The 72,089-nt window shown below is 31.6% G+C and overlaps 1 long non-coding RNA gene across 1 annotated transcript; it reads left to right on the forward strand.

Annotated features, from left to right (window-relative positions):
* The first annotated feature begins 19,104 nt into the window (after positions 1 to 19,104).
* Positions 19,105 to 20,288, forward strand: LOC120200451. The gene is made up of 2 exons (XR_005523538.1): positions 19,105 to 19,494; positions 19,742 to 20,288. It is a non-coding gene; the product is annotated as an uncharacterized LOC120200451 (long non-coding RNA).
* Positions 20,289 to 72,089: the final 51,801 nt, after the last annotated feature.

Genomic DNA, 72,089 nt, shown 5'->3' on the forward strand with positions numbered 1-72,089 from the left:
TAGCTTACCATATTACAATTTATCGTTGCAAAAAAGTTTGGATATATCCCAGTTAGTGTAAATGAACTTCAGTTACCAACTGGGTGCAGATTCCCAAAGACTAGAAGGAGTAATTTGGCTAGGTGTACACTTTCGATGAAGGTCTAGATGTCACCATATATACCCACGGTATCTTAGGTAGGCTAGAGAGGTGTGAGCTATGAGATGTTGAACCCTCAAGCGCACTATGATGCTTACCTCAACATTTCATGTCAACATCCTTATTTATTCATACCTATGCCACTAGCATGCTCATTTAGTGAATGCATGTAGTATAGTACATTTATTAGTGTGACACTTAGTTTGTAAGCTCAGGGTTTAAAATGTATTTTCGTATGTAGGTTCTAAGGTAAGCTGTAACATCCCAAAACTAGAGGAAGTGACTAAAATGGAAGTTTTGAAAATTTGAAGTCTAATTTTGAAAGATCTAAAAATTTATATAATTAATTACGAATATTTTGAGGATTGTTTGGCAAATATGTAAGGAAGTAAGGGTAAATTGGTCTTTGTAAAGAAAGATTTTTATTATCTCTTTATAAAAGAGATAACCACGTGTAAATGGGAAAGAAAATTTTAGAGAGATGGGGTTCAGTTTCTTCTTCTTCCCGTGTCTTCATATATAAGGTGAGTTGGATTTAAATTGCTTGTTTCTTCAATCTAATGGTTTCTTTTGATCCTTGAGTGATAAGAAAGAGTAAGGGAAGATTTATGGTGACCTAAAACTCTAAAATGAACAAGTTATAAGAGATTAAGAAAAATGAGTTTTTAAGTGAATTATTGAAAAAGAAGGAGTTAACAGAATTTGAAGTTAAATTTGACTTGTCAAAGGGTTAATTAAGAAGTTAGAGGTGATAGAATTGAATTAAGAACACATGGAAAATTTGATGAAATTCTTTGATTTAAGAATTATGGTGAATTATGAGGGATAGTGAAGTGTTATAGTGTTATAAGAAGGTTTACATATGTATAGATGAGTTCTAAGGCATAAGGAGGGGTTAATAAGTAGAATTTGAGGACAAAGTAAGAATTTTTGGGCTCAAATGGAATTTTTAGTTTGTGTGCATTGATGCAACTTCAATGAGTATCGATACACTCTCAAAAAAATGAACATCGAATGCAATTAGTGCATCGATGTATAAGGAGTGCATCAATGCACCCCCTTAAGATTGAAACATCGAAGGTGATTTATGTACCGATGCATGGGTAGTGATCGATGCACATGTTAAAGGATGCATTGATACACTGTAGAATGTACCGATGCACTTCAAGGGAAAATAGAATTAGACCTTTTTTTTGGTCTAAGAAATGATAGATTAAAATATATCAATTAGATACTGATATGTATCAATGTATGATTATATAGATATTAATCACGAACAAGTTTCGGGACGACTATCAAGTTAAGATTCGATCGAAAGAAATGAATCATAAATGGGATTGGAACTTAGTGAGACCATGGTGAGTGCATCTTATTTTATAGAATGATATGGAAATTGGACTTGTGATAAGTCTATTTCCGATAGTTAAAGTGTGTGCAGTCTTGATTATAAGTAGGTGAATGACATGAAATGTATGTATGTTTGATTATATGAGTGAATATGTTTTCATATGTGCTATTTGTGATTATATGTATTACATGATTTGTATGTGTGCATGACTATATAATGGTGATACGAACCTATAGGATAAGCACTATAGAAACTATGATATATGAGTTATAAAATGAAGAACTATAGAATCCCTATGAGAAGGATTATAGAAGTTATATGGAACTGAATTAAATAAATAGAATAATCTAGTATTTAAATATGTTAGATAAGTAATATAGGAAGGTCGATATGTTGAATGAAACTATGATCTAAAACTGTTAGGTTTTTATATGATATGAAGTATAGTATGAAAGTACTTGAAATCATGTGAGGATGTTATAGGAATTAGAAATATAAATTATATGACATTAATGTATCAATTATAGGAAAAGGAGTACATGATGTTGTAATAAATTACAGAAATTGGGGTAATGAAATTATATGAATAAGTGAAACATCAAAATAAGTTAAGCGACATTGACCTAAACTATAATATGAATTAGTAGTATAAGAATATGATATAAAATATGCAATAAGAATCTATGTGTTAAATGATAAATATGAACTTATTAGAACAAAATATAAGAGATGTGACTATGAGTATTGAATATGTATCTATGTGATATGACCTATGAGATCATATGAAATATTATATGACTATGTGATTATATGAAAAAGAATACAATTATATGTGATAAGCTCTGTGATATGTGAATCATATGAAAATGTTCTACGCGTAAGTGAACCATGTGTCTATATGTATATGTGATATGTGATTTATATGACAATGAGCTATGTGAAAGAACTATGAGAGTATGTGTATATGTGAATGTAAGATAACATAAATATTAATGCCCATGTTATGTGACATGAGAGCTAGAGGTATAGTTGGCATGCCAAGAGTCGAGGGTCTACGCGGTCCTTCGGGACATATATGTATTCTTTGGAACATGTGTGAGGTCTTTTGAGACACATGCTTGATCCTTGACATATATATATGATTATGAAGGAATTTTTTACGTGGTCCTTAGGAACAATTCTATATGGCACTACGGTGTAATTCTACGCGGCACTACGGTGCATTTATACGAGCTGTGGTGACAACATTAGTGTACAACCTCAATAGACTCACATATCTATAGCTCTCACTTGTGTACATGGGCTAATAAAGGGATAACTTTGAATACAACGTATGTATATATATATATATATATATATATATATATATATATATATATATATATATATATATATATATATATATATATATATATATATATATATATATATATATGTATATATAATGTGTAATATGAATTGTATGATATGATATATGTGTGTTATGGGTGATTGCATTTTTTACATGATATACACTAATGTATGTTAATGTATATGTGAATGACTATAAATGACTTACAGGATGATATAAGAATCTGTTCTGAGATACATAATATAAATGTAAGAGACTATAGGAGTAAAGAGATAAGATATATAAAGGATAATAATATAAGAGTATGATAAATACGTAAATGATGATATGTGTATATAAGTAAATGTTTTATAAAAGAATATATGAGATGATATTAAGTGTGTGTATATATATATGTATGTGTATTATGCTTGTATATAATATGTTAGTAGAAATTCTTCATGCATGATCACACATTAGAGTTCTATTATATGTTTTATGCCTCACTAAGTCATCGACTTAGCGTGTGAGTTTTCACACGCAGATTACAGAAAGTGAATATAGAAGCTGAGAGAGCAAGACAGGTCAACATCTTCCTTACAAAGTTCATATCAGAAAAGAAATGTTTGATTTGTATTTTATTCTTTTAGATGTAGCTGGCATGTAATATAAATGATTTGAATTTTATATGCTCTGATAAGTGTGAAAACTTTTATCTTGAAATAATATGAAGTTTTTTTTAAAGGGAATTTTTCATTATTTTGAACAAGTAAAGGTTTAAAAGTTGATATGACACCTCGAACTCGGATTCGGGTCAGATACGGGTTAGGGGTGTTACATTTAATGGTATCAGAGATAAGGTTTAGCCGATTCTAGGCTTAAACAAAAGGTAAAAGAGTTTTAAAAATTTGTACATGCCAACTCAAAGTGAAAATTTCTGATCTGATAGTGTAAGGAGTATGTTGTCTTGCTAATAGAACAAGATTTGTATGATATAGTAGAAATGGATTATATAAATTGTCGAAGTGAATCGATAACTGACAAATCTAATGGTGATAGCAATTTACCTACCCTGACCAGGAAGGATGAAGAGCGGAAACCTTAGGAAGTGTCTTATAAGATTAAAGGTTGAATTCAAAAAGTTGAAATCATATCAGAATAATGATAGAAGGTATTTATTATTTTGAATTGAAAAAATGACATGGAGTAGTTTTGTTATTTCATGGATAATATAGAATATGGTGAACAAGTGTCACCATAAGAGTGTTAAAAGATCAAATGATGCAGTGAGAATTGGTTGAAGAGTTCAAGAATAAGTGTATTAGTGACAAGTGTATAAGATGTATAAAGTCATAGCTTATGAGTTTGAAACGAAGGGATATTATTGTGTATAAGAAAGAGTGTGTATATGATAAGGATTTGCAGTTAAGATGGAAATAATTAGCATTGACTAACATAGTATGTGATAAAAATGTACCGAAATTATAAGATTATAAGATATTGTCAGATTAAAATAAATAAATATGAAGTGGATTTGGATATATGCTAAGGATTTATAAGAAGAGTTTAAGAACGGGTATATTGATGATCAGTTTATAAGATAAAGGAAGTCAAAATGTTGAGTTTGAACAACGAAAATTACAGGATGTATGAGAATAAAGGTGAATTTGATAAGTTAAGTAAACTAATTTTGAGATAATTTCAATTAAAAAGGATGTATATGATTGGTTGACTAGGGCTTGTGCCCTAGATTGGACAAATGTTATTGACTAGCTGTCAGAGTAAAGGTGATAGAGTTATAAGATTAGAAGAAAGGATAAAATTGAATTAATTAATTATGAAATGGATATAGATATAGTTGTGTATCTCGATTATGTAAATGTGACATAGTGAAGTAGATAAAGATTTGTATGTTTAATGAAAATGATGTATGTAAGTGAAATATGAAGGGCTTGTGGCTAGACTAAAAGAATATTATTGGTATTGAAATTGTTATTTTCAAGAAGTGGTGAATTGTGTTAGAGATCTAGAGATATCTCAAAAGGATTAAGAGAATTCGTATCTCACATAAATCAACACTATCGAAAAGAGGATAAATAATGAAGTTTTGTATAAGTAAATGGGGTTATCAAAGTTATGAGGTTGCAATTAAGATTTGTACACAAAGATGAGTATAGGTGATAGGACAAGAGTATGTGAATATAAAAGGAAAAATATGATTTATGTATAGGAGATTTCAATTTTGAATGAATAAAAGAATAATGGAATAAAGAAATAAAAAGGATTAGGTTTAAGGGATTAGATATGATGAAGGTTATATGGAAGTATAGATGACAAGTTTGATATAGAAATAAGAAAAGTGTGCAAGGTGATGTTAAAAGATTGTTTGATTCTGTAAAGTATATGTTTAATCACATTTGAAGAAGATTTAAGATGGTGTTCTTGGCCAAATGGTGATGGAATAAGAGTTTGGTCATTGTGGTAAGGTAGTTAGATATAGAATTGTGATGTGAAGTGATGAGAATAGATGTTATTGTTTACATGATGAGTGACATTATATGGAATTTTAGAAAGGTTAAAGAAAGATGTAGAATCAAAGGAGATAAGAGACAAAAAATAATTGGGTTCTTTAGAAGTTGAATGCAAATCAATGATTATAAATTTCGAAAGGATAAAGTAAAGGAAGCAATATGAGAATATTATAAGATATGTTCTTATCAATATGTGTAATGAAAATTCGAGGATGAATTTTCTTTAAAGGAGGGGAGATTTGTAACTTCCCAAAACTAGAGCAAGTGACTAAAATGGAAGTTTTGAAAATTTGAAGTCTAATTTCAAAAGATCTGAAAATTCAGAGACTTAATTTGGAATATTTTGAGAATTGTTTGGTAAATATGTAAGGAAGTAAGGGTAAATTGGTCTTTGTAAAGAAAGTTTTTTATTATCTCTTTATAAAAGAGATAACCACTTGTAAATTTGAAAGAAAATTCTGGAGAGATGGGGTTCAATTTCTTCTTCTTCCCGTGTCTTCATGTATAAGGTGAGTTGGATTTAAATTGCTTGTTTCTTCAATCTTATGGTTTCTTTTGATTCTTGAGTGATAAGAAAGAGTAAGGGAAGATTTATGGTGACCTAAAACTCCAAAATGAACAAGTTATAAGAGATTAAGAAAAAAGAGTTTTTAAGTGAATTATTGAAATAGAAGGAGTTAACAGAATTTGAAGTTAAATTTGACTTATCAAAGGGTTAATTAAGAAGTTAGAGGTGATAGAATTGAATTAAGAACACATGGAAAATTTGATGAAATTCTTTGATTTAATAATTATGATGAATTATGAGGGATAGTGAAGTGTTATAGTGTTATAAGAAGGTTTACATATGTATAGATGAGTTTTAAGGCATAAGGATGGGTTAATAAGTAGAATTTGAGGACAAAGTACAAATTTTTAGGCTCAAATGAAATTTCTGGGTTGTGTGCATCAATGCATCTTCAATGAAACAAATGAACATCGAATGCAATTAGTGCATCGATGTATAAGGAGTGCATCGATGCACCCCCTTAAGATTGAAACATCGAAGGTGATTTGTGTACCGATGCATGGGTAGTGCATCGATGCACATGTTAAGGGATGCATCGATGCACATGTTATGGGATGCATCGATACACTGTAGAATGTACCAATGCACTTCAAGGGAAAATAGAATTAGACATTTCTTTTGGTCTAAGAAATGATAGATTAGAATATATCAATTGGATACTGATATGTATCACTGTATGATTATATAGATATCGAGCACGGACAAGTTCTGGGACGACTATAAAGTTAAGATTCGATCGAAAGAAAGGAATCATAAATGGGATTGGAACTTAGTGAGGCCAAGGTGAGTGCATCTTATTTTATAGAATGATATGGAAATTGGACTTGTGATAAGTCTATTTCCAATAGTTAAAGTGCATGAAGTCTTGATTATAAGTAGGTGAATGACATGAAATGTATGTATGTTTGATTATATGAGTGGATATGTTTTTGTATGTGCTATTTGTGATTATATGTATTACATGATTTGTATGTGTGCATGACTATATAATGGTGATGCGAACCTATAGGATAAGTACTATAGAAACTATGATATATGAGTTATAAAATGAAGAACTATAGAATCCCTATGAGAAGGATTATAGAAGTTATATGGAACTGAATTAAATAAATAGAATAATCTAGTATTTAAATATGTTAGATAAGTAATATAGGAAGGTCGATATGTTGAATGAAACTATGATCTAAAACTGTTAGGTTTTTATATGATATGAAGTATATTATTAAAGTACTTGAAATCATGTGATAATGTTATAGGAATTAAAAATATAAATTATATGACATTAATGTATCAATTATAGGAAAAGAAGTACATAATGTTGTAATAAATTATAGAAATTGGGGTAATGAAATTATATGAATAAGTGAAAGAGCAAAATAAGTTAAGTGACATTGACCTAAACTATATTATAAATTAGTAGTATAAGAATATGATATAAAATATGCAATAAGAATCTATGTGTTAAATGATAAATATGAACTTATTAGAACAAAAGATAAGACATGTGACTATGAGTATTGAATACGTATCTATGTGATATGACCTATGAGATCATATGAAATATTATATGACTATGTAATTATATGAAAAAGAATACAATTATATGTGATAAGATCTGTGATATGTGAATCATATGAAAATGTTCTATGCGTAAGTGAACCGTGTGTCTATATGTATATGTGATAAATGAGCTATGTGAAAGAACTATGAGAGTATGTGTATATGTGAATGTATGATAACATAAATATTAATGCCCATGTTATGTGACATGAGAGCTAGAGGTATAGTTGGAATGCCAAGAGTCGAGGGTCTACGCGGTTCTTCGGGACATATATGTATTCTTTGGAACATGTGTGAGGTCTTTTGAGACACATACTTGATCCTTGGCATATGTATATAATTCATAAGGAATTTTATACGTAGTCCTTAGGGACAATCTTATATGGCACTACGGTGTAATTCTACGCGGCACTACGGTGCATATCTACGCGGCACTACGGTGCAATTCTACATGTCACTTCGGTGCATTTATACGAGCTGTGGTGACAACATTAGTGCACAACCTCTATAGACTCACATATCTATAGTTATCACATGTGTACATGGGCTAATAAAGGGATAACTTGGAATACAACGTATGTAATATATATATATATATGATGTGTAATATGAATTGCATGATATGATATATGTGTGTTATGGGTGATTGCATTTGTTACATGATATACATGAATGTATGTTAATGTATATGTAAATGAATATAAATTACTTATAGGATGATATAAGAATCTGTTATGAGGTATAAAATATGAATGTAAGAGACTATAGGAGTAAAGAGATAAGAGATATAAAGGATAATAATATAAGAGTATGATAAATACATAAATGATGACATGTGTATATAAGTAAATGTTTTATAAAAGAATATATGAGATGATATGAAGTTTTTATATATATATATGTGTGTGTGTGTGTGTGTGTATTATGCTTGTATATAATATGTTAGTAGAAATTCTTCATGCATGATCACACATTAGAGTTCTATTATATGTTTTATGCCTCACTAAGTCATCGACTTAGCGTGTGAGTTTTCACATGCATATTACAGAAAGTGAATATAGAAGCTGAGAGAGCAAGACAGGTCAGCATCTTTATTACAAAGTTCATATCAGAAAAGAAATGTTTGTTTTGTATTTTATTCTTTTAGATGTAGTTGGCATGTAATATAAATGATTTGAATTTTATATGCTCTGATAAGTATGAAAACTTTTATTTTGAAATAATATGAAGTTTTTTTAACGGGATTTTTCATTATTTTGAACAAGTAAAGGTTTAAAAGTTGATATGACACCTCGAACTCGGATCCCGGTCAGATACGGGTTAGAGGTGTTACATTTAATGGTATCATAGCTAAGATTTAGCCGATTCTAGGCTTAAACCAAAGGTAAAAGAGTTTTAAAAATTTGTACATGCCAACTCAAAGTGAAAATTTCTGATCTGATAGTGTAAGGAGTATGTTGTCTTGCTAATAGAATAAGATTTGTATGATATAGTAGAAATGGATTATATAAATTGTCGAAGTGAATTGATAGCTGACAAATCTGATGGTGATAGCAATTCACCTCCCCTGGCCAGGCAGGATGAAGAGCAGAAACCTTAGGAAGTGTCTTATAAGATTAAAGGTTGATTTCAGAAAGTTGAAATCATATCAGAATAGTGATAGAAGGTATTTATTGTTTTGAATTGGAAAAATGACATGGATTAGTTTTGTTATTTCGTGGATAAGATAGAATATGATGAACAAGTGTCACCATAAGAGTGTTAAAAGATCAAATGATGCAGTGAGAATTGGTTGAAGAGTTCAAGAATAAGTGTATTAGTGACAAGTGTATAAGATGTATAAAGTCAGAGCTTATGAGTTTGAAACGAAGGGATAGTATTGTGTATAAGAAAGAGTGTATATATGATAAGGATTTGCAGTTAAGATGGAAATAATTAGCATTGACTAACAGAGTATGTGATAAAAATGTACCGAAATTATAAGATTATAAGATATTGTCAGATTAAAATAAATAAATATGAAGTGGATCTGGATATATGCTAAGGATTTATAAGAAGAGTTTAAGAACGGGTATATTGATGATCAGTTTATAAGACAAAGGAAGTCAAAATGTTGAGTTTGAACAACGAAAATTACAGGATGTATGAGAATAAAGGTGAATTTGATAAGTTAAGTAAACTAATTTTGAGATAATTTTGATTAAAAAGGATGTATATGATTGGTTGACTAGGCCTTGTGCCCTAGATTGGACAAATTTTATTGACTAGCTGTCAGAGTAAAGGTGATAGAGTTATAAGATTGGAAGAAAGGATATTAATTAATTATGAAATGGATATAGATATATTTGTGTATCTTGATTATGTAAATGTGACATAGTGAAGGAGATAAGGATTTGTATGTTTAAGGAAAATGGTGTATGTAAGTGATATATGAAGGGCTTGTGACTAGACTAAAAGAATATTATTGCTATTGAAATTGTTATTTTCAAGAAGTGGTGAATTGTGTTAGAGATCTAGAGATATCTCAAAAGGATTAAGAGAATTCGTATATCACATAAATCAACACTATAGAAGAGAGGATAAAGAATGAAGTTTTGTATAAGTAAATGGGGTTATCAAAGTTATGAGGATGCAATGAAGATTGGTACACAGAGGGAGTATAGGTGATAGGACAAGAGTATGTGAATATGAAAGGAAAGATATGATTTATGTATAGGAGATTTCAATTTTGAATGAATAAAAGAATAATGGAATAAAGAAATAAAAAGGATTGAGTTTAAGGGATCAGATATGATAAAGGTTATATGGAAGTATAGATGACAAGTTTGATATAGAAATAAGAAAAGTGTGCAAGGTGATGTGAAAATATTGTTTGATTCCGTAAAGTATATTTTTAATCACATTTGAAGAAGATTTAAAGTGGTGTTCTTGGCCAAATGGTGATGGAATAAGAGTTTGGTCATTGTGGTAAGGTAATTAGAGATAGAATTGTGATGTGAAGTGATGAGAATAGATGTTATTGTTTACATGATGAGTGACATTATATGGAATTTTAGAAAGGTTAAAGAAAGATGTAGAATCAAAGGAGATAAGGGACAAAAATTAATTGGGTTCTTTAGAAGTTAAATGCAAATCAATGATTATAAATTTCGAAAGGATAAAGTAAAGGAAGAAATATGAGAATATTATAAGATATGTTCTTATCAATATGTGTAATGAAAATTCGAGGATGAATTTTCTTTAAAGGAGGGGAGATTTGTAACCTCCCAAAATTAGAGCAAGTGACTAAAATGGAAGTTTTGAAAATTTGAAGTCTAATTTCAAAAGATCTGAAAATTCAGAGACTTAATTTGGAATATTTTGTGGATTGTTTGGTAAATATGTAAGGAAGTAAGGGTAAATTGGTCTTTGTAAAGAAAGATTTTTATTATCTCTTTATAAAAGATATAACCATGTGTAAATGGGAAAGAAAATTCTGAAGAGATGGGGTTCAATTTCTTCTTCTTCCCGTGTCTTCATGTATAAGGTGAGTTGGATTTAAATTGCTTGTTTCTTCAATCTTATGGTTTCTTTTGATTCTTGAGTGATAAGAAAGAGAAAGGGAAGATTTATGGTAACCTAAAACTCCAAAATGAACAAGTTATAAGAGATTAAGAAAAATGAGTTTTTAAATGAATTATTGAAATAGAAGGAGTTAACAGAATTTGAAGTTAAATTTGACTTGTCAAAGGGTTAATTAAGAAGTTAGAGGTGATAGAATTGAATTAAGAACACATGGAAAATTTGATGAAATTCTTTGATTTAATAATTATGGTGAATTATGAGGGATAGTGAAGTGTTATAGTGTTATAAGAAGGTTTATATATGTATAGATGAGTTTTAAGGCATAAGGAGGGGTTAATAAGTAGAATTTGAGGAAAAAGTACAAATATTTGGGCTCAAATGGAATTTCTGGGTTATGTGCATCGATGCATCTTCAATGAGTAACAATGCACTCTCAAACAAATGAACATCGAATGCAATTAGTGCATCGATGTATAAGGAGTGCATCAATGCACCCCCTTAAGATTGAAACATCGAAGGTGATTTGTGTACCGATGCATGGGTAGTGCATCGATGCACATGTTAAGGGATGCATCGATACACTGTAGAATTTACCGATGCACTTCAAGGGAAAATAAAATTAAACATTTCTTTGGTCTAAGAAATGATAGATTAGAATATATCAATTGGATACTGATATGTATCAATGTATGATTATATAGATATCGAGCACGAACAAGTTCCGGGACGACTATCAAGTTAAGATTTGATCAAAAGAAAGGAATCATAAATGGGATTAGAAATTAGTGAGGTCAAGGTGAGTGCATCTTATTTTATAGAATGATATGGAAATTGGACTTGTGATAAGTCTATTTTCGATAGTTAAAGTGCATGAAGTCTTGATTATAAGTAGGTGAATGACATGAAATGTATGTATGTTTGATTATATGAGTGGATATGTTTTTGTATGTGCTATTTGTGATTATATCTATTACATGATTTGTATGTGTGCATGACTATATAATGGTTATACGAACCTATAGGATAAGTACTATAGAAACTATGATATATGAGTTATAAAATGAAGAACTATAGAATCCCTATGAGAAGGATTATAGAAGTTATATGGAACTGAATTAAATAAGTAAAATAATCTAGTATTTAAATATGTTAGATAAGTAATATAGGAAGGTCGATATGTTGAATGAAACTATGATCTAAAACTGTTAGGTTTTTATATGATATGAAGTATAGTATTAAAGTACTTGAAATCATGTGAGAATGTTATAGGAATTAAAAATATAAATTATATGACATTAATGTATCAATTATAGGAAAAGAAGTACACGATGTTGTAATAAATTATAGAAATTGGGGTAATGAAATTATATGAATAAGTGAAAGAGAAAAATAAGTTAAGCGACATTGACTTAAACTATATTATGAATTAGTAGTATAAGAATATGATATAAAATATGCAATAAGAATCTATGTGTCAAATGATAAATATGAACTTATTAGAACAAAAGATAAGACATGTGACTATGAGTATTGAATATGTATCTATGTGATATGACCTATGAGATCATATGAAATAATATATGACTATGTGATTATATGAAAAAGAATACAATTATATGTGATAAGCTCTGTGATATGTGAATCATGTGAAAATGTTCTATGCGTAAGTGAACCATGTGTCTATATGTATATGTGATATAAGATTTATATGACAATGAGCTATGTTAAAGAACTATGAGAGTATGTGTATATGTGAATGTATGATAACATAAATATTAATGCCCATGTTATGTGACATGAGAGCTAGAGGTATAGTTTGCATACCAAGAGTCGAGGGTCTACGCGGTCCTTCGGGACATATATGTATTCTTTAGAACATGTGTGAGGTCTTTTGAGACACATACTTGATCCTTGGCATATGTATATAATTCTTAAGGAATTTTATGCGTAGTCCTTAGGGACAATCTTATATGGCACTACGGTGCAATTCTACGCGACACTACGGTGCAATTCTACGCGGCGCTACGGTGCAATTCTACGTGGCACTTCGGTGCATTTATACGAGCTGTGGTGACAACATTAGTGCACAACCTCTATAGACTCACATATCTATAGTTCTCACATGTGTACATGGGCTAATAAAGGGATAACTTTGAATACAATGTATGCAATATATATATTTATATATATATATATATATATATATATGATGTGTAATATGAATTGCATTATATGATATATGTTTGTTATGGGTGATTGCATCTGTTACATGATATACATGAATGTATGTTAATGTATATGTGAATGAATATAAATTACTTACAGGATGATATAAGAATCTGTTATGAGGTATAGAATATGAATGTAAGAGACTATAGGAGTAAAGAGATAAGAGATATAAAGGATAATAATATAAGAGTATGATAAATACGTAAATGATGACATGTGTATATAATTAAATGTTTTATAAAAGAATATATGAGATGATATGAATTGTATATATATATATATGTGTGTGTGTGTGTGTGTATTATGCTTGTATATAATATGTTAGTAGAAATTGTTCATGCATGATCACGCATTAGAGTTCTATTATATGTTTTATGCCTCACTAAGTCATCGACTTAGCGTGTGAGTTTTCACACGCAGATTACAGAAAGTGAATATAGAAGCTGAGAGGAGCAGGATAGTTTAACATTGTAATACCCCAAAAATTTAGATAACGACCAAAATGTAAATTTTGAAAGTTTGATGGTCAAAGTAGAAATTTAGGAAAAATTTAAGGAATTAAGTTGTAATTTTCTCAAAAAGAATGTTATTCCATAAATAGATCTATTTAGTGATCAAATTATACATTTGGTAAAGTTTGGTGACCAAAGTATAAACTTTGAAAAGTTCAAGGACCAAAATATAATTTTGGAAAAATTACAAATGGGTCACGAAAATAAGAAATAAAAATATTATTTTCACATTTTTAAAATGTTGGAAAATAATATTTTATGTTTAATTACATGTTTAAGTTGAATTGTTTGATTAAAGTGACTAAATTGTAAATTTTGGAAATTTCAAGGGTAAAGTGGAAAACTAATTTGTTCATCTTTGACTATTAAAAGATGGCAAGGCTGATATTTAATTGATTTTGAAGATGATAAGGATGGGTATCTTGGTTTAATGGTGATTATAAAGTTTTATTAAGGGTAATTTGGTATTTTCCAAGTTAATGATTTAAATAATTCTTTTTAAAGGATGATAAGCATGATATCAATCAAACATATCATGCCAAAGTGTTATTCTCTTCTCCATGGACGTGAGAAAGCTTTCAAGGTAAGAAAAATATTTTATTTTCAATTTTTAAGCTAATTCCTTTGGAATTGGAGTTATGTCGTTAGATAGGAAAGTGATCTAAGCGAAAAACGCTATCATTTGGTACTAATATTGCTTTCTAATCTTGTTGAATTTCAAAGATCCCAAATCTAAGGGTTTATTTTCATGATAGGATTCATGAAATTGATGATAAATATGGATGATTTATATGTTGTAGACTCATATTCAAGTATTCTACAAGCTTTACAAAAATTTGGTGACTAATTCGTAATTTTTGAAGAGTTGGAGATTAATTCGTAAATTCTGGAAAATTGAGGGGTTGTTGTATAAGTGTTGTATAATTGATGTACTATGATGGAAATTGTTGATTGGGAATTTAAATGAATGTATGTGATAAAATGGTGAATGACCATTTTAGGAAATTAGAAAAGTTGATGCAAATGTTAAAAGAAATTATTAAGTGTTTAAATACTTGGTAGAAAATGAGTTTCAAGTATATTATGGAATTGTTATGGGATGTGCTTATGTTAGTACAATACTAACATCAGAATTGATATGAATTTGTGATTTAATACAGATTGTGATTGATTTGTGATCAAAGCAAGTCAAATAGAAAAGGGATTATTGTGGACAATTAGTAAGGATCATATTGTGGATTATATAAAGTATCAAGGTGAGTGCAATACATGCATGAAATTATACATGGATGTTTTATACATCATCAGGAAGACTTACGATAAGTCGACCTTGTTTTCTCAGCATGATATTTTATCATATTTTTATAAGTTGACATGACATTGATATGTCAGAGTATGAAATTATAATGCATTGATTATGGAAAATGTGATATTTTACCATGAATGTTATTCGGGTATGAACTGCCAAATTTTAAATATTGATAATATACTTTGCCATGGATAGATCAAATAAAATAGACTGTATGCCCAAGTAAGTCATTGAGGGACAGGGTATAGTTGGCATGCCATAGAGTCCAACAGTAGGCTGCATACGGGATACACTAAAGGATACCTAGTGTATATGGTGGGTACGACCTTATGTGCCATACGGGACTGTACTTAAGGATACCTAGTACAGATGGTGGACACGACCTTATGTGTAATACGGTATAGCACTACGGTGCTTATAGTTGACTCGTGTACCCAGGGTCCTCGGGGTTTTATATTGGGCTATTGTCTACGGTTTATGGTTTATTAGTTAATAAATGGTAAGTTATGAAAATAAACTTACGAGTTTATGGAAAGAATGACAAGTATATTGGAAAGAATATTTTTTTTATATTCAGTTATGATATATTAATCATGGTAAAATATTTGATATGCTATTAGCATGGTTCTATGGCATTTGATTTGAAATTGAAATTCATGCATGAATGATATTGCACTGTTTATTGTTATAATTGCCTCAGTAAGTATATACTTAGCATGTGATGATTTTCACGCATAGGTAAAAGCCAGTAGTGGAATAAGGAGTTTAAAGAGACGTCAAGCATCAAGAAGTATATTTCTATATCAGTAAGACATCTTAATATGTAATGTAGATTTAATTAGTGGCATGTAATTATTAATGTTTTATTTGCTTTGTTGAACAAATTTGGAAATAAAATGGTAATTTTATGAGTTTTGTATAATGCAGAAATTACTGCAGCAGTTACTGTAGCAGTTACTGTAGCGTATCAATACATAATATTAATTCGATGTTTTGATGCATCGATGCACTGTTCACGTACTGTAGTAGTGCATCGGTACAATTATAAAAAAGGTATTGTTCATCACTATTCATAAAAAAGTTTTTGTTTTAAATTTGTTAAAATGAAACATAATTTATATGATATGGTATTTTTATAATATCAATTACCATTTTAAGAAAATAAATTTTAAATCACTGTATAAATTGGATATTGGATATAAAAAATAAGGTTGACATCCGTAATTTGTATAGGTATAAATATACGGGTTACGGGTGTTACAAGCATCTTCCTTACAAAGTTCAGATCAGAAAAGAAATGTTTGATATGTATTTTATTCTTTTAGATGTAGTTAGCATGTAATATAAATTATTTGAATTGTATATGCTCTGATAAGTGTGAAAACTTTTATTTTGAAATAATATGAATTTTTTAAACGGGAATTTTTCATTATTTTGAACAAGTAAAGGTTTAAAAGTTGATGTGACACCTCGAACTCGGATCCGGGTCAGATACGGGTTAGGGGTGTTACATGAGCAATCGAGAAGAATTATCGTCGTCAGCATATTCCTGACCAGTCGGGGCATCAGAGTACCCCTTGAGTTATACTTAGAGGGCATGTACGATTTGTAGACCCTTTTGTATTCATTCATAACTATATTTTTGCTAAAACTAAGTATTATTATTATGGATGTTTTGTTAGCTTCCCTGTATTTTATAAACTCTAATTGTTATGTTTTTATTTCATATTACTATTGATGGTTTTTATATGATTATTTACCGTTGTTTTAAAAGAAAATATTTAGGTTAACCACTTTGTTGGTCCTGTGTGGCATTCTAATCCTTTGATATTCAGGTTAGATTAGATTAGGGTCTTAAATGGAGTTTTATTATAGTTTGACTCAAATTCAAAATGATACTAATTAATTAATATAAATATTTGAAAAAGAAAGAAACCTAGTTTGATTAAAAGTAGAAACTTTATTTTTTCTTTATGTAAAAAACCTACTTTGAGTATATTTATATTTTATAAGTTTCTTTTGTAATAAAGTATCCACCCTTATAAATAGATATTAAGGATTAGAGTTAGAGATTAGGTTGTCCATAAGGAATCCTTTTGTTTCATTCTTCTCTTGACATTAGATATTTTTTCTCTTATATCTATGGTTTTTTCGAAAGAAATTTTCACCTAAAATATTGGCTTCTATTTTATTGAGCGATCATTATGCATGTAATTATCTTCTAATCGAGAGTATAGATACATAAGTAAAAAATCATGAATCCTCAATTAAAAAGAATGAATAATAAAATAAAGAGTATGAATACTAAAAAAAGAAAGTACATGTACTTAAATATCGATATTCACTCATTGATATTAAAGTATTACCAAATGATGATATTAATATAAAAATAATGTTGTTTTTCAGGATTTAAAAAAACCCATTTTTTTAATTATCTATTGGTTAATTTTTAATTAAAAGTAATGTGATTTATAAAAGATCCCTCACTTCAAAAAATTTGGGATTCCCTTTAAATAAAATAAAATACGGTTTGAGGAGTCACGTCCAATATTTGATTAGGGTGTGATTGGACACCCAAAAACATATTTGTCATTTTAATAAAAATATTAATTTTAATTAAAACAACAAATTTACAGTATGCGTACCAGAAAATTGAGTTTGGGAGTCGATTACTCATGGGAAAAAATTAGCTCCCCCACATCGGCCTAAATCGGTACCTAGTCAAGTCTTTGCGATGAAACTTATAAGTTCAAATTTAATTTAATTTATGATCCATTAAAAAGTTTTTTGAATGTTAGAATGAAAATGAGTAATATTTAATTATTTCCTATTGAGAAAAAACGATCTCTCATACCTTGAGACAATTGATTCTTATTCCAATCGAAATAAAGAAATATTTATGTTTCATTGCAATATTCAAATGCACGAAATTAAACAAACTAAATTAAAAAATTACCAAGCCTTTTAGAAAGAAGAGGAATATTCGATTCTTTAAAGACATCGAGATCAGACCTTAGATAAGTTCTAACGATATTTTCTCGAAGAATTTAAACGAACAACATTTCTTATTCTCTCTTTCCCAATTTTAGGTGAAGTTAAATTTTAGGGTTTTATTTAACGGGATACACTTTCAGTTTAAAATCATCGAAAGCGCTTTTCTTATAAGTTAAGACAATCACCTCACAATAATTTTAAAATAGAAGAGTATTACCCTTAATCCAATTATTTGATATGGGTCGAGTAATACTCACGAGAGTATATTACACGCCAGTTTTGAAAGGATAAATTACACCTAAACCTATGCGTACGAACAACATGCTTAAAATAAATATTTGTACATGCATACATATCATAATGGTTCGAACATGTGATTAGTCTACATTCTTGTTTTCTCATTCATGCATACTTAGAATAACCTTATTCCTAAGAAAGTTTAATATTCATCGCAGATATATACATTAACTAACTAAAGATGCATTTTACATATTATTCTCGCAAGATGTGATTATATAATATATGGGACAATGGGTGGCCAGACATACATTAAAAGCAAATTTAAACTAACCCTATATACATACGTGTGAAAACGACCTCATATATCGACTAAAATATAAAGGGAACATATTTAAGGCCAAAATCGTAAATAAGGCAAACAACAGGCTATCAAGTATAAGAAATTTTAAATCACGGACACTATAAACGTAATATAACTGAAGACATATATGGGATTAAAATAAAATTAACAAAAAAAATTACATATCAAATGTAAAAGAAACTTGAATGTAAAAATAACCTAACAAAGGACTAAGATGAAAAGTGCATGAAATATGAAGACAAAATTAAAAGGCTCAGAAATATAAGTTTCGGGGATCGAAATATAACAAGTTAAGAAACCGGGGGAGCTCACACACAGTTACCCTTTTTTCCCAAAATAATAATTTCCCTAGATCTTTAAACGTCGCCATTTTGGCCACAAGATATAATGATATTTTAGGTTAATCAGAAAACCTAAACCTCATTTTACTTCTCATCTCCCTCACTCAGCCGTTTCTTTCCCCTCTCTTATTTATTCTCCATTATTTTTTTCACTTCTCTTCTCACTCCCAGCAACCAAACTGATGGCCACCACGACCTCCACTCCCCCCGGGGTTTCAACGAGGAGCCAATAGGCTCCGATAAAGGGCCTAGACACTACAAACTTTCCCTTTTTGTAAGCCAAACCCTAGAGCTAACCTAACCATCCAAAACCTCTTCGAACCCGAAACCCTAAGGCTAAGATCTCTACAAAAATAACCCCCATGACCCTGAAAACAACTGGAAACAACCAAGGGATAAACGATTTACCTTTGACTAAATGGGGTTTTGGTTCCTAGCGACAGCGACGAAGCTTTCTGAACTGTAAAGGTAAGTTTATTTTGATTTTGATTTTGATTTGTTTTTTGGTTGGTTGGTTGGTGATTTGGTCATAAAACAGAAAAAAATTTCGTTGTGGTTTTTCCTTTTTTACTATATATGTGGTTGATAAGAAAAAAGATGGATTTTTTTCGTTTTTGTGCTCTCTGCCCTCGTTGCTGATTTCCTCCTCCATTTTATGTTGATGAAAAATGATGCCTTTTCTCTTGCTGTTTTTGCTTTATATTTTTGCATGCAGTGCTGCCATATCTGCGTGGCCAAGGGAATCTTTTCTCCCTCCGTCCTGGTTGTTATTTTTGTTCCTGGTATAATCCGAGGCCTTTGAGGCGCTGGCATGTACGTCGAAGATTTAGAGGGGCGCATGTACATCTTACACGTGAAAACTGAACGGTCAACGTCCTGAGGTGAAGCTGGGCCGTTGGATCGCTGATCGGATCCAATAGTTGGGACCTTCTGCTAGCAGCGGCTGGTATCTTTTAGGGTAAAACCCTAAGGTTCACTGCATCTGGGCTGTCGAATCTTAGGGGCCATATCTAAAGGCTAAAATTCGCCTGTGCGAGATGTAGGGTTTGAAACCCTAATTGTCTACTGATTGAGTTTGATCTGAGCCATCATATTGGTAAAAGATCTAATGGTTCAGATCTCTTGGCGGCGTTGAACATAGGAGCTAGGGTTTCTTTCACTGATTTGGGCTCATTTTGATTGGTCCCTCAACCGAGCACCATGTAATTAATTTTTGTAACTTGGGCCTATAAAAATAAACATTTAGTTAGTATCTTATTTAATATTTGTTGTTTAGACAATGATATATATTTTCCATTACTTATTTATTTATATACTAGATATAACATAATATATATAATATACGGACATACACCCCGATAATAGTATAACCTAATAATTCTTACTTGATTGAAAATATTTAGCTAATAACATATAGTTAATGCTAATAGTAATAATAATTAATAACTAACCCTATATAAGCAAAACTAATAATATATATATATATATATATATATACATACATACATAAATAAAAACTTGAATGAAATCCCCAAACAAAAATGAGCATCTACAGCTGCTCCTTTTTGCTTATTATCGTGCAACGAGGATAAAGCAAAGATCAAAGGATGGTCACATTTGTTCGGTTATGAGGAATTCCAAGGGTTAATCTACTCCACTGTAACTTCAGGGTAGGTCGGACTTGATCTGTTCCACTCTTTCAGGTAATCAGATCTCGAAAAAATTTGATTCACTGGGTCGCACTTGATTTGCTTCACTTCTCTTCAGGAAGACCAAATCTAAAAGAAGAAAAATATGCTCCACTACATTTTAGGAGAGATCAATCTCGAGAACATTTTAATTAACTTCACTGCTCTTTAGGGAAGATTGAATCGAATAATCACTCTTCAGGAAGACCAAATCTGAAATAAAGAGAATATGCTCCACTACTCTTTACGGGAGGTCATACTCAAGAAATTTTTATTAACCTCGCTTCTCTTCAGGGAAGTTTAAATCGAATATGATTTGCTTCATTGCTCTTCGGGAAGATCAAGTCTGAAAGAAGGAGAATATGTTATACTACTCTTTAGGGGAGGTCAGACTCGAGAAACTTTTGATTCACCTCACTACTCTTTAGGGAAGATTGAATCGACTGTGATTTTCTTTACTCCTCTTCAGGAAGATCAAATCTAAAAGAAAAAGAATCTTCTCCACTATTCTTTAGGGGAGGTTAGACTCGAGAAAACTTTGATTCACTTTGCAGCTCTTCAGGGAAGGTTGAATCGGACTTGATTTGCTTCACTGCTCTTCAGGAAGACTAAATCTGAATGAAGAAAGAATCTACTCCGCTACTCTTTAGGGAAGGACAGACTCGAGAAAAAAATTTCATTCACTTCGTTGATCTTCAAGGAAGATTGAATCGGATTTGATTTGCTTCACTGCTCTTCAGGAAGACCAAATTTGAAAGAAAAAGAATCTGCTTTGCTACTTTTTAGGGGAGGTCATACTGGAGAAAATTTTGATTCACTTTACTTCTCTCTAGGGAAGATTGAATCGTACATGATTGGCTTTGAAGATCGAACCTGAAAATCAAACATTAACAATCATTAGTGTAGGCTTGATAATAAGAAAATATTATACCTGAAGGTTTAGGAGTTGAGAGAATATTTGAAAATCAATCTCTCTTATGGGAACTTGTCTCGTAGCCACTAGATATAGGAATCTGCCTTGGTTCGAGTGTCATTTGAACATCCTTCTTTTCAGAATTTTGAATTGGTTACTCCTATCTTGAGGTTTCAATATCTTCAATCTTTGGCTTTCTTTTGGGAAACCTTTAGATACTTAATTCATCATGCATTTATGAATGTCATGACCCTATTTATGCCTAAATGTGTGTAATGATGCAATTTTAGTGTAGTTTCTTTTTCAAAGGAGCATCCTTTCTCGTTGGTAGTCTCGTGACTTGGTTTCATCTTGGGTACAAAAAATACGACCGATTCACCCCAACTGACAATCTTAATCCATATTCTTCAGTCTGACATGACCTTGATTTTCTTCCTTCTTGAAACCCGCCAATACCCATGACCAACTACTCGATTAGTGACAAATATTTTGGGTTATCCTCTAATGGCTAAGACTTCCTATGTATTCCAAAGTTTTAGTTTCCTTTCTTCATGCAAACTTACATGTTAAACCATTGTCAGCTTCAGAACACCTGTACTTTTCCAATACCTTTTGCACAATAATACACAATGATCTCATGTATTTCAGGTTAAACTACATGTTTTTAATTTTCAAAGTAAGACGCTTACAAAAGGGGAATTAAGAAGAAAGATCCTCTTTTTATTTACATAAATGTAGAGTTTTTGAGTAACTACATGACAAACCTTTAATTGGAAAAAGTTAAAGAAAAGGAAATAGGTGTCCTCAGATATTACTAACATAAATGCTTTTGAATTGGCATGCCACAAACTGACTCAAGTGTAGCTTTTGTTAAAAGGATCTCAAGAGTTGTTATAATGCGTAAAGGTGTAAATATCTTTCTAAACTACCAAATCTCCAGATGTTGGATGTTATAAACCAATATTGAATCTCATATGCATTCAATTTATTTTCTGGTTGTATTAATGGAGACTCATTAATCTTTAATCCCAACCCTGGTCACCACCTGACACTGTTATTACCCATATCAGGAGCTCTTTAGACTTCAAAATCAATTCAGAACCTCCACCATGCACAAATTCTGAATTTAAACAAAACTCAAGTCACCCGTTGCGGGTTTTCAACTTGAGACATTTTTTGGTTTCAAGTCGCCCTTTTCGAATTTTCAACTTGACCCCCATTTTATTTATTTTCCTTTTCTTTTTTCTTTTTTTTTCTTTTTGTTTATTTTTCATTTTTATTTTCATTTTTTATTTTTCATTTTTATTTTCTCTTCAGGCAAAATATCTCTTAACCATATCGAAATTCACTGGGTAGGGTAATTTCGACCCATCCATTTCAATAAGGACCATAGCTCCTCCAGAAAAGTCTTTCTTCAACACATAAGGTCATTCCCAGTTTGGCATCCATTTTCCTCGAAAATATTTTTGAATAGGTAGGATCCTTCTAAGCACCAAATCTCCTTCATGGAACTCTCGAGGTGAACTTTCTTATCGTGTGTTCATATCATGCGCTTCTGGTACATCTGACCATGACAAATAGCTTTCAATCTCTTTTCTTCAATCAAATTCAATTAGTCATATCTGGCTTGTACTCATTCTGCCTCATGTAGCTTCACCTCTGACAAAATTCAAAGTGAGGGTACTTCAATGGGTAGGACAACTTCCATCCCATAGGCTAAAGAAAATGAATTTACCCAGTCGATGTCCGCATTGAAGTTCGATAAGAAAACAGAGAAAATGGAAATTTCTCATGCCAGTCCTTATAAGTCTCATTTATTTATTCTATAAGCCTCTTAATGTTCTTATTAGCAGCCTCTACTGCCCTATTCATATTCGGGCTATAAGTGGTGGAATTATTATGTTTTATTTTGAACTGCTTACAGACTGAGTCCATCATCTTATTGTTTAGATTCAATGCATTATCAGAGATAATCCTCTCTGGTAAGCCATATCGACATATGATTTTCTTTTTTAATAATTTACATACTGTTGACTGAGTGACATTTGCATAGGACGCCACTTCTACCCATTTGGTAAAGTAGTCTATTACTACCAAAAAAAAGTTATGGCCATTTGAAGCCTTGGGTGAAATTTGTCCAATAACATCCATGCCCCACATAGAGAATGGTCATGAAGTTGTCATCACGTACAACAGATGAGGAGGGATATGTATCATGTCTTTCAAAATCTGACACTTGTGATATTTTCGTGCATAATTGATGCAGTAAGTTTCCATAGTTGACCAGTAATACCCAAATCTCATAATTTGTGTAACACCCATTCTCCATATACCATTCCGTACATGAGATATGGATTTCACATTAAAGTTTTCTTTAAACATAACATTTTAATATAAGACAAAACATTGTTTTCAACATGTTATAAGTTCTACTTGTTTAAAAGTAAAAGCATTTAAATATTGTGACTACATGCCAATAAAATTTCTAAAATATATTAGATTGTCTTTTTGTCACAGATAAGTCCACCTTAGTTGATGATCACCACAGCTACCGAGGCACTCCTTACTCAGCTAATATTTTCTTTTACCTACGCGTGAGAAATAATACGCGTTAAGCATTTACTTAGTGAGATATAATATAGTAAATAACATTAAAGAATACATAAATATCTCATAGTTATTTAACTTCAAAAGAAGTTATATCATCCATAAGAATTTGTTAAGTCATTCGTTTTATATTCAAACCTTGGTTATATTATCCATAATATCATCTTTAGTATGTCCAACATACTTCTCTTTAGATCATTAACCTCATTTATGTCTATTTTAATGTATTAACACATCCATTTATGCATTTTAATATATAGTAAATAACATTAAAGAATACATAAATATCTCATAGTTATTTAACTTCAAAAGAAGTTATATCATCCATAAGAATTTGTTAAGTCATTCGTTTTATATTCAAACCTTGGTTATATTATCCATAATATCATCTTTAGTATGTCCAACATACTTCTCTTTAGATCATTAACCTCATTTATGTCTATTTTAATGTATTAACACATCCATTTATACATTTTAATATATATATGGTATCCTTTCATGCCTTAATACATCATTTCATGCATTTTTAATTATGGCATCTTTTCATGCCTTTATGCATCCTTTAATGCATTTTCAATTATGGCATCCTTTCATGCCTTAATGCATCCTTTCATGCATTTTAAATTATGGCATCCTTTCATGCATTTTTAATTATGGATTCGATTTAGAGCAGTTCATACTCTAAAACTTATTCATAATATTCTTTCCATACTTATAAAATATCATAATCAATATTATAAAACACATATAAAACTTAAGCAATCTGAATTGAATATTCCTCATCTCTCATATTTATAATAAAGTACTCACCTGGCTTGCATTGCTTTGATATTCCAAGTTTACAAATTGCTACTCCAGAACTTGGCCTTTGCCTTTGGCTTTACTTGATTCAGGAGCTTGGTTCTGATCTATACAATTACCCATTAAGTACACATAACATACAAATGTTAGTATACTCCTTAACCTTATACTTTAACATATTCAAAATATCATTATCTCAATTTCTATAAAAATTTCAACCTAATTAGCCGTTCCAGGCTCCATAGTATCAATACTATTACCCTAGTACCGTTACTTCTATACTATGGTACCGATACCCCCTTCCGGTATCGATACTAAAATTAACTTCGATGTTTCCTGGCATCAATACCCTTACCATGGTATCAATACTACTATACTACGGTACCAATACCCCTTTCTGGTATCGATACCAAAATTATATTCGATGTTTACTGGTATCGATACCCTTACCTTGGTATCGATACTACCTCATTGGTATCGATACTAATTGAATCAATATCGATACTACATAGCCAATTCATCCCATCTTAACCTATAATATCGGTATTGTTCTATCAGTACCGATACCCTTGCCCATATTTTCTAGTTTTCAACCTGAGGATTACATAAATGAGGGAAAATTCAGTTATATTTACCCCATACACTACTATCAAACCCTTCTTTAAGTATCCATACTAACATTCCTTCATTTTAATACTCAAAACATATAGTACCCCTCAAGATCATTGGATTCTAAGAATCACACCAAAATTTCTAACTTGAATTTAAATTCAACCAATGCTTCTAAACTCTTATTTACTACATTGACAAGTCAAAACTATTAATAATCTTCAATAAACACCAATATACTCACATTTTATTTCCAAACCCATTTTTTAAAATCCCCATTATTTCCTCCATTTCATAGTTTTAACCACATTTAATCCTTCATTAAGCTTCTATCCTACTCCAATCTTCAATAACCAACATAAAAATGAAAGAATAAACCATAAAATTTAAACCTCACCTCTAGCTAGGGTGGAGAGCTTCTTACATGAAAGAGGAAGAAGAAGAGAATGTTGACCTTGCTTTTTCCCCTTTTTTCCTTATTTCTCTATTTAATATAACATAAAGAATGAATTTTAAATTCATTTTATTCTAAATACCCACAAATGTCCTTTTAAATATTTCATCACTACAGTTTAATCTAAACTAGTATTCCCAACTCAGTCTCATCTTTATAAATTAATCAATTTAGTCCTCCAATTTTTAATTTATTTTATTTTAATCACTGACCTTATTCGGGGTATTACAATTCTTCCCTTTTGAAAATTCATCCTCAAATTTAAAAGAAATACTTGACACGAAGAGGTATGGAAATTGTTTTCTTATATCCTCCTCTCGTTCCTATGTAGCTTCCACATCTTTATGATTCTGCCAAAGCACTTTAACCAACATAACCCTTTTGTTACATAATTCTTTGGTTTCCTTAGCCAAGATCCGCACGGGTTCCACCTTATAAGTTAAATCTAGTCGGATCTCTATTTCTTCTGGCCTGATAACATGAGATGGATCCGATCTATATCTTCTAAGCATAAATACATGGAAAACATTGTGGATCTTGTCCATATCTGGAGGCAAAGCTAACTAATAAGCCACAAGTCCAACCATTTTCAATATCTCATATGGTTCAATGAATCTCAGACTCAATTGTCCTTTTCGCCCAAAACGTAATACCTTCTTCCATGGTGATAATTTCAAAAATAATTTGTCTCCCTCTTGATATTATATTTATTTTCTTTTCAAATTTGCATAGGATTTCTGGCGATATGAGGCTACCTTTAAATTACTATGGATAAGTTTCACTTTATCTTCCATATCTTTCATCAAATTTGGGCTGACCATGTCTCGATCTTTCAATTCAAACCAGTTCAATGGTGTTCTGCATTTTCTCCCATACAAAGCTTCATACGGGGCCATTTTAATACTTTATTGATAACTATTGTTATACGCAAATTATGTTAAAGGCAAATACCTTTCCCATGATCCCTTAAATTCAATCACACATGCCCTAAGCATATCCACCAGTATCTGAATAGCTCATTCTAACTGCCCATCTGTCTGCGAATTAAAAGATGTACTAAAGTTCAACCGAGTACCCAATGCCTCATACAAGGACTTCCAAAATCTTTAAGTAAACCTTAGGTATCGATCGGACACTATCAATATCGATACTCCGTGCAGTCTAACTATCTCTTTTATATAGAGCTCCGCATATTTATCCATTGAGTAGTCTACTCGAACTGGAATAAAATGAGACGTCTTGGTTAATCTGTCTACTATCACCCAAATTAAGTCATTTTTACCAGGTGACAATGGTAGCCCTAAAACAAAATCCATTGTGACTCGCTCCCACTTCCACTTAGAAATGGATATTGGCTGTAGTAACCTAGATGGCACTTGATGTTCAGCTTTCACTTGCTGACAAGTCAGACTTTTAACAACAAATTTTGTTACAACTCTTTTCATGCCAGGCCACTAGTAACGACTCTTCAAGTCTTGATACATTTTATTACCACCTGGGTGCATAGTCAGAGGGCTATAATGTGCCTCACTAAGAATATCCTTCCTCAATTCATCATTGTTGGAAATATATATTCTTCTCTTATAGTATAAACATCCATCCCCTCTTATTTTGAAGTCTCTACTCTCTTTCTTTTGCAACTCTTTAATCCAATCCAAAAAAATCAGCTTTAAATTAACCTTAACAATTAAGGCACCATCTTCCTTTAATGACACATGCGCATCCAAGGCCCGTAAAGAAGCAAAAATCTTTCGGCTTAATGCATATGCTACCATATTTTCCTTACCCATATGATAATCAATAATTAGATCGTATTCATTTAGAAGCTCAATCCATCTTCTCTGCCTCAAGTTTAATCCTTTATGCGTCAATAAATACTTTAAACTTTTGTGATCTGTATAAATATGGAACCACTCACTATACATATAATGACGCCAGATTTTCAGTGCAAACACAATTTCTGCCAATTCTAAATCGCGCGTCTGATAATTTTTCTCATGACTCTTGAATTGTCTTGAAGCATAAGCTACAACCTTTTCATCTTGCATCATAACACCTCCCAATCCATTATGGGATGAATCACTAAACACAACATATTTTTACCTGACTCTGGTCGTACAAGTACAAGGGCCTCTATTACTATTCTCTTGAGCATGTCAAAGCTTTCTTCACACTTCTCCGTCTAGACAAAAGGCATATCCTTTCCTAACAATTTAGTTAATGACAAAACTATCATAGAGAAGTTCTTCACAAACCGTATATAATAATCGACAAGTTCTAAGAAGCTTCGAATCTCAGAAACATTATTTGGAGGCTGCCAATCCACTATATCTTGAATATTTCTTGGAACTACTCTTATGCCTTCTGTAGAGATTCTGTGACCTAGGAAAGCAACTTCGGCTAACCAAAATTCGCACTTTGACAATTTAGCATACAATTTTTTCTTGCGAAGAGTCTGAAGAACTACTTGAAGATGACCATCACGCTATTCTCTTGACTTGGAATATACTAAGATATAATCTATAAAGATCACCACAAATTTGTCCAGATATGGTTAGAATACTCGATTCATCAAATCCATGAATGTCGCTAGTGCATTAGTTAAACCAAATGGCATTACTACTGTAACATCCATAACCCGTATAATTATACCTATACAGATTATAGATGTCACCCGGATTTCTAAAACCATTTGATTTCAAAATACATTTAAAATTTATTTTCTTTAAAATGATAATTGATATTATAAAAATATCATATCATAAAAATTAATGTTTTGTTGTAACGAATTTAATTCCAAAGATTTTTTATGAATAGTGAACAATACCCGTGAACAGTAACATTGAATAGTATCCGTGAACAGTGGGGAATCGGTTCCCTATATGGGGGAATCGGTTCCCTATATGGGGGAATCGGTACCCTAAATGCATTCTGGAAAATCTTATTAACGTGGTTACTGTTCATGCTATAGTAAATTTCGCAAATACATATAAATTCAATAAAATTCCATTTAGTTTCCAAATTTGTTTAACAAAAAAAAAATAAAACATTTATAATTACATGCCACTAATAAAACTAACATTTCAACTTAGGATGTCTTACTGATATTGAAATATACTTCTCGATCTTTGATGACGCTTTAAACTCTTTATTCCATTATTGGCTTTTTACCTAAGCATGAAAATCATCACACGCTAAGTATAAACTTAGTGAGGCAATTTAAAACAATAAACATTGCAATACAATTCATGCATGATTTTCAATGTCAAAATCAAAATGCCATAAAATCATTTTATTTGCATATCCAATATTTTACCATTTATTAACCATAAGCTCGTAAGCTTATTTTACCAAAATACTTACCATTTATCCCATAAGCCCGTAACCTTCTTTTACCATATTCTTGCCATTTATACCATAAGCTCGTAAGCTTATTTTACCAATATACTTGCCATTATTCCATAAGCTCGTAAGCTTATTTGCATACTTACCATTTATTAACCAATAAACCATAAATCATAGCCCATAATATAACTGTATGAAGAACCTGGTATAGGAGTCAAATATTGCACCGAAGTGTTGAGGTCGAGCTTTGCTCACCTAATAATGCACCGTAGTGCTGAGGTCGGGATTTACCCACATAGTACACCGTGGTGTTTATACTGTGTCTTCACTAGACACTAAGGCCTGCACTATGTGCCTTCTCTAGACACTCTAGTGCTACCTAATATTGCAGTTGCTAGACTGTATGGCATGCCATTAATACCACTGATCCTCAATAACATACTTGGGCATATAATCAATTTTATTCGATCCATCCATGGTAAAGTATATCATTTAACATTGGGCAGTTCATACTCACAATACTATTCATGATAAAAATCATATATGTTCATAATAACATCATATGCAAAAATCAGTGATCAATGCATTTTATATTCAACCTTTGACAGATTTAGAATATGTCAAATATATTATAAATGACATAAATATCATGTCAACATAAGCAAGGTCGACTTATCACAAGTCTTCCTGATGATGTATAAAACATCCATGTATAATATCATGCATGTATTGCACTCACCTTGACACTTTATAATTTTCCAAATTTGTGCCTCACTATTGTCCACAATAAACCCACTTGACTTGCTTCAATCGCAAATCAATCATAATCTGTATAACTCACAATTTCATAACGATACATATGTTAGTATTTTACTAACATAAACATATCCAAAATAACTCCATAATATATTTGATACTCATTATCTATCAAAATACTTAACTCTTAATAATTCCTTTTAACATTGGAACCAACTTTTCCAATTTACACAAAATGATCTTTCACCATTTTATCACTTAGATTTTTAATACCAATAATTCCATCATTGAAATTATTACCATTCAAATGCTTTTACAAAAGCATAATTACATTTAAGTACCCCAACTATACAAATGTTGTACTTAAATCACAAACCTTTTCAAACTTCCCAAATAGTCATTTTTCACATCTTACACTCATTTCAATTCCCAAACAACAATTTCCAGCATAATACATCAATTATACAACACTTACACAACAACCCATCAATTTTCCATATTGAGACAACTCGTACTACCTTTAAAGAATCAATATTCTGTTATGATATACACACTGTAATTTATTTCCGAATCTATCCATATCAAGAACTCTTCTAATTCATTATGTACAATTTATGGTGAATTTTTAAAGTTGACCAACATAATCTATTTTGTGCAGAATCTGCTGTCCGATTTTTCTAACCTCTCCTTGGTTAAAAATTCATATCTTTTTTATACACCTTGAAATTGATCCCATTTTTTTTAAAAACAACTAGATCGATATATGAAGACAATATATAAAAATAACCTTGAAATTATTTTTATATAATTTCTGGTGAATTTTCGAACATACTGCCAGATTCAAAATCCAAACTGTTTTCTTTAACTTCATTCTTAAGTTCTTCATCAATTCTTTCAACCAATTCTTTAGAATCACTTAACTCTTTATAACCCATAAAACACAAGAACCCCTTTCATCAACTTAAGATGAACTTGAACAACCAACAAGATTATCATGCAATATTTGTACCAAATGATAGCATTTTTCCCATATAACAATTTTCTATTTTCAGCATACTCAAAATCCTAAGGAAATTGCTTGAAAATGAAATTAAAGCTTGCTCTTACCTTTGAAGAAGCTCACATCTGGTTAGAGAAGAAGATGAGCAAATTTTGTTGAAATGTAGAGAACATCTCATCTTAATTTACCTTAAATTCCACTTAAATGAATAAAATATTCATTTAATTGGGATAAGACCAAATCACCCTTAATGAATCTTCTTAATTACCATAAAACCTTGACAACTCATCCTTATCATATTTCAAAGTCAAAGCTGAATTATATTGTCTTTGAATTCCGAAATTCCATTTATTTAAAAAAAATTAATTTTAGTCACTAAATTCCACTGTTTCGGTTAAATCTGAAAAATTGAAAAATTCCAAACCAAATTTCTCTGATCCAAAATATTAAAATAATATTTCCAACCAATTTATAACATCCTTTCAATTTTTGTAAAATTCCAATTCGATCTAAAATACTGATTTTCTTACCGGCTTTGACTCTTTCTAGTTTATTCTTTACTAAAATTCCAAATCCATAAATATGATTTCTATAAAACCCCACTCTTAAGAGTAAACAATCTATTTATGGAATAAAATTCTTTTTAGGAAATTATCACTTAATTCCCTAAACTTTTTTCCAATTATCTACTTTGACCATCAAACTTTCAAAATTTTTATTTTGGTCATTGTCTAAATTTTTGGGAATTACAATTCTCCCATCCTTAAAAAAAATTCGTCATCGAATTTTAAAACTTTCTATGAAAACCCTAGCTCCCCTTTTTTTAATGATTTCACTTTCGATTATAAATTTGTAACCCTAATTTAGAGTTATACGAACTGGTAAGACATGCTCATACCTTATACGAAAACCTCTTATGCCAACTTCTTGAGTTCTAACTTTTCTTCTTTACTTTGGGAAATTTGTAAAGATCATGCAAATCATTAGATTTTGAACCTGTATAATCCAAAACTTCAACATGATATGAAGATGTGTAGATATTATTTCTTTATATTATATTCTCTTTCCCAAGTAACGACCTCAACATTATGATTTTGCTAAATCACTTTGACTAGAGAAATCATCCTGTTATGCAGTTCTTTGATTTCTTGAGCTAATATCCGAACTGGTTCTTCTTTATAAGTTAAATCTGGCTGGATATTAATTTCCTCTGATTACAATGACTTGTGAAAGATCCATTCGATACTTTCTAAGCATCGACACATGAAAAACATTGTGTACTTTGTCCAACTCTGGATCTCAATTACCTCATAATTAATCTTAACTGATAAGCCATCAATCTAACTCTTTTTAATATCCCATAAAGTCCAATGAATCTTTGACTTAGTTTTCATTTGAGTTCTGGACGCAAAATATTTTTCCAAGATGAGACCTTAAGAAAAACTTTATCACCTTCATAGAATTCAATCTCCTATCACTTCCAGCCTGCATAAGACTTTTTCCTATTAAATAACATCTTGAGATTTTCTTGAATTATCTGTAAATTATCATAAACCTCTTTCAATAAATCTGGGCCAACAAGATTTCTATCTTTTAACTCGAACCCATTCAATGGTGTTCAGTATTTTCTCCCATATAAACTTCATATGGAGCCATATTGTTGCTCAATTGATAACTGTTATTGTAGGAAAATTCTACTAAAAGTAAATACTTTTCTTTTCTCATGATTCCTTGGAATCAATCACACATTCACTATGCATATCTTCTAATATCTAAATAGTACTTTCTGACTTACCATCCGTCTATGGATGAAAGGTCGTACTAAAATTCAATCAAGTACTCAAAACTTTATGCAAATATTTCCATAATCTTAAAGAGCACATTGGATAACTGTCTGATATAATTGATATTAGTATTCCATGTAACTGAACTATCTCTTTGATAAACAACTCTGTATATTTATCCAATGCATAGTCCATTTGCATCAAAATGAAATGTGCCAATTTAATTAATCAGTCACTATCACCCAAATGGAATCCTTTTTATTTGATATCAAAGGTAATCCATTAACAAAATCCATAGTGACTCTTTACTATTTCCACTCTGGAATAGAAATTAGTTGTAACAATTTCGAAAGCACTTGATATTCAGCTTTTACTTGTTGACATGTCAAACATGAAGCAACAAACTTAGTAATATTTATTTTCATATTTGGCCACCAAAATGACTCTTTACATCCTAATACCTTTTGTTCCCACTTGTATGCATAGTCAGTGAACAATAATATACTCGAGAAAGAATATCTTTCTTTGATTCGTCATTATGAGGAATACAAATTCTTCTTCGATAAAATAAACACCCATCAAAGTTGACTTCAAAGTCTTTAGTCTCATTTGTTTTTCCACCAGTGAAATATTTTTTTAAGCATCTCTCATCATACAAATAATGACGCAAAATCTTTAGAGCAAAAGCAATCCAAATCATTATGAGATGTATCACTATACACCACATACTCTTTGTTAACACTGGTGCTTCCATTAAAATATTCTTTAAAACTTTGAAACTCTCTTGACATTTCTCAGTCCAAGCAAATGAAACATCCTTTCTCAAGAGCTTGGTCAAAGGAGAAGCAACCATCAAAAAGTTTTTCACAAACCTTTGATAATAACCAAGAAGTTCCAAAAACTTCGGACCTCTGAACATTCTTTGGAGGTTTATACTCCAATATTTCTTTTTATACCTTCTGTCGAGACAACATAACCAAGAAAAATAACTTCTGATAGCCAAAACTCACACTTTGACATTTTGGCATATAACTTTTTATCCTTAAGTATTTCAAGTACAATACGAAGATAAGCATCATGCTCTTTGTATTCTAGTATACCCGAATGTCATTAATACATACCACCTCAAATTAATCCAAGTAAAATTGAAATACTCAATTCTTCAAATCCATGAATGATGCCAAGGCATTTTTCAAACCAAACATCATTACTACGAACTCATAGTGTCTATACTATTTCCTGAAAACTATCTTTGGAACATCTTCCTCTTTAATCTTTAACTGGTGATATCCCATTTGAATATCAATTTAATTTTTTTATTGAAAATTACTTCTCCCTTTTTAAACTGATTTAACAAGTCATAAATCCTCAAAATAGGATATTTGTTCTTGATAGTTACTTTGTTTAACTATCGATAATCTATGCATATTCGTATAGATCCATTTTTAGTATAATACTCATGGGAGTATCGATAATTAACCCTAGAGTATCGATATTGCAAGTAGATTATCAATATAACCACTTTGGATGGTTAGATTTGACCTTGTTAAGGTCTGTAAGAGTTAAGGATGATCCATAATAGTGAAACTTAGTCCGTAAGGGACATAAATGACCAAGGGGGCCTAAAAACACTCGTAGAGGTGAGTTACAACTGGAGTAACCACACTAAGCATAATATGACCAGGTATCTTCAGTCGAGCATGTATCAAATAATTAAGAACGATGATCGTTGTAGTGGATGTACTGACAAGCGATATTATAAGTAAGTCAGATTATGTAATAGCGAAATCAAGTACTCTGGGAACGTTAGTGAACCAATAACGTATAAGTTGTCCCTCCAATTCAAGGGGTATTGAAGAGAAATACGATGATAATGACTAGAGTATCGTAACCCAGTAATGAATCCGAGTTAGGTATCAACCTAGCTAGTAATACAACCAATGAATAATAAACATATTAATCATCATAAAACCATGAAACACATAGAGATTTCCTTAGAGATAAAAATGACTAAAATACCCTTTACTGTTAAAGGTCTTGAATAGAGCGACTAAACAAACTAACAAATATAAATTAATAATAAATCCAGATATAACTTTCTAAATGAGAGGACTAACGAGATAGTAACTATTAAAAGGGATAACCTTCCCTCAGTCTATGCTAGTGTGTGGTGAGCTTACCTCAGTTGCCCTATTGGGGCATTATCAGTGGTGTGTAGCTAGGCTACCTCAGTTTCCCTTGCTAAGCATTGTCGGTGTTTTGTGGCCTTGATCCCTTAGTCATGCATGTATATTCGTATCGGTTCAGTACAACAAATATCCTTAGAGCTTGGCTTTATGGCTAAGTGAGGTCAAGCCAATGCTTTCGTTGAGTGGAAATTGTGACGATTACTATGTAATGTCTGGTTCACCGTCTATGATCTAACTAATGGCTATGTTAGACCAAGAGATAATTTAATAGCTTAGTGGGAATTTCACCAATGCTATGTGACACTGGTTTCCCTTAATTAACTAGTATCTAAAGACTATGTGAAACTAGATACTAGTAGTGTGTTGCATTTAGATAATACAAAATAGTATTAATGTCACATTTAGAGAATGCACAACAGTTATAGTCAGTGTAGGTAGATACCCAATAGTGGTGTACTCATGGCGAGGCCCTTAGCAGAGGATTAAGGGTAACATGAGTCTCCTACTTCAACGATAGAAAATTTAAACTTTAGATAGATAGCACTTGATTAAGATCTTGCATGTATATACTACTTAGTACCATGTATTTAGCATGCTTGTGTTTATGAGACTCATAATGTTGTTCTAGATTAGTGATTATACTTTGGACTTTGTAAGCTCCGTGTCAGATGTTTTCTGTTCGTAGGTCATTAGCTTGAGCCGTTTGAGGATCACCATTGCAGTAGGACTTCCAACACCTCTTCTAGAGTACTAGACTACAACTTTAATGGGCATGTCTATTCATAAGAGCATTATTATTGTATTAAAATTTATAACTCAGAGTTTTATTATTTTGGCTTTAATCTATGTGTCATGGAGCTTCAATTTATAAAGGTGTTTTTATAACTACCATGTATGTCTAATTTGGCACCATTCAATATGTTTTGAAATGAAAATGAACAATTTTTGAAAATTAGGGGTTGCCATGATAACCCAATGTGGAAATTTAGGCCCAATCAAGTTTAGGGTGTTACATTCTTTAATAATTGGAAAATGCTTGTGGCCTAAAGTGAAGAGTGGTTACAAAGAAATGTTTGGGTACTTTTAATTTATGTTTTGATATGTTCTTTCTAGTTTAATCTTCAAAGGCTTGCCAACTATTTTCATTGAGATTTCAATTGCTAATGCAGCTGATACAATTGGTATTCCATGAAGATTGATTGATGTGCACAATGGAGGTTCAAGCACGATGTTTGTAGGGGTACATGAACGTTAATTATAAAAAAAAGTTGAGTCTTTCAAATAGATACCATTTTATAATTATTCTAGATTATTAAAAAAATAATTAATATGATGGTTGTGATTCGGATGTTTTCTTCATTAATCCACACAACTACAACAAGAGAAAATGGTTGATTTCTCTGTTTGTTTATATTGGCTAAAGGTCTTCACCATGACCTCCTATCACTCAAACTGCTCATAATTCCTCTATTGTGGTCGGTGCTTCGTTGGTTCTTATCATGTTTATCTTATAGGCCTTGTTATTATTCTTTTACTTTGTATTTTTAAAATTTTGGTGTTATATGATTCTTCCTAATTTCGTACACTTAAGTGGCTGAAACAGTGTTACCTAATTCGTTCCCCACCCTTAGGAATCTTATTTTAGTTTGTTTGTTCCAATCATGACTCATTTGCGTACCGAAACGGTGAAATTAATGTACCAAAAATCTAAAGAAAAATAATAGAAGTATGAACCTATGAAAAGAAACCAGAAACCCATTACAGCAAAAGCAAAGAAAATAAAAACTCATCACAACAAAAACTTAGAAACAAATATAGGAGAATGAATTTAGTAGGAGAAGGGATGAAAGAAGCGGTAATGAAGACGACGGAAGGGTCGATCCTGATGGAAGGGTCGATCTTGCTAGACTTCGATGGTGGAGTCCATAGAATTTTTTATAAGTAATTTGGCGAAGGAAAAGAAAGGAAGATTGATCAACATTTTAGTAAATGAAAAGAAATGATGATTGGGGAAACGTGGAAGTGTGAGAAGATAAACAGAAAAGTAAAATGAATATTTCATGAAACCGAGATAAAAAATAAATCTTTTTATTATTTTGTTTTTACTAATTAAGATAATTGGTTTAATTATAAATTTAATCCTTCAACTTTATAAAAAGTAAAGAATTATTAAAAAATTATTATATTTTCACTATTTAACCCATAGATAAATTATTAAAAAAATTATCAGTGAAAAAATATCATCACGAATAATGGTCCGTTCTAAATAAATATACACCCAATGAACTACAAATGGGTAAAATTATCGAATTGTGATCTCGTATTCGTTTCAGGAACTAAAGAGAATCACAAATTAGGTAACACTGGGCTAAAATCATATTATTGGGTACCTCAGAAGAAGAAATTCTATTTCATAGAGAATCCAAACTCCTTGTGTAATACCCCTAAAATTTTGGCCAGTGACCAAAATGCTTAAATTGAAAAGTTAGTGGCCAAAGTATAAACTTAAGAAACGTTTAGGAACTAAATTATATTGTTTGATATTTATGTATTTTAGTCCCGTAAATGAATAGTTTACCACCAAGAATGGCACTTTCATGTCGCTTATAGTTTTCGTACGGAGTTTGTATTAAAAGTTATACATTGATAAAGTCTGAAGAAAAAAAAAATCAAATAATCGGATTGAATAACAATTTTGAGATATTTTGAAGGATGATAAGGCAAGGTTAATTATTTCATTTACATGAATTAAATTGGTAGGATTTAATATGGATCATTGGCTTTAAGTTGATTATCCATGTTAAATCGGGATATTGGATAAAAATGGCAAGATCGTAATTTTGGAAAAGTACAAGGGCAAGGTTGGAAGTTATCAACGAGTTAGTTTGTTTTTAACTTTTGGATGACTAAATTGACATGTGGTAAGCTATAGAGTATTAGAATTCAAGGGAAAATGGTCATTTAACATTAAAATGAATTTTTAATTCATTTTAATTATTAAAAGGAAAAATGGCTTATGATATTTCATAGAAAATCAAGAAAATTTCTTCATTTCCTTTCTTGTGTTGTGAATTTCATCAAAGTTAAGGAAACCTTTTCTTTTCAATTTTCAAGCCAATTTATATGGAATTTGGATGAAGGCATGAAATACAAAATTTCTCTACATGAAATTCTCTATCGTTTGGTACCATTTGTTAATCTTTCCATGCTTGAAACCCTTATTTCTTTAAATGGATGGATGAAGGGGAGATTAGGTTTTGATGTTCTAAGGCTTGATTATGATGTAGTTAATGTTGTTGAATCATTTCCATGCATGAAAGATGATTGAAAAACCTTTATGGGTTAAAGAAAGATTCAACTAAGCTTGGATTTATATTAAAGTTGGAAGTTTGAAATGAGATTAATTATAATTGATTAGAAATGATGTTTGGAAGTTTGAATTTAGGCTTGAATCAAGTTGAAAATCATGTCTAAATTGCCTCTTGGTATTCTACCTAAGGGAAATAAATAGGGAGAATTTTTTGAAATATTATTTTATGGTTGGATATGATGAATGGACAATTCTACAAGGTTTAGAATATTGTTTGGACAAACTTGGAAGTTTGTCAAGGTTAGGAGACCAAACTTCATATTATAGAAAATATGGGTTAGAAATGGAAATATATTAGAAGTTGATGTGTAATTTTTAAATGAAATGTTGGAATTCTTCAAGATACCATTTTGCATATTTTGGAAATATTATGATGAATTATAAAAGAATTCATTTTGATGATCGAATTATGTATTTGGAATGTTCTGTGAATTATTAATTGAATTGAATATTGATGATCTTGAAGTTGTATTTTGAAGTGTTAAGATTGGTATTGAGCAAATGAAATGTAATTAGTATCGAAATAATTTTTAGAAATTTTAATGCTAATGTACGCCTGTGTTAGTGAGATACTAACATGTACATTGAAAGGTATATGTTTTGTAAATGGTTTTCCTATAGACCATGATCAAAATAGAAATAAAAGCAAGCTTAAAGCAAAGGAAAATGTTCAAGAGTGAAATTTGAATTGCTAAGAAAGGTTTGCAAGCTAAGTATACCACGTGAGTGTATTCTTACTTATATCATTTCATGTATGATATGAGGAAGACTTGAGATGAGTCAACCTTAAATGTTTTGAAAATGAAAAGAATTTGAAGTATATTATGATATATTTTCATAATATTTTACTAAATTGTATTTGAATGATTTCGGGTATGAACTACCCAATGCACTGTTATATGAGATTTTAATTTATATGTATCTATGGATGCTTCAAGTAAATGAGTGTTATATGTTTTGATATAAATCCCATTGTATGTACATTGAGAGTTATCCATACAATTTTCATGCTCTGAGGTCGAGTGATCACTGATTATTGTATTGGTACATTCGTGTAGAGTTACTGGCACTACCTATGCATTATTGGTTTCATGATGTTTTGTAGTTATTAGTCACCATATCTGATTACTAATTTCCTGTATGGTGATGTTGTGATCTACAATACATATACATTTGTCTAAAAGTGCAATTTATCTATGTTGAAATAAAACTACATATTGCACACACCTCTAACTCACGTACCATGCATTCTTATTTGATATATATTGGGCATATGATTTAAATGAATTTTGCATAAAATGTTTTATATATGAACTACTGATTTGTAGGTTACAGTAGGATTAAATTGTTTGAAAGTCAATTTCATATTATATGCTATTATATGATATTCATATTATGTTTTATACTTTGTTATATACATATATTCTGACATACTCATTTTAAAGTTATAAATGCCTCACTAAGTGTATACATAGCATGTGATGATTTTCACGCGTAGGAAAAAGAAATCAAGTGGAGTATGGAGCTTAGCTTAGCATCATTTATCGAGGACTATCTACCGATATCAGTAATTACAACTTACTGTTGTTTTGATTTTTTAGTTGGCATGCATACATATAATTAATGTCCATAATATTTTAATATGCTTAATTTTAAAATGGATTTGTGATAATTTAAATGTTTTGGTTTTTAAATAAATAGTACGCAATTAAATAAATTATGAAAATGGATTGCAAGTTATCATTTTGGTATAAATTAATTTATTAATGACTTTGAGATAAATTTTTATTTAAGCAAATTTTAGGCAATTTCATTGATTATCTAAAATTTTATTGAACTGTCATGTTGTTGCCTGAAATTGAATGTAATTTGAATATTAAAAAATATTATATTTTGATTTTATGTGATTGAATTAATTGTTCTTTTATTAATTTTTACTGATTTATAAAGAAACAAAAATTTAGTGATTTTAGAATAAGAAATACTTTGATAAGTTTATGTGACATCTATGACTCATGTTCGAAGAAGAATACAACAAGTGAGTATTACATTTATTGGTATCAGAGCTACAAGTTTAGTCGATTCTAGGCCTAAATCAGTTTGTTTTGATTTGAAAAGTGTATACATGCCACTAGGATATCAATGTTATTGATCTAGTGTTTATAATATTGATGTCACTCCTTACTAACGTAGGTTGATATTATATGTTTGAAACAGAGGGATCAAGAAAAGTAATCAGACAAGAGGTCTGAAAATAAGCGAGTAGTAGAAGTAGTGAAATTAATCACAATCCTCCTATTATGTCTGATTAAGTAAGTGCACCGACACAGTAGATAGTGCTAGTGCAAGATTAAGGATCAATCATTCATGCATAACAACTAAGTTGATTAAAGAAAGAGACAACTTGTAAAAATGCAACACCAAATTTTTGAATAAATTGTTATAGCAAAACTACACTACCATATGAAACTACATGGGTCTAAATGTAACTATATGCAATTAAATGGACTTTTATACAAGGTTATCACACCCCCAAAATTAAACTATTGTTTGTCATCAAAAAATAGGTAGTAGTTAACAATAAGAATGCTATTACAAAGTTCAATATAGAGAGAGGCTATGGGAAAGGTTTAGTCCTCATAAAAAATTGGCTTCAATGCTAGCCATATCAAGACTTTAAGAACTTTTTTTCTGGGACTATGTTCTTTGAATATGTGTGTGTAATTGCATCCAATCTATACTTTAAAAAGTTAGAAAATTTCAAAGTAAGTTCTGTAGTCTACCCTAGCAATTATTTAACCTTTAATCACAAGTTTACCCTAATTACCTTTAATTTGTTTTCACTGTTACGAGGGAAGTTGGCCTATCACACCTACTTTCTTATATTTGAAAATAAAGTGGACCAAACGCCCCATTCCCTAGCCTATTAAGCAAATACATCACTTGACTACTTTTATTCAGTCATATGTTATTGTTTCCATATATTCAAATGGGTTTCCAGGAAATGTAATGCAAAGAGGAGAGCCCCTCTACAGTTTATGTCATAGTATTTATTCACAGTTCAAAATTTTTAATGAGCACAAGGGAGTTTGAATTAAACCTTTCATTCTACCAAGGAACATTAAGAATTCATTAATTTCATATCATACTACATGCCTAACTTACTATCCTCGTGGAGGTTGCTATGGAGGACACCACGAAAGGAGGAAGAAAGTGGAAAAAATATAGATCCTTGTGTGGTTGCTTCTTCCTCTCTCTCTCTCTCTCTTATATCATACTTTTCCAAAAACTCCTTAAAAATGAGGTATCGTTATCTATTTATACTAAGGGCTCCTAGGGTTTTGTGGCCCAATTCCCTTTGTACCCCAAGGGATCATTCCCTTCACATGTGTGGGTTAGACAGCTAGTGGAAGGAATTCACGTGTGACAACTGGCAAAAGGGATTCATGTGAACATCATCAAATAAATATCTTCTTTTTTGGTCTTTTTCTATACATAGGAATGCCATCCAGAAGGCTGTATGATTTCTCCAATTCTCTTCCAACCCTATTTGCCTTCACAAATCATCACCAAACACCACCTTTCTCTTTAAGCAACATCAATTTCGTGAATACATTTCTATAGCAAAACTTTGGATTAATATATTAGATAGAGAAATAATCTACTTTAAATTCTCTACCTTTTAGTAAAATTAGTTCATGGGAAACATGTTTGGATGGTGAAATTCATGATTATGGTTCATGAATAATATTTTGGATTATAAAGAATTCAAGGACGATTTTTATGTTATTGGTGTTGCAGATTAATTTCCTAGCATGTGTGATGATTAAAATCATCTAGAAATATATTTTTGAAATTTGTCCATAGCTAGGGATATAAGAAATTGTTGAATTTTGATTTTATTTAGATTGAACTTGATGTTAGGATGATTGAAATTGCATGCATTTGATCATAGGAGGTTGAATTCATGCTTGAAATTGAATTAAAATCATGTCCTATTTCTTTAGTTAGGTTTGGCAAAGGGGTTTAAAATAGGGAAAAATATTCAAAAATTTCTTATGATCTATAGTTGAAATTGAAATGATTCTACATGATTTGGATTAATTTGGAACTTTATGATAATAAAAGGACTATTTAGAAATTTTTGGGAATTAATAGACATTGAAGTGTAATTGTTCAATTATGAGTGATCAATGTTGGAAATCATTGTTTTAATGTTGAATTGTAAGTTGGAATTTTGAATTGGGACTAAATTAAAATTTGGTGACTAGTTCAAAAATATACGAAAGCTTGGGGATTGAATTACAAGTTTTCAAATTTAAATGTATTAGATTAAATATATTATTTTAATTCTGGAACTTTTTGTATTGGTTTTAAATTGAATAAAATGGTGAAGGATAATTTTGAGTTAATTGGAAAAGTTGGTATTTATTCTAAAAGAATTCGCAAATGGTACTAAAATGCAAGGTTTATGAAAGTTAAATGGTTTGGTGATGAATATAAATTTATAAGGAATTGGAGTTTCATTTTGAAAATGTTAAGGATGATATTGAGTTGTGAAGTGATTTTTATATCAAACAAGTATCAAATATAATTTTATAGATTTTATTATTAGATCTTTCTTATGCTAGTATGATACTATCATATGATTTGAAATGAATGTATTGTGAATGTGATCTCTGTTTAGATAATCCATAAAAGCGTGATGAAATCAAATCAAAGGTTAAAGAAAAAGTACCTGAGTAAGGAATATTGAAGTAAAGGTGTGTTAGTATGATACTAACATACATTTGAAATGAATGTATAGTGAATGTAATCTCTGTTTAGATACTCCACAAAAGTGTGATCAAATCAAATCAAAGTTTAAGAAAAAACACATGAGTAAGGAATATCGAAGTAAAGGTTTGTTAGTGAGGCATATAAGATGAACACATTTTATTTATTTTACATACATGATGTGAGGAAGACTTGCGATAAGTAAACCTCTAATGTTTTCAACAGAAAATGAATATGAATTTTATTATGAAATATTTTCATAATACTTTTTTTTGAAAGGATTTAGGAATGATTTTGAGTATAAACTGCTCAATTTAACTAATTTATGTTATTTTTATATGTGAAATGCAAATTGGAATATGATTTTGATTATTAAGCCCACTGTATGTGTATTGAGAGTTAGAGGTACGATTGACATGCCATGATGTTGATTAACAATGTATCTTGTACATTTATGTACATATGTCTGGCACTATTTGTGAGTTTTGGGCTTCACGATGTATTGACATTGTGAGTTGCCATTAACTGATTTATGTTTTTAATATAATGATGTTGTGTTCTATACTACCTATATTTATGTCTGGCACCCGAGGTGCTTTATGCTCTGACAGTTACGACTTCATGTTGTGCACAAACTCATTCTGACTCAAGTATCTCACATTCTCAGTTGTGTACATTGGGCTATCTGTTTAAATGATATGAAATATGTAGGATTGATTATTTCATTGAAAGTAATTATTTATTTGAATATTTTTATATATGAATATGGATTTATATTCTGAATGACTTTTCAGGTTTTTGATGAAACAAAAGATTTATGTAGTTTGTTAAATGTTATTATATTTTTATAAGACATTTTTTGTAAGAAATTTATCTATTCATTTTTATGTCGATATGATTTATTTATTTAGACAACGTCTTACTAAGATGTAACTTAGTGTATGAATGTTTCATGCGTAGGTAAAGAAAAAGACAAGTGAGTGGAGTAGGGAGCATAGGGGGCATCAGTTTTTGCAGATCACACCTATTTCCAGTATCAGTACGGTATTTATCGTTTTTGACTTAACTAGTTGGCATGTATAATAAATATATGTTTTGTTGCTCTGATAGATTAGTTTTATAAGTCAGGTTGTATTATATAAGTTTAACTTAAGTAGTATGTATATCATTGGATATATTTAATATTTTTCATGAATAGTCATTATTAAATTATAGTTATAACGCCTTTGAAATGAATTTTTACATAGACCGATTTTAGGCAGTTTCATTTTAAATATGATTCAGTGTGGAACTATCAAATTGTTGCCAGAGATCGAATCTGATTTTTTAGGTCAAAATATTAAATTTTATATAAAGCGGTTAAATCAGTTTGATGAAAAAGGGAATAATTGTATAAGTTTAAAAAAGATTCAAATTTTGACTCGATCTTGTTTAGTAAGTGTTTAAAAGTTAATGTGACATCTTTAACCTCTAATTGAGTACATTTATTAGTTAAAGGTGTTATAGGGCATGTACTGTTGTAGATCTTTTTGTATTCAGTCGTAACTCTATTTTGTTTAAACTCAATTTATTTATTTGGATGATTTAGGAGCCCCTAGATTTTGTAAATTTGATTATTACATTTATTTCATTTTCCTTGAATGGATTTTTATATGGTGTTTTATAGTTGTTTTAAAAGAAAACAAAAGTTTGGTTAGCCACTTCAGTGGTCACGTGTGACATCACAATCCATTGATATTCGATCGAACTAGATTATGGTGTTACATTTAGTGGTATCAGAGCGTCAAGTTTAGTCGTTCCTAGGACATGCGGGTTAGAGTCAGTCAACGTTTATATGTGTACATTCCTCTAAAGAGTCAATAGTATTATAAAGATTAGAATGACGATAATAACCTTATTTTTTTCTAATTTCAAAAGAAAACCTATGGCATACGATCCCTAACATCCGAAATTAGTAACGAGTTCATCTCAGATAAGGACCAATAGGAGGTACCCGTAGGGGGGTTGAGAAGTTAACCTTTTTTAAGGGCCTCACCTAAGCTCTTAGAAAGATCTTTAGGGACATACCTAGCTTCTCAACTCTACCACCTTCCCCACCCGCAGCTTCAACAATAGCTTCCTGAGACTCTTCGATAAAGAGACTTACATATACAAGACCACTAACTTCTATGGTTTAGGGGATTACAATCCCATAGCAGTAAACCAATAAGTTAGGGAGACCCTCCATACCCTCAGATTATTGCACCTTACCCCAGAGTGTAAGCTTGAGTATGTCACCGCCGTGCTCAAGGGTGACGTTACAGATTGGTGAGAGAAGATAGAGTTAGGGTTAGAGCTAGAGAGGCCATCTTGGGAGCAATTCCTAGTAGAGTTGTGTCAAAAATACATTAGAGAGGCTCATATCGATGATTCGAAAGGCTAATTCTTGCATTTAACTAAAGGGGATCACTCAGTAATGAAGTATGAGTGAGAGTTTCTCAGGATGAGTAGGTATTCCTAGAGTTAGTCTCTATAGATGAGCATCGCTGTCATGGGTTCAGGGAAGGCTTACACCTTGATATTCTCTCACACCTTGCTACCAACCCTCTTAGAGTTTTTACTGAGATGTCATGTAACGCTCCAAATTTTGGGTTTGAAGTTTTATGTTTACCCGAGAGATAAGTGAATCTCGTTGAATTTATAATCCAAGTCATTGGGCTTAATTGGGTTGAATTCAGACCAAATTATTCTTGCGAGGATATTTTTGAATAGTAGAAGGATCAGAAATAACCAAAAGTATAATTACCCCATTTTAGAGGATGTGAGCTTTTATATCTCTTATTTCATCTTATTCATTTCATTTTTATTTCTTCCATTTTTCTCTCCAAGCTCCATAAACCAAGGGTAAGTCTTTTGAGCCATTTCTTACCTCTTTCAATCTTTATTTTCGTTTATAATCCAACCAACAACTTGGATTTTAATGATTCAGAGTCTTGGGTTCTTTGGTTGTAAGAAAAATGGGGGTTTATCATCCAAGTCATGGTGGAGGGTGATCTCTAGCTAAAGAAACTTCATTTCGAGATTGAAAAACCAAGGTAGTGTATTTTTAATCCTTTGGAGTGTTAAGGCTTCCATAAGCATGATAAATTACTAAGATTTTGGTAGTTGAGTACTTTAGGGTTTCACATACTTTCATGTCATAAATGACAAAATTGTCGTTAAGTATGTTTTTTTATAACATTTTAAGACTCTAAAAAACAACCTACAACATTAGTACATGTTTAAGAACCAAACTATAGACTTTAGAGTATTTTTAGCTATTTTTTGAGCCTAAGTATAACATTTCTAGGTTTAATATCGATACTGGGATAAACAATATCGATACTGGATGAATTGGGATAAATATTAGGGATTTCAGGCAGGGTGTATCAATACTACTGTGAGAGTATCAAATATTCCCCTTTGATGTCGAGACTCAAAGTGTTGGTCTCGAGATTGGGTCTCAATTTAAGCAGTAAAATATAATTTTTGTATATATACTCATAGGAGTATTGATCCTTGACACTAGGGTATCGATACTACAAGTAGGGTATTAATACTACCCATCTTGGATAATCAGTTTCAACTAGGTTAAGGTCCGTAAGAACTAAGGATGGTCTGTAATGGTAGAACATAGTTTGTAAGGGACGTAAATGGACAAAGGGGCCCAGAGATAGTCGTAGGAGTGGATTACAACTAGAGTAACTATATCAGGCGTAAAGCATCCATGTATCTTTAGTTGAGAACATACAAGATGTCTAAAGATGAAGGATCATTATAGAGAGATGTACTTGGAAACTATACAACCTAGAAATCATATTATAAAATAGTAGAAGTGTGTACCGCAAGAACGACAGAGAGTGATGGACGCACAATTGTGCCTTTAATTCAAGAGTGAATTGAGGGAAAGTGTAGTAAGAGTGAATCCTTTGGGTTAATACCTAAAATCATATTTTTAACAAATTTTAGAAAAATCATTTAAAAAACTTAAATTGGTATGGATATTACCATAAACTCACTTTTAAGGATTTTAGAGTCGATTATGCATGGAGAAGGGTAAGCACCCCCACAACGTCCAAAATTGATACCTCTCAATTATACATTGTCTAAAATAGTGGAATTTTACATATCGAATCAAAGATTTAAATTATGATCATTTTATTTCTATGAATTAAAGAAAATGAGTGAATCTCTTTTTAAAACACTTGACTTGATAAAAGATGGTTTAATTCAATCAACATTATTTAAAAGGGATATAGTCTTACTACGTGATTTAACGAAAATGGAAATTCAGTCATGTTTGATGGAATTTCATTAACTCGCGACTTATGACAACATTTCTTTTAATTATTTTTGAAAATTAGAAAACAAAGGCATGAGTTATGAATGTAACAAAAATAAATGGTATGTACATGATGAATAAAATATCAAATATAATCTGACAAATAAAATGAATAAATAAATGAAACATACCATATTTATATTTATTAAGATTGAAAATTTGACAGGGATGTTCCCTCACTCGTACAGTTTAAGGAATCCGTTCGGCATATTCACAAAATAGATGTAACTTAATTTTTATGAAAATAATTTTATTACTAAACAGATGGAAGGAAAATGGTTCTTTTTAATCGAATAATCCTAGACTAATCGTACTGCAGATGCATCATATTAACTAAAACATCCAAATAATATTTTTATTGAAAATAAAATATATGTATACAAAGGGGTATTAAAAGAATCGCCTAAAAATAATAATGATAATATATGTTACTTTATCATATATTTACTTTAGATATATAATAAAATAAATGCATACATATCAGAGTCAAAATAAATTAAAAAATACTTATAATGCACGTGCATAATAAAATACATAAAGAATAATATACATTTATTATGCATATATAACTTACATTTCTTTTTTGAATATGTATACACGATAAGTAAGCTAAAAAATATTTATTACATATACGTATGTAACTAATTAAAGATACAACACGTATTTAATATATAAGGCGTCCATATATATTTATAGGACTAAAATAAATTAATATAAATCATATAAGGACCAAAATAAAACAAATAAGAAATAAGGATTAAATATACAAATCAAAAGCTTAAACTAAGGATCAAATTGTAACATAGTAGAAGTAGCAAAGATTAAATGTGCAAATAAACTAAAACACCTAAATAATGATCAACATATAAACATCTTAAATCAACAGTTAAAATAACATATATTAACAAAGTAACAATATAAAAAAACAGTGACTAAATTGAAACAAACAAGAATTATAGGCTCAATATATGAAGGTAAGAACTTTATTTAGTGACTGAAATGTAAGCTTACAATACTCAGATGACTAACAATGTTATTATCCCCAAGTGCCAAAATACGGTTTACCTAGCTCCTAAACGAAGTATTTTTGCGTGAGGTATATAAGCCTCTTTTATGGGTTATGAAACCCTAAAAATCATGTTTTTTATCTTGGCCACTTAATGAAATTGGGAGAATTTCCCAAAGTTTGACTGGTTTTCTTCGCTCTCCAGAAATCGATGAGCCTCCATCGTGAAAACTGTCGTTGATCAGCGACGGCCACCACTTACTGGCATCGGAGAAGTGAAAGAGGACCACTGATCGAATTTGATTAATACCTTGAGTACAAATTTGGGCTCCAATTGGACTAAAATTGTCCCAACTGTCGTAGATCTACGAAAGAATTCCTCGAATTCTTTAACTCGAGTGACCTTTGTGCTCTTGAAAATGGTTTTTATTTTCTGTTGTTGAGAATGGTTGTATTTTTTTTGTCTCCTCTAGCTCTCGGATCTATCTTTTTTTTGTTTTTTCATGTTCTCCCCTTTTTAGTTCTTGTTCAAATGGCTCATTTTTTTCGAATGGTTGATGCATGTTTAAACAAATGGTTTTTTGTTTGGTGAAGGTTGGAAAATGTGATGATTTCATCAGCTAGTGAGGAAAATCGGGACATTTAATGTCCAAGATTTTTAGGTATTAGGTAGATTTGGTTATGATTCCTTTTTGATTTTTCATTTCTTTTTTGATTTGGTTAGATTGAAAAAGTGGCGGCTCAGAACCAGTGTAAATGGCATGGCGTCACCGGTGACTGCTCTTATCCTCACTGGTTATAATGCCCCAAATCTCAGGTTAGAAGTATTAAGTCAACCCGAGAAAGTTTTGAGAAGCCCACGAATATTCAAAAATAGTTTAGACCAACTTTTAAAATAAAAACTAAAATCCATTTATGGGATATGATATCACGTCTATTTTTCTTTTCTTTTCACCACACTCAAATTTGTCTTCTTCCTATCTTCTTCATCTTGTTCTTCCTCTCCAATAGTAAAGCCAAGATTAAAGCGTTTAGTCACACAAGCCTAGAACAATAATTTCAAGGTATTGAAGCGTTTAGTCACACAAGCCTATAACAATAATTTCAAGGTATTGAAGCATTTAGTCACACAAGCCTATAACAATAATTTCAAGGTAAGAATGGAAACCTCCATCCCAAGAGCTTCAATTTAAGCCCCTAAGCATGAGTTTTGGTTATGGTTCCATGATATGGGTTTTGGAGAGGTTTAAGAAACCATAGATTCCAATTTATTTTTGGTAGAGTTAAATTATAGGAAACGTTCCTAAACTTATTTTAAGGTCCTAAATAGCTTAATAACTCATTTCCTTTGTCATGATTAGTGAGAGTGGTTGGAGAAAGTTCCAAGGCTAAAAACAATGAGAAGTTGGTTCTTGGTTTAGTTAGGACATTTTCTAGCAACCTAACACAAAGGTAACACCTTTCTAACTTGTCCATACTATATGTAGTTCATTAAATGTACATAACTTCCTAGTTGATTTCATGAAGAATGCATGAGTAATTCATAATATATTTCAAGTATGATGTTTTTCCAGCATGAAAGATGACTCATTTTAACCCCTAATACCTGAAATAAGACTTAAGTAACGCTTACTGCATTGATAGAGAAAATGGGTAGGATTAGACCATTTTTTGTGCCCGAAACAGGGTATTTTGAGGCACGAGTATCGATACTATTCTTCAACAAGTGTAAGCTAAGGTACTTTTTGTAAGGGTAATATCGATAATCATTCATGGAGTATCGATACCAAGGGTAGAGTATCGATATTCCCACTAGGGGTACCGATACTGAGGTATTTTTCTAAACATCAAAGACATTTTAGGTATTGATACTCAGGGTAGTATGGATACCCTCCCATGGAAGTATCAATACCTCAGATAAGAGTATTAATACCAAGTGTTTTCCCAAAACATCGAAGCCATTTTCGGTATCGATACCCAGGGGGTATCCTGGGTATCAATACTCAAGTTTCAACATCAATACTCTAAGGCATAGTATCAGTACCACCGTCATGAGTTGGACAAATAACCTAATTGATTCAAGTGTTCGGGTAAGAAAGTTATAGGGCCATCAAAGCCTTGTGTATACAATTAAAAGTGAGAACAATAAAAGTAATTATAAATACAACTAGAAATAAAAAACATTAGGATTACATAAGACTAGCCTTATGTGATGCTCAGGAAATAATTACGACACCCGAGTCCCTTTAGTAATATGACGATTATTTTCATAACATAATATTTGGATATTGTTCTACTAGCATGTTAGGCACTTCAGTTTCCAGCTAGGTGTAGACACCTCAAGACTCAACAGAGTAAGTTGGTCAAGCATCAATATCTGATGCAAGTAAAATCTTAGATCGTGCTTAATGCTTGAGAGCCTACAAGTAGGCTAGGGATATAAGATTCCGATGTAAGCAAAATTTTGGTTCTTACCCCAAGACCCTTGAGTGCTTAAAGTAGCCTAGTGTGTTGTCCCGAGATGCAGGAAATTCCTCTGACTGCACCACTAGACTTACCTCATGGTTGATGTCATACTTTTGCATACCTATGATCCTACGCACCGACATGTTCATGAAATGAATACATATAGTATTGCATAGTTATTAGCGTGGCACTGAGCTTTTGAGCTCAACGTTCGAAATTTGTTTTCTTGTGTAGGTCAGTAAGGGATGGACTAGGAGCCTATTGTGCAAATACATTCTAGATCAGACATCTTTCAGAGTATGTTTTGTGTCTTTTTTAGGACATGTATTATGTGGACCTTGTATTATTTCACGTCATAACTCTATCTTGATTTTAAATTTAGTGATTTTATTTAGTATATATTGGGAGCTCCATATATTTTGTAAATTCAGACTATTGTCGCCATATTTTACTTCATTATGGATGTTTTCATACGATGTCTTACAATTTTTTTGAAAGGAAAAGTTTGGGTTAGCCACTTTGGTGGCCTGTGTAACACATAAACCGTTTGATCTTTAGGATGGACTGAATTAGGGTGTTATAATTATGATGAAGATGGGTTTAATGATTGTGCCACTTGGGTCTTTGCATTTTATTATAACCTACAAAAATAAAATAATTTAAAATATACTAATAATATTAAAAAATAAATATGTAAAATAAAATAATAATAATAAACACCAGACAAAAAAATTGGTGTCAACAGTTGCCCCTCTTTTCCTATTGGTGTGAAGACACAAATAAGGCAAAGAAAATCATACAATAATATTAGCTTTGTTGTATCTTTTGCTTTGAAATTTGATGTTGTCTCAAGAGAGACTTAAAATGATATTCATATAAAAAGAGATGTTTTCAAAATTATGTTTCAATGGAAACATTTTCAAAAGAGTTAAATTTTATTCCTTTAAAGGGAATAATGTTAGAAGTTGCACTTTCATAGAGAAAGAAGTTTTAAGAAGGATAAATCTGGTTTCAAGAGAAACGATGTCGATGCTTTGGGTTTTAAAGGAGTCTATCTCGAGCTAGACAAAATTAGTTTTAAAAGAAATGATCTTTTGTGAGATAAACTTTTTTATTTTGAGAGAAAACTGTCTCGAGTAAGAAAAAAATTGTTTGAATTTGTGTTTTAATGGAAACCATCTCGAGCGAGATAAAAAAATTTCTCAATAGGAATAAATCTTTGGTTCTTATTTTGAGGGAAACTGTGACAAGCAAGATGAAGTTTTGCTTCAAGAGAAGAAATCTCCAAGGATACAAGCGATCTATTCATTCGCGTTAAGGAAGACTAATTGTTGTTTGATGATTTGACACTTTATTTGAGAATGTTAGGTTTGTTGACGACATTGTTCCTTTGTGTTAAGGATTGCTAGTTGTATTTGAAAGATTTTGCATATGAAGACAACACTGTTCCTTTACATTGAGAGAATCTGATTGCTTGGAGATAATTTAACTTTAGAAATGATAATGTCTCTTCGCGTTGAAGAGACATGGTTACTTCTGGGTGATTTGCTTGATATAAAATCTAATAGTGACATTGCTCCTTCGTGTTGAGGAGTTCTAGTCTATAGACGATATTGTTCCTTCGTGTTGAGGAAGTCTAGTCATATTTGGATAATTGTACCCACAGAGACAACATTGTTCCTTCGCATTGAGGAATTCTGATTTTCTAAAGATAATTTGATTTTGTAAAGGACATTGCTCCTACGTGCTAAAGATATCTAGTCACTTTTGGGTGATTTGCTTGATGTCAAATATGATGGTGACATTGTTCCTTCGCATTGAAGAGGTCTAGTCATGATGGAAAGATGATTGATATACTACTAAGATGGATTTCTCATATCCTATTTGAAAAGATCATATGATATGATTCCATGTGTGTCATATGCAATATGTCCTAAAAATGATCTAATGCGATTGTGATGAATATTTGATGCAATTTTACATGATTTGATATGGGAACTAAGACTTCATCGCTTTTGGTGAATGATATTCAGTCACAGTAGATGAAATTTCCCCTATTGTTTGCTTTGGCGGCCTTGGTCCTGATACTATTTGACATTAGTCGGCAAGTATTTGTATTATTTGGTGCTTAGTTGCGGTAACCAATCTACTCATTGATTCATTTGATTTATCTTTTCTAACTTGATCGAAGAACCATGCTTTTTGTGAAGGTCATATCTTCTTAAAATGAATCGATTGATTGTGGTCACAAATGGGGTATCCCTTGGAATTATTGACTTATATCATTTTTTCTTTTTGCCCTAGTTCTGATTATGAGCTTATTTGTCTTAGGATACCCTTACCAATTTCCAAGATCTACTCCCCAAAGGGATTGTCTTGTTTGAAAATGTTTTTCTTCCTCTTTCTATTTTTCAAAAAGTGAAAAATTTTATGAAGAAGTTTTGAAAATGTTTTACGAAAGTATTTTGAAAAATGTTTGATGAAGGAATTTTGAAGAATGCTTGATGAAGTTTTGAAAAATGTTGTCTCTTACTTTAGGTTCACAATTGAGACAAATTGCAAAATAAGAATTCATTATATATAAATGATTAACTACTCTCTTAATCTATCAAAGTTATGATTATTGACAAGTGTCAAGATTTGGCTGTTTCATTTAGGATGGCTTCCTAAATTTTCTATGGTTTCTATCATCGATTTTTCATTCTCTTTTCTGAACATTTAAAATTGTGTATGATCCTTATTCTCGTCTTGGAATTTTAATCATGTGTAGACAAAATGACGCAACTAGCATACTTAATTGCTAGATGTCTTAGAGCACCTCTATTTCGGTTCTCTGAAATCTTGTTCCTAGACTCCTTTAGCAAAGGTAGTTATGAGATATTGGTCTAAAAATGAAATTCTGAACTGCTCGTGTGAAGTTGACTATAACATGTGTGAAGTTGACTATAACATGTGTTCCTCAACTCATTTAGTCCATCTTTACCTAAACTCATTATTTATTAAATTTAATTTAATTTAACTTCGTTCAGCTAGCTGAAGGAATTTATCCATAAAGCCAGGATTTTAACCAATTGATTTAGATGAATAGTTCAGTTTTATTATATATATACATATATATTAATTATATTTTCCTTTATTTGGCTAGCTGAAAGAATCTATCCATAAAGTCAGGGATTTATAACCAATTAATTTAGAGGGATAGCTCAACTTTATTGTATATATATAATTTTATTAACTTCATGGGTATACAAATTCAAATTCTTAAGCTTATTGAGAAGAATATGTTATAGTCTAGGTGTCATTGAAGGTTATAAAATTTTATCCTTAGATTTTGCTTCCCAAGAAACTAACCTAAACTAGATTCATCTACTCCACTATTCCATCAATGAAGATTAGAATCATGATCTAACGTCCTGAACAGAAGTCTAATCTAATTTACTTTGCAACCTTATATGCAAGATGCCCTATTTTGTCCCATCCTATACAAACATGAATGCCAAGCCCTTTGACCATCTTTTCGTATAAGGAGAAGGCTATTTTAGTCCCTGGAAGAAAAGGGAATAATGTTCGGGTGTACCTTTTGGAGTAGGATTAATGATCCTTATTTTATGAGGGTTTAATCTTGCCACTTTCCAATAGGTCATAACCTTGATGTTAAAAAAAGTTATTAATCAAATGATATTTACAGAAGTACAAGATTAAAATTTTCTCATTTCTTATAACCTTAGAAGGTGGAATAAGTTCAATCGTGAAACATTTACAAATGTTTAAGTAAATAAAGAAAAAAAGACAAAAAGCGAGATCAAACAAAACAATATGCTCTCAATACAAGTGTAATCAAATTTCATGGTTAATGTAAAAGACTTATTCTCGATTCGTATCGGAATGACCCATTACTCATTGAATGCCGATGCCCTGAATCAATCAGATTCCGGAGCTTGCGCTTCAGTGCCCCCTTAGTGCTCAGTAGTGTACCCTGATAATCCTAAATGGTAGTTGTATATGGCATCATAACCTTCAGGGTGGCTCTTTTGGCTTAGACTGGACATGTAATACCCCAAATATCATATAAGTGACTTAATTGAAAAGATTTAAAATGTGAGGATTTATTTGATTAAATGTAAAAGATGAGGAAATGATATGGAATAATGCTTAGGCTAATTTGTGACAATAGATAAATTAAGAGGGCATTTTGGTCTTTTAAGAGGAAAATGAATTTAAAATATATCCCTATTAGGGATTTAAAAAGGGAAAAAAAGAGGAGAGTAAGTTATCTCCCTCTTTTCTCTTATTCCCCATGGAAAGGTTCTTCTCCAATAGCAAATGTGTGTTTTCAAATTGTTAGTTGATTCTTTAGATTTTGGTTGGTTAATGAAACCTTGAGTATGATAGAAGCTTAATAAAGGTTTAAAGGAGATTAAAACTAAGTTATGAATGAGATATTAGAGATTAAAGAAAATGGGTTTATCATGAAAAGTTAATATATGAAGGTTTGTTGGTAAAATTGACTTGTCATTAAGGTAAATGAAATATTAGAAGCATTGGTTGAGTGAAATAACAAGTTAGAAATTATGGTGTGATTTTTAAAATCAAATGCTTTTGAGGAATATTAGATGTTTTGAGTGGTTAAGTGAAGGAAAATTAGTAAGGTTAAGTAGAGAAGTATTATATAGTATTGTTAGGGTTAAAAAAGATGAAAATTGGCCCAAAGTTGGGTAAATTTCGGGAGGAAAACTAGAAAATCTGGGTAGGGGTATCGGTACCCTATGGAACGGTATCGATGCCATAGGCAAAAATTAGGCTAAATTATATAAGAGGTATCGACACTTATTCTACTAGTATCGGTACCCAAGAAATGTGGTATCGATACCATGGTAAGGGTATCGATACCAGTAAACATCGAATCTAATTTTGGTATCGATACCTAAAGGGGTATCGATATCATAACATAGAAGAATCAATACCATGGTGAGGGTATCGATACCAGGTTATATTGAAGCTAATTTTTGGTATCGATACATGAAGGGGGTATCGATACCCTAATAGGGTAGTATCGATACCATAAGCAGGGGTATAGATACCATAGGGCTAGAAATGTTAAGTTGGGCTGATATTGTTGTAGAAAGGTTAATAATAAGTATTTTGATTAATATTTAAGTTATAATTGTTATGAAATACACTAACAATTGATATTATGCATATATGTAATGAATGTGGGATATATCGAAACCAAGCTCTCGAATCAAACAAAACCAAGGTTAAAGGAAAAATATCGGAGTAATCATCCTTACGTTTTGGATACATAGCAAGGAAAGTCAGGTGAGTACATTTATTGTATAAAATCAATAGAATTAAAATGTTTAAATTGTAAAGTATGTTTTACTAAGTTTTATTTAACGTATGGAAAGAATTGTTTTCATGAGTTTTAGAGTATAAAATGCTCTAAAACTAATGAATAAAAGAATAATGCATATGAGTGCATTAGTGGCATGAAAGGATGCCTTAGCTGATATGTATATGGTACATTATCGGTAGAACATAATAATGCAAATGGGTGCATTAGTGTCATGAAAGGATGCCTTAGCTGATATATATATGGGTACATTATCGGCAGAACAGAATAATGCATATAGGTGCATTAGTGGCATGAAAGAATGGCTTAGCTGATATGTATATGGGTACATTATTGGCAGAACATAATAATTCATATGGGTGCATTAGTGGCATGAAAGGATGCCTTAGCTGATATGTATATGGGTACATTATCGGTAGAACAAAATAATGCATATGGGTGCATTATTGGTATGAAAGAATGCCAAAGTTGAAATGCATATGGGTGCATTATCAACATAAAAGTCTGCTATAATGAAAAAGGTATATTGTTATATGATAAAAGTGAATGTACATTATTAATGGAAATAAGGATTATCGATCAATGGTTATGACAATTTCAAAATATTAAGTGTATGAATTTTCGTATAAGAAATATATGTGTTTAAACATAAGAATTTCATGATAAGAAAATGGATCTTTATATTGGTAATGGGTATGCCAACCACATAGATTATAGAAATGGTTGAGGAATAACGGTATAAGCACTACATGTGCATTTTAATAAATGAACAGAAATAAGAAGTTGGTAAATTACCATGTGAGCACTAAGGGTGAGAATGAATAAGGTTTATAATAAATTAAAAGAGAGTTAATTAATATTAAAAGTAAGTATTAGAATAGAAACTATTCCAAAATAAAAGATGTAATGGCATAGCTGTATAATTGACAGAAAGGTGTTAATTATGTCAGTTAAATGAATGATTAAGTATCATGGAGTAAAAGAATAATGGTCTAACTATGCAACTGGTAGAAAGGTTCCTATTATGCTAGTTAGATGAAGAACTAAACATTGTTGAGTAAGAGAATAAAGGAAATTTTAATGTATTGTGATATGAATGGGGTATAAGAGATATGAAGGGATGATATATATTTATATACATATATATAATGTATAATCACGCATAATTGGTATGGAAGAATGCCATAAATGAAATGTATAATAGTGTATAAAAGCATGAAAGGATATCATAATGGAAATGATATAATATTGTATTAAAAGCATTATGGGATGCTATCAATGAAAATAAAGGTTTAGGACTAAAGAGATAACTGGAGAAGAAAAACTTAGAGGAAGATAGGTATGCTAGGCGTACTAAAATACTTAAGATAATTGTGAATGAAATACAGTTTAAATGAAGAGGAGGATAAAATCCTTAAGGAATATACGATTTAGTACAAATTAAATAAAAATGACTTACTTATGTATACGCAAAGGTTACTTTATAATATTATGTCTCACTAAGTAAATACTTAATATGTGTTGTTTCCACGCATAGGTAATAACGAAGATAAATTGAGTAAGGAGTGCAGCTGTAGGAGTGGGTATCCTTAGCTAAGGTTGACTCTCATCAGTATCGGTAGGATAATCTTATTCAATTTAAGAACTTAGTTGGCATGTAAATAAACTATGGTAAACATTTTGTAATGTAGTTAATCAATATTTGTGTATGTTGATTTCAAAAATATCCTATTTTGTGGTTAATCAAATTGAAACAAAATGTTACGGGTTTTCAAATGATAAACATTTATTTTAAAGTGATGTGACATCCATATCTCTTGTACGGAATGGTATACGAGAGATGGATGTTACATTTATTGGTATCAGAACTATAGGTTTAGTCGATTCTCGGCCAAAACCGGGTTTAATTGAATTGAGAAAAATATTGCATGCCATTAAGATTGTCAAATATGATGTCAATTAGAGTGTGATACACGCTATTCCTTACTACCTTGAGTGTTTTATTATGTATATTCTAAATGATGTTGAAAACTAAGGATAAAAGTAAGAAAGAGATAATAGTGAAAAGAAGGTCGAGATCAAAATCGACCCAAGAGAATCCGACATGACTTCAGTACCATGTCTTAGAAGGGTAAAAATTTATATAGATTTTCCTTCATTATGTGGAAGGAATGCCCTAGCGTTTAATGACGTTACTAATTTGGAGAAATACTTAAGTGAAACATTAAAGTATTTAAAGTATGGTTAAATTGAGTAAGTAGAAATGAATAAGTGGTAAGTACATTGATCGCTAAAAGCTTATAGAAAGAGGAGTTATTAGTGAATCAACTGATTATGAGTTGTTTATAAATTGGTTACTAGTGTAATTTTAGCATTAACTGCTATGAAATTATTGCTACAAAGTTGTCCAGTTTTTTTTTATTTAATGATGTGGATAATTAGATTTTCATAGTTGAAATAGAAGATGTTTCGACTGTTCAAGAATATTTTAAAGGGATATGGAAAAGATATATGAATTTCCTCAATAAGGAAAATGAAAGATTTTAAAGTAAAAATATTCTATTCAACTTAATCTTGAGTGAGAGGATAGCAGTAAACCATAGTGGGGGATAGTGCAAAGATGAATTGAGCAGGTAGTAAATAATTGATAAGGATTCTATAGGCCATGCTCCCGGTGAACCTAATGAAATTATGATTTGATGAATTAAAATCATATTGAATATAAGTTGTTTGTCTTTAGAGACGATTATTCCAGAAAAAAATGTAGAGGTTATGGAGATTATAGTTTTTAGTGAGAAAGTAAAATCATCCCTTAATGTGATATCGATAATGATTGTGAAGAAATGATGTTATATATATATATATATAGCTTTTATGGTTAATGTGATAGATACTCAAATGATTAAAGAAGAATGGTTTCATAATTTCACAACAATTTGGGAAATTATAGATGTCTTTTCAAGTAAATTTATTGAGATACCTCCATATCGAAAGGTGGAATTCAAGGTGAATAGTTATTAAGGTATTAAACATGTTTCTATGATTTAGTAATTAAATTACTAAAGTGAGTCAAGTGAATCAAATATGTGTGTTAAAAGTAAAAAGAAAGATAAACCTATGTGGTTATATATAGATTTTGAAAGTTAAATCAGACTCTTCGAGTGAAGAACTTGTTTGTCAAATTATTCAAATATGGATTGTGGTTAACATAAATAGTTTTATTTAATTATGTTTTTTAAGCATAAGGTATAAGAGTAAATGTTAAGAAAAACTCATGTTATAGTAAATTGGAAACTCCCAAAGAATGATTATAAAGTTTGGATCTCTTTGGGGCTTGTTGTTTACTATCGATGGTTAGTGAAAAAGTTTTTTATGTTAGTTTTGTTGCTAACCAAGATTTTAAGGAAAGAAATGTCTTTTTGGGAGCATGACAAAAGGTCAAGAGAGTTTTGAAATACTAAATAGGATTGTAACAAGAATATCAACGTTTATACAATTTGAGTTGGGTCAAGATTATGTAGTTTTTACTGCATATATCAACAGTTTAGGAAGTGTGCTTATGCAAAAATGTAAAGATTTGACATATGCCTCAATAAAGTTAAAGACTCATAATTGGAATTATCTACACATGTCTTAGAGTCGGTCGTAGTCAAGTACTTTAAAAGATTTGATGTCATTAACTGTATAGTGAGCGATGCTATAGTGATGTTAATTACAAAAGTCTTATGCCGATTTAAAGAGAACAGTAATTAAGTGGATAGAAAGTGATAACGTTTTTCAGAAGGTACTGTTTTGAAAGGAAATATTATGGTTTGCACTGAGTTCGAGAATTAATGAACCTTAATAGATTTTATCAGTTAACTTTTGTATTCTAGAATGGAAAAGACCTATAGTTTTTTCATGTGTCATTGTTTATTAATGACCAATCAAATCCATTGCATGTTCTTACTTTGGGAAATGGAGATTCGATTAAAATTGAATTATGAAAAAGAACCAATACATATTTGGACTAGAGAAATCCAGAAACCGTGTAATAAAACGATTTCTCTAATTAAAGTATTATGGTAAACACATAAATTTTTAAAATTCGAGGACGAATTTTCTTAAGGGGGAGAATTGTGATACCCCAAATATCATGTGATTGACTTTATTGAAAAGATTTAAAATATGAGGATTTATTTGATTAAATAGTAAAAGATGAGGAAATGATTTGGAATAGTGTTTAGGCTAATTTGTGACAATAGATAAATTAAGAGAGCATTTTGGTCTTTTAAGAGGAAAATGAATTTAAAATATATCCCTATTAGGGATTTAAAAAGGGGGAAAAGGAGAGGAAAGTAAGCTATCTCCCTCTATTCTCTTCTTCCCTGTGGAAAGTTTCTTCTCTCATAGCAAAGGTGAGTTTTCAAATTGTTAGCTGATCTTTAGATTTTAGTTGGTTATTGAAACCTTGAGTATGATAGAAGCTTAATAAAGGTTTAAAGGAAATTAAAACTAAGTTATGAATGAGATATTAGAGATTAAAGAAAATGGGTTTTATCATGAAAAATTAATATACGAAGGTTTGTTGAGGTTTCTTGGTATTAATTGACTTGTCATTAAGGTAAATGAAAGATTAGAAGCATTGGTTGAGTGAAATAACAAGTTAAAAATTATAGTGTAATTTTTAAAATCAAATGCTCTTGAGGAATATTAGATGTTTTAAGTGGTTAAATGAAGGAAAATTAGTAAGGTTAAGTAGAGAAGTATTATATAGTATTGTTAGGGTTAAAGGAGATAAACATTTGCCCAAAGTTGGGTAAATTTCGGGAGGAAAACTAGAAAATATGGTAGGGAGTCGGTACACTATGGAACTGTACCGATACCATAGGCAAAATATAAGAGGTATCGATATTGATTCAACCAGTATCAGTAACTAAGCAATGTGGTTTCGATACCATGGTAAGGGTATCGATACCAATAAACATCGAATCTAATTTTGGTATCGATACCTAGAGGGGTATCGATATCATAGCATAGAGGTATCGATACCATGGTGAGGGTATCAATACCAGGTTACATCGAATCTAATTTTGGTATCGATACCCTAATAGGGTAGTATCGATACCATAAGCAGAGGTATCGATACCAGAGGGCCAGAAATGTTAAGTTGGGCTGATATTGTTGTAGAAATTTTAATAATAAGTATTTTTATTAATGTTTAAGTTCTAATTGTTAGGAAATACTCTGACAATTGATATTATGAATGTATGTAATGAATGTGGGATAGATCGAAACCAAGCTCTCGAATCAAACAAAACCAAGGCTAAAGGAAAAATATTGGAGTAATCAGTCTTACGTTTTGGATACATAGCAAGGAAAGTTAGGTGAGTACATTTATTGTAGAAAATCAATAGAAGTAAAATGTTTAAATTGTAAAGTATGTTTTACTAAGTTTTATTTATGGTTTGGAAATAATTTTACTCATGAGTTTAGAGTATAAAATACTCTAAAACAAATGAATAAAAGAATAATGCATATGGGTGCATTAGTGGCATGAAAAGATGCCTTAGCTGATATGTATATGGGTACATTATCGACAAAACAGAATAATGCACATGGGTGCATTAGTGGCATGAAAGGATGTCTTAGCTGATATGTATATGGGTACATTATCGGCAGAACATAATAATGCATATGGGTGCATTAGTGGCATGAAAGGATGCCTTAGCTGATATGTATATGGGTACATTATTCGCAGAACATAATAATACATATGGGTGCATTAGTGGCATGAAAAGATGCCTTAGTTGATATGTATATGGGTACATTATCAGCAGATCAGAATAATACATATGGGTGCATTATTGGCATGAAAGATTGCCAAAGTTGAAATGCATATGGGTTCATTATCAACATAAAAGTATGCTATAATGAAAAAGGTATATTGGTATATGATAAAAGTGAATGGACATTATTAATGAAAATATGGATTAACGATAAATGGTTATGACAATTTCAATATTTAAGTGTATGGATTTTTGTATAAGAAATATATGTGTATAAACATAAGAATTTCATGATAAGAAAAATGGATTTTTATATTGGTAATGGGTATGCCAACCACATAGATTATAGAAATGGTTGAGGAGTAACGGTATAAGCACTATATGTGCATTTTAATAAATGAACAGTAATAAGAAGTTGATAAATTACCATGTGAGCACCAAGGGTGAGAATGTATAAGGTTTATAATAAATTAAAAGAGAGTTAATTGATATTAAAAATAAGTATCAGAATAGAAACTATTCCAAAACAAAAGATGTAATGGCATAGCTGTGTAATTGACAGAAATGTGTCAATTACGCTAGTTAAATGAATAAATAAGTACCGTGGAGTAAAATAATAATGGTCTAATTGTGCAATTGGTAGAAATGTGTTAATTATACTAGTTAGATGAAGAGCTAAACATTTTTGAGTAAGAGAATAAAGGAAATTTTAATGTATTGTGATATGAATGGGGTAAAAGCGATGTGAAGGGATGATATATATTTATAAATATATATATTTATATAATGTATAATCACGCATAAATGGTATGGAAGAATGCCATAAATGAAATGTATAATAATGTATAAAAGCATGAAAGGATATCATAATGGAAATGGTATAATGGTGTATTAAAAGCATGATGGGATGCTATCAATGAAAATAAAGGTTTATGACTAAAGAGTTAAATGGAGAAGAAAAATATAGAGAAAGATAAGTATAATAGGAGTCCTAAAATACTTAAGATAATTGTGAATGAAATATACTTTAAATGAGGAGGATCATAGAATCCTTAAGGAATATACGATTTAGTACAAATCAAATAAAAATGACATACTTATGTATAGACAAAGGTTACTTTATAATAATATGTCTCACTAAGTAAATACTTAATGTGTGTTGTTTTCACGTGTAGGTAATAACGGGGATAAATTGAGTAAGGAGTGCAGCAGTAGCAGTGGGTATCCTTAGTTAAGGTTGACTCTCATCAGTAACGGTATGACAATCTTATTCAATTTAAGAACTTAGTTGACATGTAATTAAACTATAGTATACATTTTGTAATGTAATTAAGTGAAGATTTGAGTATGTTGATTTCAAAAATATCCTATTTTGTGGTTAATCAAATTGAAACAAAATGTTACGGGTTTTCAAATGATAAACATTATTTTAAAGTGGTGTGACATCCATATCTCTTGTACGGAAAGGTATACGAGAGATGGGTGCTATAGGACATGAGTCACAAGATTCTTCTCAACAAGCATTGAGAGTAATTCCTCATATTTCATTGGATTTATATCAATATGAGTCTTATCTTAGATCACCCTAGGAGGCTTAGTGCCATACTCAACTACTTTCTCAGAGTCAATATTGTCGGTACCCCCTATTTTGACATTCTTGACAGCTCTTTCGATCATCTCTTCACACATGACAATTTTAGAGAATTTCTTTGTGGCAACCCCTAGTATATGGTTTTTATGGGGAGACTTTAACGTATCGATGAACATGTTGATGAATTCCCTTTTAGTCATCGGTGAGTGCACTTGTGATGTAATATCTCTCCATCGCTCTGTATAATGTCATAAGCTCTCGTTACGCCTCATCTTCATATTTTGTGACGTACCAAATCCTTCCAAGAGTGAATTTGTGTGTGGCCCAGTTGATTATACCACTTAGAAGTGTGTCTAATCAGACTGTCTTGAAATAATTGGATCAATATTTAATCATTACTGGTATATCCAACCATCCTACTAATAAACATCGTTAGATGAGCAGAAGGGTAACTGGTTCCACTGTATCTTTCAAATTCTGGAATTTTGAATTTAGGTGGGAGCACTAAGTCGAGAACCAAGACTAACTCGCTTGTATCCATTTCATCTTATGAGCTCTTCCATCTCAATCATTTAAAGTAATCTTTGCACCAGTTCTTCAAATTCTCAGGGATCTCATTCTCACCTTTCTTTATTTGATCATAATAAAACATGCTATTATCAGTGAAGTTACACTGAGGGTTTGTCATAGTTGCCTAAGTCTTAGGGATGAAGGAACTTGCTTGGTGGCTTTGAACCTCTCGGGTGAGGTGATTAGTTGAGGATTAGCTTGCGTTATCACACACTTAGTGGTTTCCATATCCGAAGAAATCTTCTACATGCCTTTTGCCTTGTTGAGCCCAACTAATTCTCAATAATCTGGTCTGTTTGCAAGATGCGATCCATAGTACTTTATTGTGATCTTTCCAATTTGCCTTCCTAGTCTGTTTGCATTCTCTGCAAATTCTCTTGCAGTTTTTCTTCAATTGCTCAAATTTTGCTTCCATTTTTAGTATCTCGTCGCGTGATCAAGACCACTTTCATGAAGTCCTCCATGAATTAAACACATGTTTCCATGAATGATATATGGAAAAATGCTTAAATACATAAAATGCAAATGCCGAGATTCAAATGAGAATTCAATGCAAAAGGTATTGATCCCAAATATGAATATTATAGTTTCATTAGAGACAAAAGTTTTCATTTTTCATTTTTAGAAAATAGTCCATTTTTTACATACATACCTTGACTTAGTTGTTAGATCTAAAGTTAGTAGATGTTTGGCTCAAATTTTCATACTTGAATACTATGTCACTCAAGTCCTCTATGACCACCTAGACTTGTAGAAACTTCATTCAAAATATAACTTATCTCAGATGATGCCCCTGTGATGTTTGAGTCGTGCATTGTGTCTTGATGATTAAAGGTGGAACAATTGTAGGCTAGATTTTGTAAATACATTGTTGCTCATATCAAGTGATCACATCTCAAATCTTGGATGTTGTTCTATCAATGAACTTTGATGCCTAATCTTTAAGTGAACTTCCTCCTATTTTTCTCTAAGCTTCAATTAGCTAATAATGGATGCCTGTATATACGAATACTTGATTGACAAACTTATTCTCTAGTTATGAAAATTTTCCAGTTAAAGAGTCATCTACGAATCAACACCTTCATGTTATGCTATGATGATTATACAATGCAAAAAGGTGAAATATGAAAAAAAAAATGAGACAAATGAATTAATATAGGTAAAATAATCGATAAAGATAAAAGTGTTATTCAAATATGAATATAACACCTACCCTATCATGGTATCTACCCAAATATGCTTTTATTAAAAGAACAATCCTACCTGAACATGCTTTCTACCCGACATGATTAATTTCAGGAAATTAATCATAATTGCATGATATCTAGTTCACATGCTTCCATTCAGGAAATAAATTTATTCTATGATTGTAAAGTAAAGAACAAAAGTTTAGAGTTGTTCCTCCTTTGTGTACACCTATTAGAATGACTATTAACAGATGGAATTTTGGCATTACTTTTGACGGGCAAGGGTTCACTATATGCATGGTTTTGGTCCTAGGAAAATGGTACTCTAATTGTCCTTGTCAGTGCCCCATTGGGTTGCCAAACCCTTAATCCTCATCCATTATAGACTTAAGTGGATCAAGTTCAATTCGAGGGAGTACATTATTTATGTCGAACACGGAGGGCTACTCATGAAGATCATAAGGGCATGTACTATTGTAGTGATTCACTAGCCTAAGTGGAGAGCTACTCACGAAGGCACTAGCGACTCACTCCGACTTAGTGGGGCAGAGCTCGGGTATAGAGCTTACGACATGCAAAATCACGAGATGTCTGTGAGAAGGAACTCACAAACCTTTTGTGTAACACCCCAATTTAGGGGCTAAATTTAAGAAATTATAAAATGGTGAATTTAATTGGTATTTTTGGAAGGAATTGGGGATTAAATTGTAACATTTCAAAGTTGGCAGACCATTTTAAGAAGTGCAGGAAGTTCAGTGACTAAACTCATTGTTTACACATTTTTATTATGAGTTGAATTATAAATCCCCCATTCCCGTATGTTTTCTGGAAAAATTTTCCAGATTTTCCCTCTCCGATCAACCAACTTTCAACTCTGATCTACTCGCCGTCTGACCTCCGATCGACAAGCCGAAACCACCATCGTGTTCGTTGTCAACCGAGGAACAAAACCCCTCAAACCTTTCGTCGTGAATCATCGCAGTTCATCGTGAATTTCAGTCGGAAGTATCGTCGGTAATAACTTGGTTTTAGTTGGTTTTTCATCGATTCACAACGATCGGGTCATCCGTTTACGACACCTCCCGCACCATCGTGTTCCTTGTGCCGTTCCGAGTCCACCAGTGTCCTCCCTTTTCTCCAGCAGCGGCGGCGCGTGTGGAGGTGAAGCGGTCAAAGTTTCCGATTCGTTGAAATCGAGCTCTCCGCCGTTCAAAAAATTGAACCGAGCTTTGTAAGTATCTCGAAATCGCATAAAATAATTTTTAGGATTTTTTCCGAGAATTTTCTGATATCAGGGCACCGTTCACGCGCCCCCACGCGCCGCCACTGCGCGTGGGGAAGGAAAAATGATCGGTTTGACCGGTTTTGGTGCATAGTTGACCGGTTTGACCGGTCATAACCCGACCTGACCCGTTTACCCGACCCAACCTGTTGACCCGACCCGTTGACCCGTTGACCGTTGACCGGCGTTGACCACTGTTGACCAAAACTTTGACCGGGCATTAAACGACCTTTGACTTCGACCGAGTATACCTATCCTGACATTTTTCGACGTTCCAAATCCGATTCCGCTGTCTGTTTTTCGAAATTCGAACCCGAAGGCCTCGAAATTGCCAGTCAAACCCGTTGACTTTGATTTTGACCAAAAATTCTAAATTTTCGAAAAGTCATATTTTATGCTTTCGACATCCTGAATCCGAATCCGAAGTCGGTTTTGCAAAATTCGAACCCAGTAAGTTGGTTTTAACTGATTTATCATCCGATTCGATCCGTTTATCGTAATTAAGCTCCGTTTCTGATATAATTTATGTTGATATGTATCTGAGGAATTATTGGAAGTTGAATTGAAGATCAAAGGCGTTCGAATGGAATTTTTTATGGTCGATCAGTATTGCACGAAAATTGAGGTAATACTTTACTACCTCTTTATGCTTTATAGAACATGTTGGTATTGGTAAATGCATGAATGGAAATGTTTGGTCTCATATGTGTAATTAATGAAGTTCTACACTCGATCTGAATATGGTAAAAAGGTTCAGTAATTGATTATGGTTCAGATGACTTTTATAAGAAATTAAGGGATTGTTAAAATTAAATTACTTTTGTGCTTAGTGATAAATAAATCAACCTGGATCTGTAACTTATAATTTATTTCATCAAAGGTTAAATGTTAAAGGTATTTGGATGAGAAATTATGAGAATACTTCGGTAGGGTAAAATTACGAAAATACCCTTGTGTTATAAAAAGACAAGATTGGAATATGGAAGTTAGATAAGAGGTTTTTACAGACATATTGATCTGATAAAAAAAATATTGATGTGCTTAAGAAATGTTAGTTTTACTTGGATATTTTGGATAACCGGTTTTTAACCCTAGAGGGTTTGTGCAAGATATTAGAATTCTATTAAGGAATCATTTCAAGATAAGAGAATGTTCGGGAAAGCAATTGATCATAGGATCTTTAAATTATAATTAATTTCGTTAAGAGCGAATATCGAAATTATTTGGTTAAGAAATTACGAAAATGCCCTTGAGAGGTAAAATAGTCCTAGTTAACGCTGAATGAGAAAATACTTTGAGGATTCGTACTTAACTCGATTAAGTACGGATTTGATTGTTAAGATCCTAACTTAGTTCAGGAAAAGTCCTGATTTTCCGTTTGTAAAATCTGAGAAGACACTTGACCCGAAAATATTCGAATAATGAGTAAATACTTGAAGAGTAATTTATCGGGGGTATTATGCTATCATAATTGTTCGAAAGGACTGAAATAAATGATAAGATTGAATTTAATAGTAAGATCGGACGGAATGAAAGGATTGAAATACGCTGAATCTGTAAAATGGCCAAAATACCCATGTAATATAAATGACTCAAGAATATCACCAAGCTCAGGAATGATTAAATATCCTCGAGCTCTGAAATGAATGGAATAAAACTGAACATTAAAATTACCAAAATACCCTTATGGTCTAAATTAAGTAAATGTCTTGGATTAATTAAGGAATCCAAGTAAGCATAAGTATTGGACTACCTTTAAAGGTAATGGAAAACAATTTAAGTGAATAGATCAACCCTAAAGCTATGTCAATACCTGAATGGCATAGATATTACTGGAACATGTGTTCGTCTTCTCAAGTTTGGCTCGATGATAAATTTGGAAGTATTCAGCTCAACTCAACTCTAGATCATATTCAATACTAAGAATTGGATATTTGTTCGATAAATCAACCACGAATACTGAACTGAACGAAAGTACAATATATATATGAAATTCAGAAAATGTCTGATTTACTCTGGAAAATTCTGAAGTAATTGGAATGGATTTGACTACTAAGTGAAACAAGTAACCTCAATGACTAAGATTTTAATAAGTGATTTGGATGAGTCTGGAAACGTTAATGAACATACACGATGTACTGTTCTTCTGGATCATGAACTACAAATCAAACACGTCAGTATTTCATGATATAATGGAAGCGTAAAAAAGAAATGAAGACATTGGAAGATCTATTCAGTGATGATTCCGAAGATGATTTATGGATAAGTATTTTTGGTATTAAAGTGTAAATACCCTAGAAGGACACGAAATTACCAGTCAATAAGTATTAGTTATGGGAACTATTCATCTAAGAGTTGTTCGATAATGCGATCAATCGACATAGATTGTTAAGGTTCTGAATCTTTGTTCTCAAGTTGTTCGATTATCAGATAAATTGACATGGATGTAAAGGATTCTGAATACCCTTCTGATTATGTACATCTTCTGAAAACTGTCCGAATAAGATAATATCCTGATAATTCACATTCTGAATAACTTATGATTCCATCATTTATTGAACTCTTCCAATAGTGATTATAAATCCCAACATTCTATCGGTATATTGAAGATCCGTGTTTCTCTGCTTGATAAGATTATTCTGTACTTATGAATAATAACTGTAAACACTGGTGTGTTCCCTACCCACATGAATATTTTATATGATTTTCGATTTGAATTCTGATCTGATATCTGACTTGGATTCTGATATGATACTTGACCTGGATTTTGATATGATACTTGACATGAATTATGTTTTGATTTTTGATATATCCGTTTACGGACGAAACATGTTTTATTTGGGGGTATTGTTGGAGGTTACTATATATGCAGGTTCCTCGGCTTAATGCTCGGGGCCTCACTTGGTGTGTTGGTAGGTGTATGGTTCTGGGGAACCTACACATTATGGTGTGTTGGTGGGTGTATGGTTCTGGGAAACCTACACATTATGGTGTGTTCGGTTGGAGGGATTACTATGGTTTTTGATAAATGTTTTATGGGAGGGTGTTGTTGGAGGAAGTTATCGTTACCGTTACTGCAGGCTCCTCTGCTTTGTGCTCAGAGCCTTACTTGGTGTGTTGGTGGTGTATGGTTCTGGGGAACCTACACATTATGGTGTGTTTGGTTGGATGGATTAATATGGTTTTGAATAAAAATATGTTGTAAATTGCCACTGTTTTAAAAGAAAAGATATGTATCTTTTCACAGGTTTTGCGGGAACACACTAGATAACCTATTCTGATCTCCTGAACTTAGTCATCCGAAATATTTGTCTGAACTGAAAGCTCATTGTCCGTTACCACCTGAAATATCAGTAGGATCTCTGCTCAGCATAAAAATCTGTAAATGATCGGAAACAATAAGGAAATATATATTTATATGTATCTGTATGTTCATTATCATCATCTGGTAGTTATGTATTACTGAGCTTTCCAAAGCTCACTCTATTACTCACCTTTTCAGGTTAAAAGAATTATACCAGTGTATCTATCGACTTCAGTAAGGGAGTTCGTCCGGCGTTGTTGCAGAGTATGGTACATGTGATTAGGGGGCATGTAATTGTATTTTGATTTATATACGAGTTTGGAAATCTATTTTATTTTTAAATAGTGAAAATTTATTTTATAAGTTTACATGTTCTGATAAAAAGTTTTAAATTTTCTGCTATTTTTACAGTGGGTCGCTCTGGTGGCCCTAATGTAACTTCCCGGATCGGATCGGGTTACCCTTATCGGTCTGAGGGGATTACATTTAGTGGTATCAGAGCTTTGGTTTGAGTCAAAATTTTCATGATAGACCGGCCGGTCGAATGTGAAAATATGTTTGATCAGTACATGCCCCTAGACTACAATCGTACCTCTCTGAGCCGAAACTCCAGGGTTGAGTCCCTATCTGTAGCGAGTAAACCGAAGTTTCTATCCGTTAAGACTATACTTGTACAAAAAGGAATATCAGTAACATTTGTCTAAACGCTGTAGAGTACCTTACGAGCTATGTTAGAGTTATTTATCTGAAAAAATTCTGATTCTACTCCTGAAATGAAATCAGGATATGCATGAGCCTATTCTCGTAACTAAGGCTGAATTGATTCCACAAGGATAAAGTTGTTTTGATTATTTACTTGTAATGAGAGAGATTTCTGATAAGAAGGTATACTCAACTGGTTAAGGATTAGTGGAGAATCCGTATTTCTATAAAATCTACTCGAAGATATGGAAGAGTTGATGGAAGTTTCATTTCTATAATTATGTGAAATGAATGAATTTCGAGGACGAAATTCTTTTAAGGAGGGGAGAATTGTAATACCCCAATTTAGGGGCTAAATTTAAGAAATTATAAAGTGGTGAATTTAATTGGTATTTTTGGAAGGAATTGGGGATTAAATTGTAACATTTCAAAGTTGGCAGACCATTTTAAGAAGTGCAAGAAGTTCAGTGACTAAATTCATGGTTTACCCATTTTTATTATGAGTTGAATTATAAATCCCCCATTCCCGTATGTTTTTAGGAAAAATTTTCCAGATTTTCCCTCTCCGATCAACCAACTTTCAACTCCGATCTACTCGCCGTCTGACCTCCGATCGACAAGCCGAAACCACCATCGTGTTTGTTTTCAACCGAGGAACAAAACCCCTCAAACCTTTCGTCTTGAAACATCGTCGTTCGTCGTGAATTTCAGTCGAAAGTATCGTTAGTAATAACTTGGTTTTAGTTGGTTTTTCATCGATTCACGATGATCGGGTCATCCGTTTACGACACCTCCCGCACCATCGTGTTCCTTGTGCCGTTCCGAGTCCACCGATGTTCTCCCTTTTCTCCGGCGGCGGCGGCGCGTGTGGAGGTGAAGCGGTCAAAGTTTCCGATTCGTTGAAATCGAGCTCTCCGCGGTTTAAAAAATTGAACCGAGCTTTGTAAGTATCTCGAAATCGCTTAAAATAATTTTTAGGAATTTTTCCGGGAATTTTCCGATATCAGGGCACTGTTCACGCGCCGCCATTACGCGTGGGGAAGGAAAATGACCGGTTTTGGTGGATAGTTAACCGGTTTGACCGGTCATAACCCGACCCGACCTGTTTACCCGACCCGTTGACCCAACCCGACTTGTTGACCCGACCCGTTGACCGTTGACCGGCGTTGACCACTGTTGACC

Source organism: Hibiscus syriacus, unplaced genomic scaffold (genome assembly GCF_006381635.1).
Source record: "Hibiscus syriacus cultivar Baekdansim isolate YM2019G1 unplaced genomic scaffold, ASM638163v2 tig00005974_pilon, whole genome shotgun sequence".
In the NCBI taxonomy this organism is placed as follows: Eukaryota; Viridiplantae; Streptophyta; class Magnoliopsida; order Malvales; family Malvaceae; genus Hibiscus; species Hibiscus syriacus.